This window comes from Macaca mulatta, chromosome X (genome assembly GCF_049350105.2).
Source record: "Macaca mulatta isolate MMU2019108-1 chromosome X, T2T-MMU8v2.0, whole genome shotgun sequence".
NCBI lineage: Eukaryota > Metazoa > Chordata > Mammalia > Primates > Cercopithecidae > Macaca > Macaca mulatta.
The window spans coordinates 72797677-72869765 of NC_133426.1; the positions used below are offsets into that span (position 1 = coordinate 72797677).

A 72089-nucleotide genomic window follows, 5' to 3' on the forward strand; every position below is an offset into this window, starting at 1 on the left:
TAACCTTTCTCTAAGAATCCCTGATGTTCAACAAATCATTTGTAAATCTCAGGGATGTCAGGATGATTAGCCTACTGCAAAGCTACCATTTCTACTGACTTATTACCTGACTCCCTATATATGCTGCTGAAAAGAATGGTAACCAGACTACAACAGAAGTAGCTATACTTGCCTCAGACAAAGTAGACTTCAAGTCAAAAACTGTCATGAGATAAAGAAGGTCATTATATAATAACAAATGTGTCAATTCATCAGGAAAGGTGTAATTGTATATATATACACACACATATATATAGACATATGTATAAGTATATACACACACACATACTCCCAAATTAAAACACATAAATATGTAAAGCAAATATTAACTGATCTGAAGGAATAAAGGATAATACAATAATAGTAGAGTACATCAATATCTTATTCTTAACAATGGTAAAATTGTCCAGACAGGAAATTAATAAGGGAACAATAGAATTTAATACTTACAGACCAAATGAACCTTACAGAAATGTACAGAATTTTTCACCTAATATCAGAAAAATGCACATAATTCTCAAGAGCACATAAAGCATTTTCCAGAATAGGTCACACTTTAGAACACATAAATGTCTTAATAAACAAGAAATCAACATTATACCAAGACTTTTTTTCTGGCAAGAACAGAATGAACTTAGGTATCAATAACAGAAAGGAACTGAAAAATTTACATATAACAAGAAAACTAAAAAACAGACTCTTAAAACACTGAGCAAGAAAACAGGGAATTTTAAAAGTATCTTATGATGAACAAAAATGAAACCACAACTTAACAAAATTTTTGAGATGCAATAAAAACAGCACTGAGATGGAAGCTGATAGCAATAAATGTCTACAATATAAAAGAAAAAAAAATCTGGAATAGAAAGCATAGCATTATATCTCAAAGAACAAAAAAAAAAAAAAAAAAAAGAAAAAACCAAACCTATAGTCAGCAAAATAAAAGACATACTAAAACTTAGAGCATAAGTAAATAAAATAGGGAATGAAAAAACTATAGAAAAATCAACAGATCAATGATTTGGTTACTTGAAAAAAATTAAAATAACTTTAGGTAGACTAAAGAGAAACAGAGAGTAACAGAGAGAGAGAGAGAATTCATATAATTGGAAATAAAAAATACATTAAAACAAATGCCTCAGAAATAAAAGGTCATATGGGAATATCATGAACAATTACATGTCAACAAACTAGATAACCTAAAGGAAATAGATTAATTTCTAGAAATATAAACCCTGCAAATATTTAATCCAGAAAGATACAGAAAGCCCAAAGAGAAGCAATAATAAACAAGTTTTCAACAAGAAAAAGCCCAGAAATAGATTTATGGCTAAATTCTACCAAACATTTAAAGAACAAATAATATTACTCTTTCTTACATGAAATAGGCATTTTAAGAAAGTACAAGTCTGAATTTCTAGAGCTGAAAAACTTACTACAAGAATTTTATAATACAATTAGAAGTATTAACAGCAGAATAGACCAACCTGAGGAAACAATATCAGAGCTCAAAGACTGGTCCTTAAAATCAACTCAGTCAAACAAAAATCAAGAAGAAATAATTTTTAAAATGAAGAAAACCTCCAAAACTATAACATTACATAAAAAGAACAAATCTACAACCCATTGACATTCCTGAAAGAGAATAAGCAACTTGCAAAACATATTTGAGGATATAGTCCATGAAAATTTCCCTTATGTCAATAGAGAGATTGGCATGCAAATTCAAGAGATAGAGAGGACCTCAGGGGCATTCTATGAAATACAACCATTCCCAAGGCACATAGTCATTAGATTGACCAAAGTCAATACAAAAGAACAAATCTTAAAGACAGCTGGAGAAAAGGGTCAAGTAATGTAAAGAGGGAACTCCATCAGACTAGCAGCAGACTTCTCAGCAGAAACCTTACAAGGTCCCTTAGGGTGTGCTAAACGTAGAATCAAAATAACATCTGTTACCACAAAAATACTTTTAAGCACATAGTCCACATGCCCTATAAAGCAACTACACAATCAAGTCTACATAACAGCCAGGTAATAACACAATGACAGGATTATAATCTCACATATTAATACTAACCCTGAATGTAAATGGGCTAAACACTCCACTTAAGAGACATAGCTGTAAGGTGAATAAAAAGACAAGATCCAACCATCTGCTGTCTTTGAGAGATCTAACTCACATATAATGACACACACAGGCTCAAAGAAATGGTTGGGGAAAAGATCTACCAAACAAACAGAAAATCAAAAATAGAAGGAGTTGCTATTCTTATATCAGATAAAACAGACTTTAACCCAACAAAAAAAGAAGGATGAAGAAGGGTATTACATAATAATAAAGGGTAAAATCCAACAAGAAGACTTAACTATTATAAACTTATATGCCACGAACACTGGAGCACTCAGATTCATAAAACAAGTTCTTCTTGGCCTAGAAAAAGACTTAGACAACTACCCAATACTAGTGGGAGATTTCAACATGTCACTGACAGTATTAGACAGATCCTCAAAGCAGGAAAACAACAAAGAAACACTGGATTTCAACTCAGCACTTCACCAATTGGGCCTAGACATCTAGAGAACACTGAACCCAACAACCACAAAATATACATCTTTCTTATCTGCACACAGAACATATTCTTAGATCAACCGCATGCTTGGTCATAAACAGACTGGACATTGAATGAACAAAGAAACACTGGACTTAAAATTCAGCATACTTAAACATAAAAGCCATCTATAACAAATTCACAGTCAACATCATAATGAATAGGCAAAAGCTGAAACCATGCCCCTGGAGAATTAAAACGAGACAAAGATGGCCACTCTCACCACTTCTATTTAGCATGATACTGGAAGTCCTAGCCAGATCGATCAGGAACGACAGAGAGAGAAAGAGAGAGAGAGAGAGAGAGAGAGAGAGAGAGAGAGAGAGAGAGAGAAAGGCATTCGAATAAGAAAATAAGTCAAACTATGTCTTCTCTGATGATATTTTTCTATACCTAGAAAACCCTAAAGACTGTCAAAAAGCTCCTAGAACTAATAAAAAATTTCATTAAGTTTTCAGACTACAAGATCAATTGTACAAAACTCAGTGGAACTTTTATACACCAATAACATCCAGGCTCAGAGACAAACCAAGAAAACAATCCCATTTACAACAGCCACAAATAAAGAATCTGTAATCCTAGAAATACAGATAACTAGGGAAATGCAAAATCTCTACAAGGAGAACTATAAAACACAGCTGAAAGAAAAGAGAAATGACACAAATAAATGGGGAAAACATTCAGTGCTCATGTATTGGAAGAATCAGCATCATTAAAATGGTTCTACTCCCCAAAACAACTTACAGATTCAACACTATTCCTATCAAACCACCAATGTCACCCTTCACAGACTTAGAAAAAAAATTCTAAAATTTATATGGACCACAGAAAGAGCCTAAATAGACAATGTAATCCTAAGCAAAAGAAAAAGAACAAAAGAGAGAGAGAGAGAAAGAAGGAAGGAAGGAAGGAAGGAAGGAAGGAAGGAAGGAAGGAAGGAAGGAAGGAAGGAAAAGAAAGAAAGAAAGAAAGAAAGAAAGAAAGAAAGAAAGAAAGAAAGAAGGAAGGAAGGAAGGAAGGAAGGAAGGAAGAAAGGAAGGAAGGAAGGAAGGAAAGGAAGGAAGGAAAGGAAGGAAGGAAGGAAGGAAGGAAGGAAAGAAGGAAAGAAGGAAAAGAAAAGAAAAGAGAAAAAATAAAAATAAAAGAAAGCTAGAATAATTGCACTACCAAAATTCAAATTATCCTCTAAGGATTCAATAGCCAAAACAGCATGGTTCTGGTACGAAAACAGTCATTTTCTAGTCTGGTACTAGAAAAATGGAACAGAATAGAAACCTTGGAAATACAGCTGCACACCCAGGAGGACAACAAAAACAAGCAATGGGGAAGGACTTCCTATTCAATAAATAGTTCTGGGATAACTGGATAGCAAACACTGAAGAATGAAACTATATACTTACCATTCACCATATACAAAAATTAACTCAAGATGATGGATTAAAGATTTACATTTACATCCTCAAACTACAAACATCCTCAAACTAAAAGAAAACCTAGAAAATAACCTTCTTATTTATTTATTTATTTGTTTGTTTGTTTGTTTATTTATTTATTATACTTTAAGTTCTAGAGCACATGTGCACAATTTGCAGGTTTGTTACAAATGTATACATGCTCTGTGTTGGTTTGCTGCACCCATTAACTTGTCATGTACATTAGGTATTTCTCCTAATGCTATCCCTCTCCCACCCTCCCATCCCACAACAGGCCCCGGTGTGTGATGTTCCCCGCCCTGTGTCCAAGTGTTCTCATTGTTCAATTACCACCTATAAGTGAGAACATGTGGTGCTTGGTTTTCTGTCCTTGCCATAGTTTGCTCAGAATGATGGTTTCCAGCTTAATCCATGTCCCTACAAAGAACATGGACTCATCCTTTTTGTGGTGGCATAGTATTCCACAATGTATATGTGCCACATTTTCTTAATCCAGTCTATCATTGATGGACATTTGGGTTGGTTCCAAGTCTTTGCTACTGTGAATAGTGCTGCAATAAACATACATGTGCATGCATCTTTATAGCAGCATGATTTATAATCCTTTGGATATATACCCAGTAATGGGATGGCTGGGTCAAATGGTACTTTTAGTTCTAGATCCTTGTAGAATATCCACACTATTTTCCACAATGGTTGAACTAGTTTACACTCCCACCAACAATGTAAAAGTGTTCCTATTTCTCCACACCCTCTCCAGCACCAGTTTCCTGACTTTTTAATGATCACCATTCTATCTGGTGTGAGATGGTATCTCATTGTGGTTTTGATTTGCATTTCTCTGATTGCCAGTGATGATGAGCATTTTTTCATGTGTCTGTTGGCTGCATAAATGTCTTCTTTTGAAAAGTGTCTGTTCATATCCTTTACCCACTTCTTGATGGGGTTTCTTGAGTTTTTCTTGTAAAGTTGTTTAAGTTCTTTGTAGATTCTGGATATTAGCCCTTTGTCAGATGGGTACATTGCAAAAATTTTCTCCCCTTCTGTAGGTTGCCTGTTCACTCTGATGGTAGTTTCTTTTGCTGTGCAGAAGCTCTTTAGTTTAATTAGATCCCACTTGTTTATTTTGACATTTGCTGCCATTGCTTTTGGTGTTTTAGTCATGAAGTCCTTGCCCATGCCTATGTCCTGAATGGTATTGCCTAGGTTTTCTTCTAGGATTTTTATGGTTTTAGGTCTAACATTTAAGTCTTTAATCCATCTTGAATTATTTTTTTATGAGGTGTAAGGAAGGCATCCAGTTTCAGCTTTCTACATATGGCTAGCCAGTTTTCCCAGCACCATTTATTAAATAGGAAATCCTTTACCCATTTCTTGTTTTTGTCAGGTTTGTCAAAGATCAGATGGTTGTAGATGTGTGGTGTTACTTCTGAGGTCTCTGTTCTGCTCCATTGGTTTATATATCTGTTTTGGTACCAGTATCATGCTGTTTTGGCTATTGTAGCCTTGTAGTATAGCCTCCAGCTTTGTTCTTTTTCCTTAGGATTGTCTTCAAAATGCAGGCTCTTTTTTGGTTCCCTATGAACCTTAAAGTCATTTTTTCCAATTCTTTGAAGAAAACCATTGATAGCTTGATGGGCATGGCACTGAATCTGTAAATTACCTTGGGCAGTATGGCCATTTTCACTATATTGATTCTTCCTATCCATGAGCATGGAATGTTCTTCCATTTGATTGTATCCTTTTTTATTTGGTTGAGCACTGGTTTTTAGTTCCCCTGGAAGAGGTCCTTCACATCTCTTGTAAGTTGGATTCCTAGGTATTTTATTCTCTTTGTAGCAATTGTGAATGGGAATTCATTCATGATGTGGCTCTCTGTTTGTCTGTTATTGGCATATAAGAATGCTTGTGATTTTTGCACATTGATTTTGTATCCTGAGACGTTGCAGAAGTTGCTTATCAGCTTCAGGAGATTTTGGGCTGAGATGATGAAATATTCCAAATATATAATCATGTCATCTGCAAACAGTGACAATAGAACTTCCTCATTTCCTAATTGAATACTCTTTATTTATTTCTCTTGCCTGATTGCCCTGGCCAGAACTTCCAACACTATGTTGAATAGGAGTAGTGAAAGATGGAATCCCTCCCTGTCTTGTGCCAGTTTTCAAAGGGAAAGCTTCCAGGTTTTGCTCATTCAGTACGATACTGACTGTGGGTTTGTCATAAATAGCTCTTATTATTTTGAGATACATTCCATCAATACCTAGTTTATTGAGAGTTACAGGTGTGTGTGTGTGTGTGTGTGTGTGTGTGTGTGTGTGTATTTATGTATATATATACACACACTAATGTAAATGACAAGAGTCAAACTCTGTAAAATATTTTTAGGTTTATATGTTTTTAGGGAGGCATGAGACATCAATCAAATACATATAAGAAATATATTGATTTGATTCAGAAAGGCAGGACAACTTAAAGCAGTGGGAGCGTGGGTTGCAGGGGCTGGGGCGGGGGTTGTTCCAAGCTATAGGTAAATTTAAACATTTTCTGGTTCACGGTTGAGTTTATCTGACAACCTGGGATCAGTGGAAAGAAATGTTCAAGCTAAGATAAAGGACTGTGTAGACAAAGTTTTTTTGTGCAGCGGAATCTCTCAGAGAGCAGACTTCATAGAGAGAACAGGTTGTAAAATGTTTCTTATCAGACCTAAAAGGGAGTCTAGCTCTTAGGTGATTATCTCTTGGATCTGGGAAGGAAGGAAAGAAAACAATGGTGAAAGGAAATTCTTTATAGAATGTGGATTTTTTCTCAAAAGAGGCTTTGCAAGACAAACTCAAGGTATGACAAGGAAATATATTTTGTGGTTAAATATTTTTTCCTTGTCTTGTAATGTTATACCAGAGTCAGACAGAAAAGTAAGTCACTATATTTATAGGGTCAAATAAAACCCATCCAATGAGAATTTATGATTTGTAGGGCATGACTCTCCAGACCCCTTAGGTAGGAATTTAAGCAAGATACAAAATCAGAGTTCAGTCCGCAGTTCCCCCTCTTGGCCAAAAAGCATTCCACAGAATGCATATGTAGGCCAAAAAAACAGCAACAGGTCCCAATTAACTAAGAAGGCTTGTTCCTAGATTCCTCTGATTTGATGGTAATAGTCTTAAATATTAGCAATTTGGATAATGGAGGGAGGACATGGTCTGCCCTGATTTGTTTAAGGGCTGAGATGGAGTCAGGTCTAGGGTTTAGTCTAAAAAAATTCCTGGATAAGATCTATTTTCTGAGCTATCATGATCTGGATCTTTAATTGTGCCTTTTCTTTCTGCTGTATCTGGCGTAACATTTACAAGGAATGTCTAATGCTAATATAGTAACAAATATCACAAAGATAGTGAAGATATGGGCATCCAAGTTTATAGGTAGAATCAGAGGGCAGTAAACAACCTACTCAGTCAGGAAAAAAACCATGCATGCATCATCATCTTATTTGATCAGACTCACAATGTGTTTACACTCGTTATTAAGTGTTATTTGAACCCTATGATTAGTCTCATTAGAAAATTGTGGGACCAAAATTAAATTAGAATTTAATAAATTTAGTCTCTCTTCTGGCCAATTCATCTCCATAGGTATAACAACCTGAGGAGGATATAAATTAAATGCAAGAAACACCTGGTCCTCAGTTTCTAAACTGTTATAAACCTGTCAACAGTAGATAAATCTATTTTTCTCACAACTTTTGTATTGCACCATATACTGGTATTTGGGAGAGAAAAGGTTTTGTCACAGGAGAAGTCATATTTCTAGTGTCATTTTTTCCCTTGGCAGGACACCCTATGGCTGAGGGCCTTACGAGTCAAAAGATTTATAGCCAATTAATTGTTCTAGGCCATATAGGAATGGATGTGGACAGGTATTCATTACCTCTTAAAATTATTATTTTAAGTAAAAAAAAGCTGACAATATAAAATGAGTTAGGGAGGATTCCTTCTTTTTCTATTGATTGGAATATTTTCAGAAGGAATGGTACCAGCTCCTCCTTGTACCTCTGGTAGAATTCAGCTGTGAAGGAATCCATCTGGTCCTGGACTTTTTTTGGTTGGTAGGCTATTAATTATTGCCTCAATTTCAGAGCCTGCTATTGGTCTATTCAGGGATTCAATTTCTTCCTGGTTTAGTTTTGGAAGAGTGTAAGTGTCCAGGAAATTATCCATTTCTTCTAGATTTTCTAGTTTATTTGCGTAGAGGTGTTTATAGTATTCTCTGATGGTAGTTTGTATTTCTGTGGGGTCGGTGGTGATATCCCCTTTATCATTTTTTATTGCGTTTATTTGATTCTTCTCTCTTTTCTTCTTTATTAGTCTTGCTAGCAGTCTGTCAATTTTGTTGATCTTTTCAAAAAACCAACTCCTGGATTCATTGATTTTTTGGAGGGTTTTTTATGTCTCTATCTCCTTCAGTTCTGCTCTGATCTTAGTTATTTCTTGCCTTCTGCTAGCTTTCAAATGTGTTTGCTCTTGCTTCTCTAGTTCTTTTAATTGTGATGTTAGAGTGTCAATTTTAGATCTTTCCTGCTTTCTCTTGTGGGCATTTAGCGCTATAAATTTCCCTCTACACACTGCTTTAAAACAGTGACAGACTGGATTAAGAAAATGTGGCACATATACACCATGGAATACTATGCAGCCATAAAAAAGGATGAGTTTGTGTCCTTTGTAGGGACATGGATGCAGCTGGAAACCATCATTCTTAGCAAACTATCACAAGAACAGAAAACCAAACACCGCATGTTCTCACTCATAGGTGGGAACTGAACAATGAGATCACTTGGACTCGGGAAGGGGAACATCACACACCGGGGCCTATCATGGGGAGGGGGGAGGGGGGAGGGATTGCATTGGGAGTTATACCTGATGTAAATGACAAGTTTATGGGTGCTGACGAGTTGATGGGTGCAGCACAGCAACATGGCACAAGTATACATATGTAACAAACCTGCACGTTATGCACATGTACCCTAGAACTTAAAGCATAATAATAATAAAAAAATTTTTTAAAAAGCTGACAATAAAATCAAAAGGTAAAGTGACAAGGCTTGCTTATTTTTAACTTTTATGTGTTGAGCTACTGTAAGCTTGGTTTCTGTTACAGTCTTATAGCAACCAGCTATGAAAAACATAAGCAGTATTCTGAAAAATAATTAAAAATATGTATATATGTATAAATGTATGTATCCTCACAATTCATTATTGGAAGTATTATACCAAAGAGACTTTGTTACAAGGTATTTTATCCTGTTAGTAAATATTTTTCTTTAATCTTATAGTAAGCAGAAAATTTTTGTGGTTGGGGTGTATGTAAGAGTGACACATAATAGTTTAGAAGGCAACTAAACTGGTTTTACCAGCTGTTCAGGCATTTTTTTGTACACCTTTCTTGATTTGTAGAGTTTGATCGTGTCCTAATTTTACCCCTCAAAACAAGCCCTTATGATCATGTGCCCACCTCTTCCATGATAGTCCCTAGGCCTAGAGGGAGGCAGCTTGTATAGTTTTTGCAGCAGAACATTAGCATTGAAACAGATCTGGGGCCAGTGGGAAGACAAACGAGGGAGATTTATATCTGGTTTTCAGAATACCATGACTTTGATTTCCTTGGATGTCCTAAAACAAAGAGAGATACATAACATTGGTAGTTTGACAGTTATAAGAGTGCTCTATATGTGGGAACAGAAAAAGGAACCTATTCCATTAGGACACCAACTAAATATAGGAAGAAAAATTATAATCTACAACTTCCCGGAGAATTATTATAGCCAAGAAATAAAGATTTAATCTGCATTTAGAAAGTTAGGACTGAAACTAGTATTAAGTGCCGCACCTTCCCTTAAACATTTTTTTAACTGTTATTAAGCAAATGTAGACAACTGTACTGTTATAAAATTACAATCTGAAATTTGGAGAACTCAGAAAGGTAAATTTGCTTATGAAAACATACTTTACCCAAATGACTTAAAGGAAAAAGGTTTTCTTTACCCTCCTTTAACCCAGAGTAACAGCTTTTAAAACAAGATGCTTGTTTACCATGGAAATACCACCTCCAAACCAAACAGCTCATGAGAGCTATTTGACACTGTATAATTTAGCAGTTTCTCACAATTAGTCCTAGGGAAAAGGCTCTTGGCTTATTAGATAGCAAGATTTTATGTAAACGACTTTTATTTTACCATGAAACTTTTTGGGAAACATTATTTCTATTAGTATAGGGGTAGCTTCAGTTAATATTCCACGGCAAGACAATAAATGCAGAATCAAGTGAAAATTCTCTAGCTCAATCGTTGTTATTGAAAAGTACTCATAGTTTATGCCATCAGCCCCGATATTTGCTACACACGAAAGGCTATTCAGTGGAGAATTTACATGAGCAGATTTACATCTCTTCAGTTTTATAGTACTAGAAGAAGGAAATCATCTCCCAGTTAGATATAGTACCCATTTTTTTTTTAAATATTATTATACTTTAAGTTCTGTGGTGCCTGTGCAGAACGTGTAGTCTTGTTACATAGGTATACACTTTCAGAGATAGGCTGCCCCAGGGTTCCCCCTCAATGCAGCTGACCCTTACCCTGAATACTCTGCAGCTGCATTCTTGGACCCTTATCTTGGCGCTACAGCAAGGTCACCAGACTTGTTTACAGCCCTCCAGGTGGCATGGGGGAGGTCATGAAAAACTTAGATAAACCCAAGTTGCACCCTCTTGTAAATTCCTATATTGTAAGCCAATAACAAAATGATATGTGGTAAAGATAACCAACAAACAACCCCAGGGTCTCTCTCCCCCATATAAACCCCTCATTTTGTAAGCTCAGGGCTGCCTCCTCTGACTGTGGTGGAGCAGCCTGGTAGGTTAATAAAATGTACTCACCTGACCTTGGGGCTCTCTCTCTCATCCTTTCTCTCAGCTAACCTTACATACAAGAGCGATGGTGGTTTGCTGCACACATCAACCTGTCACCTACATTAGATATTTCTGCTAATGCTATCTCTCACCTGCCCTCACCCCCCGCCCAACAGGCCCCAGTGTGTGATGTTCCCCTCCCTGTGTCCATGTATTATTGTTCAACTCCCACTTATGAGTGAGAACATGTGTTTGGTTTTCTCTTTCTGTGTTAGGTTGCTGGGAATGATAGTTTCCAGCTTTATCCATGTCCCTGAAAAGGACAGGAACTCATCCTTTTTTATGACTGCATAGCATTCCATGGTGTATATGTGCCACATTTTCTTTATCCAGTCTATCATTGATGGGCATTTTGGTTGGTTCCAAGTCTTTGCTATTGTGAATAGTGCTGCAATAAACATACGTGTGCATATGTCTTTATAGTAGAATGATTTATACTCCTTTGGGTATATACCAGTAATGGGATTACTGGGTCAAATGGTATTTCTAGTTCTGGATCCTTGAGAAATTGCCACACTGTCTTCCACAGTGGTTGAAATAATTTACACTTCCACCAACAGTGTAAAAGCATTCCTATTTCTCGACTTCCTCTCCAGGATCTGTTGTTTCCAGACTTTTTAATGATTACCATTCTCACTGGCATGAGATGGTATCTCATTGAGGTTTTGATTTGAATTTCTCTGATGACCAGTGATGATGAGCATTATTTCGTATGTTTGTTGGCTGCATAATTGTCTTCTTTTGCGAAGTGTCTGTTCATATCCTTTGCCCACTTTTTGATAGGGTTTTTTTTCTTGTAAATTTGTTCCAGTTCCTTGTAGATTCTGAATATTAGCCCTTTGTCAGATGGATAGATTGCAAAATCTTCTCCCATTCTGAATGTTGCCCGTTCACTCTGCTGATGATTTCTCTTGCTGTGTAGAAGTTCTTTAGTTTAATTAGATTTCATGTGTCTATTTTGGCTTTTGTTACCATTGCTTTTGGTGTTTTAGGCATGAAGTCTTTGCCCATGCCTATGTCCTGAATGGTATTGCCCAGGTTTTCTTCTAGAATTTTTATGGATTTAGGTCTTACATTTAAGTCTTTAATCCATCTTGAGTTAATTTTTTTATAAGTTGAAAAAAGGGGGTCCAGTTTCAATAGTCTGCATACGGCTAGTCAGTTTTCCCAATGCTATTTATTAAATAGGGAATTCTTTCCCCATTGCTTGTTTGTGTCAGGTTTTTCAAAAATCAGAGGATTGTTAGTGTTCTCTCTGAGGCCTTTGTTCTGTTCCATTGGTCTATATATGTGTTTTGATACCAGTACCTAGCTGTTTTGGTTACTGTAGCCATGTAGTATAGTTTGAAGTCAGGTGTAGCATGATGCTTCCAGCTTTGTTTCTTTTTGCTTAGGATTATATTGGCTATGTGGGGTCTTTTTTGGTTCCATATGAACTTTGAAGTAGATTTTTTGAATTCTGTGAAGAAAATCAGTGGTAGCTTGATGGGGATAGCACTGAGTCTATAAATCACTATGGGGAGTATGGCCATTTTCATGATATTAATTCTTCCTATTCATAAGCATGAAATGTTTTCCATTTGTTTATGTCCTCTCTTATTTCCTTGAGCAGTGGTTTGTAGTTCTCTTTGAAGAAGTCCTACACATCCCCTGTAAGTTGTATTCCTAGATATTTTATTCTCTTAGTAGCAATTGTGAATGAGAGTTCACTCACAATTTGACTCTCTGGTTTTCTGTTATTGGTGTACAGAAATTCTTGTGACTTTTGTACATTGATTTTGTATCCTGAGTCTTTGCTGAAGTTGCTTATCAGTTTAAGGAGATTTTGGGCTGAAACCATGGGGATTTCTAAATATACAATCATGTCATCTGCAATCACAGACAATTTGACTTCCTCTTTTTCTATTAAAATACGCTTTATTTCTTTCTCTTGCCTGGTTGCCCTGGCCAGAATTTCCAACACTGTGTTGAATAGGAGTGCTGAGAGACGGCATCCTTGTCTTGTGCTGGTTTTCAAAGTGAATACTACCAGTTTTTGCCCATTCAGTATGATATTGGCTGTGAGTTTGTCATAAAAAGCTCTTATTATTTTGAGATACGTTCCACTGATACCTAGTTTATTGAGAGTTTTTCTCATGAAGGGGTGTTGAATTTTTTTGAAGACCTTTTCTGCATTGATTGATAAATCATGTGGTTTTTGTCTTTGGTTCTGTTTATGTGATGTTGAACCAGACTTACATCCCAGGTATGAAGCTGACTTGATCATGGTGGATAAGCTTTTTGATGTGCTGCTGGATTTGGTTTGCCAGTATTTTATTGAGGATTTTTACATTGATGTTCATCAGGGATATTGGCTTGAAATTTTCTTTTCTTGTTTTGTCTCTTCCAGGCTTTCGTATCAGGATGATGCTGGCCCCATAAAATAAGTTAAGAAGGATTCTCTTTTACTATTGTTCGGAAGAGTTTCAGAAGAAATGGTATCAGCTCCTGTTTTTATCTCTAGTAGAATTCGGCTGTGAATCTTTCTGGTCCTGGGCTTTTTTTGATTGGTAGCCTATTAATTACTGCCTCAATTTCAGAACTTGTTGTGGGTCTATTCAGAGACTCGACTTCTTCCTCGTTTAGACTTTGGAGAGTGTATGTGTCCAGGAATTTATCCATTTCTTCTAAATATTCTAGTTTATTTGCATAGAGGTGTTTACAGTATTTTCTGATCATAGTTTATATTTCTGTGGGATCAGTGGTGATATCCTCTATATAATTTTTATTGCATCTATTTGATTCTTCTCTCTTTTCTTCTTTATTAGTCTGGCTAGCGGTCTGTGTGTTTTGTTGATCTTTTCAGAAAACCAGCCCCTGGATTCATTACTTTTTTTTAAGGATTTTTCATGTCTCTATCTCCTTCAGTTCTGCTCTGATCTTAGTTATTTCTTCTGCTAGCTTTTGACTTGTTTGTTCTTGCTTCTCTAGTTCTTTTAATTTAGATGTTAGGGGGTTGATTTTAGGTCATTCCTGCTTTCTCTTGTGGACCTTTAGTTCTATAAATTTTTCGCTACACACTGCTTTGAATGTGTCCCATTGATTTTGATAAATTGTGTCTTTGTTCTCATTGGTTTCAAAGAACATCTTTATCCTGCCTTTATTTCATTATTTACCCAGTAGTCAATCAGGGGCACGTTGTTCAGTTTCCATGTAGTTGTGTGGTTTTGAGTGAGTTTCTTAATCCTGAGTGCTAATTTGATTATGCTGTGCTCTGAGAGACTGTTTGTTATTATTTCCATTCTTTTTCATTTGCTGAGGTGTGTTTTACTTGAATGTATGTAGTCAATTTTAGAATAAGGGCAATGAGGTGCTGAGAATGTATGTTCTATTGGGTTGGGGTGGAGAGTTCTGTAAATATCTGTTAGTTCCACTTGGTACAGAGCTGAGTTTATGTCCTGCTTATCCTTGCTAATTTTCTGTCTCATTGATCCATCTAATATTAACAGTGGGGTGTTAAAATCTCCCAGTATTATTTTGTGGGTGTCTAAGTGTCTTTGTAGGTCTCTAAGAACTTGCTTTATGAATCTGGGTGCTCCTGTATTGTGAGTATATATATTTAGAATACTTAGCTCTTCTTATTGCATTGATTCCTTTACTATTGTGTAATGCCGTTCTTTTTCTCTTTTGATCTTTGTTGGTTTAAAGTCTGTTTATCAGACATTAGGATTACAACTGTTGCTTGTTTTTGATGTCCATTTGATTGGTAAATATTCCTCCATCACTTTATTTTGAGCCTATGGGTGTCTTTGCATGTGAGATGGGTCTCCTGAATACAGCACACTGAGGGGTCTAGACTATCCAATTTGCCAGTCTGTGTCTTTTAATTGGGGAATTAAGCCCATTTACATTTAAGGTTAATATTGGTATGTGTGAATTTGAACCTGTCATTATGATACTAGCTGGTTATTTTCCCCATTAGTTGATGCAGTTTCTTCATAGTGTCAATGTTCTTTACAGTTTGCTCTATTTTGCAGTGGCTGGTACCGCTTGTTCCTTTCCATGTTTAGTACTTCCCTCAGGAGCTCTTGTAAGGCAGTCCCAATGGTGATAAAATCTCTCAGCATTTGCTTGTCTGTAAAATATTTTATTTCTCCTTTGCTTATGAAGCTTAGTTTGGCTGAATATGAAATCGTGGTTTGAAAATTCTTTACTTTAAGAATGTTGAATATTGGCCCCAACTATCTTCTGGCTTGTAGGGTTTCTGCAGAGATCCTCTGTTTGTCTGATGGGCTTCCTTTTGTGGGTAACCCAACCTTTCTCTCTGGCTGCCCTTAACATTTTTTCCTTCATTTCAACCTTGGTGAATCTAATGATTATTTGTCTTAGGGTTGCTCTTCTCAAGGAGTATCTTTGTGGTGTTCTCTGTTTTTCCTGAAATTGAACGTTGACCTGTTTTGCTAGGTTGAGGAAGTTCTCCTGGATAATATCCTGAAGACTGTTTTATAACATGGTTCCATTCTCCCCATCACTTTCAGGTAGACTAATCAAATGTAGATTTTTTATTTTCACATAGTCCCATATTTCTTGGAGGCTTTGTTTGTTCGTTTTTAGTCTTTTTTTCCTCTAATCTTGTCTTCTCACTTTATTTCTTGAAATTGATCTTCAATCTCTGATATCCTTTCTTCTGCTTGATTGCTTCAGCTATTGATACTTGAGTATGCTTCATGAAGTTCTCATGTTGTGTTTTTCGGCTCCATCAGGTCATTTATCGTCTTCTCTAAACTGGTTATTTTAGTTAGCAATTCATCTATCCTTTTCTCAAGGTTCTCAGCTTCCTTGCATTGGGTTAGAACATGCTTCTTTAGTTCAGAGGTGTTTGTTATTACCCACCTTCTGAAGCCTACTTCTGTCAAGTTATCAAACTCATTCTCCAACCAGTTTTGTTCCCTTTGTGTCCCAAATTGGTTCCTTCTGATGGGTTCTTGGTCTCACTGACTTTAAGAATGAAACCGTGGACCCTCACAGTGAGTGTTACAGTTCTTAAAGATGGTGTGTCCGGAGTTTGTTCCTTCAGATGCTCAAATGTGTCTGGAGCTTCTTCCTTCTGGTGACTTCAGGAGTGAAGCCACAGACCTTCGCAGTGAGTGTTACACCTCTTAAAGGTGGCACATCCAGAGTTGCTTGTTCCTCCCAGTGGGTTCATGGTCTTGCTGACTTGAGGAGTGAAGCCTCAGACCTTCACAGTGAATGTCATAGCTCTAAAGGTGGCATATCTGGAGTTGTTCATTCCTCCCAGTAGGTTCATGTCTCACTGGCTTCAGGAGTGAAGCTGCAGACCTTCACAGTGAGTGTTACAGTTCATAAAGGTAGTGCAGACCCAAAGAGTGAGAAGCAGCAAGATTAATTGTGAAGAGCAAAAGAACAAAGCTTCCACAGTCTGGAAGGGGACCCCAGCGTGTTGCGCTGCTGGCTCGGGAGGCCAGCTTTTATTCCCTTATTTGTCCCCACCCACGTCCTACTCATTGGTCCTTTTTACAGAGTGCTGATTGGCCCATTTTGCAGAGTGCTGATTGGTCCACTCTACAGATTGCTGATTGGTGCTTTTTTAAAGAGTGCTGATTGGTGCATTTTTAAAGAGTACTGATTGGTGCATTTACAAACGTTTAGCTAGACACAGAGTGCTGATTGGTGCGTTTTTACAGAGTGCTGATTGGTGCATTTACAAATATTAAGCTAGACACAGAGTGCTGATTGGTGTGTTTACAATCCTTTAGCTAGACAGAAAAGTTCTCCAAGTCCTCACCGGAACCAGAAGCCCAGCCAGCTTCAACTCTCACCTTGTTGGTGAGGTGTGATTATTTGGAGGGGAAGAAGAATTCTGGTTTTTGGAATTTTCAGCATTTTTGCACTAGTTTCTCCCCATCTTTGTGGATTTATCTGCCTTTGATCTTTGATGTTGGTGACCTTTGTATGAAGTCTCTGAGTGGGTGTACTATTCCTTTGTGTTTGTTGGTTTTCCTTCTAACAGTCAGGCCCGTCTGCTATCGGTCTGCTGGAGTTTACTTGAGGTCCACTCCTGACCTTGTTTGTCTGGGTATCACCAGCAGAGGCTACAGAACAGTGAAGATTGCTGCCTGTTTTTTCCTCTGGAAGCTTCATCCCAGAGAGGCACTTTCCAGATGCCAGGTGGAGCTCTCCTGCAGCTAGTTAAGTGTCTACCCAAACAACCACCCAGTTTTGTGCTTGAAACCCAGGGCCCTGATGGGGTAGGCACTGGAGGGAATCTCTTGGTTTGTGGGTTTTGAAGACCATGGGAGAAGTGCAGTAGCTGGACCAGAGTGCGTGATTTCTCAGGCTCAATCCCTCACAGTTTCCTTTGGGTATGGGAGAAAATTCCCTGACCCCTTGCACTTCTCGGGTGAGACAACACCCGACCCTGCTTCGGCTCACCCTCTGTTGGCTGCACCCAATGTCCAACCAGTCCCGATGAGATGAGAGGGGTATCTCAGTTGGAAATTCAGAAGTCACCCACCTTCGGCGTCAATCTCGCTGGGAGCTGCAGACCAGAGCTGTTCCTATTTGGCCATCTTGCCAGCAATCCCAGACATATACCCATTTTCATAAGGCACTTAGTTAAAAGAGGTTACAACTACTTTACATAAAGCTTGTTTAAACAGCTTACATTTTATAATTCTATTAACCTGTATGTTTTATGTTCTTGTCCCAGGAAGCCTTATTTTAACCCCCAGATCATTTTACATTTTCTGATGAAAAGAGTTTGTGTTCCCAGCAGGCAGTTGCATCTGTAAGACCTGTGAGAGATGGTAGATTAGATAAGCCTTCTTAAACAGACCTCTGATTCTGTGGGAGGTGCACCCATAAAAAAGCGGATCCCTTAATCTCCAAACTCACGGTGACCCAGGCAATAGACGTGTTATGTAGGAAGATATTCCAGTTATCATAAAGCTAGTTCGACATGGCTTGCATAAGAAACATATTAACTGCTTCATCTAGGGTACTTGACTTGGTACTTTATAGGGAGAGTTGGGCAGTCCCGTTTTCAGGGCAAAACAGACCTTATAATGGGATTATCTGGCCCACTAGGCTGATTGCTTTCTCTGGAATAACCCCTTGTATATTTGGATCACATATACTCAGTGGTTGTTCAGTAATGAGCTGTGCGTCCTGCATTAATCCAAATAAGCTCTTATATTCTATAGCTGTTAAAATTAAGAATTTTGTCCTTAAAGTGGTTATTTTTACAATCCACTATAGGAAAGATTTTTTTTTTTTTTAAAGAAACTGAATGATACCAATCTACAAAAAGAAACATTCCTTTACATTACACACTTTGGTTTTAAATAGTTACTTGGTTTTACCCTCCCCCCATATTGACTATTTTCTTGATAACCATAGGGCTCAGAATTTTGTTGCCTTGGATTATTTTTTTTAAGTTACGTAGTTTTATGTTTGTAATTTTCTTTGTTTTAAAGCAACTCTTTTTTTTTTTTTTTTTTTTTTTTTTTTTGAGACAGAGTCTCGCTCTGTCGCCCAGGCTGGAGTGCAGTGGCCAGATCTCAGCTCACTGCAAGCTCCGCCTCCCGGGTTCACGCCATTCTCCTGCCTCAGCCTCCCGAGTAGCTGGGACTACAGGCGCCCGCCACCTCGCCCGGCTAGTTTTTTGTATTTTTTTAGTAGAGACGGGGTTTCACCGTGTTAGCCAGGATGGTCTCGATCTCCTGACCTCGTGATCCACCCGTCTCGGCCTCCCAAAGTGCTGGGATTACAGGCTTGAGCCACCGCGCCCGGCCTTAAAGCAACTCTTAAATAGTTTCTTAACCAAAAATAAACTTACGTTTGTTTGAGAATTGAAATCCTTGTGTTTATAAAATTTTAACAAAAGTATATTTTGTAATTCTGGTATTTTAACTTTTTAGTAACCCAAATTTCCAGTGGGGGCAAAAATAATTGAGGGTTTAAACATGACTTTAAGATTTTTAAATTACCAGAGAGTTTTCAGATTACTTTTACCAAATAATTTTTACCAAAGATTATCAAGGTTATGTAAATTAAAATACATATGAGCTAGCTTTTACCAATCGGATAAGCACATTTTTAAAGTTACTTGATTAGAGCTCTTTCATGTGGTTTGGAAGTAGAATATCACTTCCACATGACACTTATAAAGATAGAGATATAACCAGCATGCAGAATAAAATACATGTTCAAAAGATACTTTATTTGCCTGTTTTCAAAACAATTTTTCTTCCTTACTTCAGATAATTAGTAAAAGTTACAGGAGTCAATGAAAGGGGAAGAAGAGAGCCATAACTAAAAGCCTCTTCAAAAGAAAAAGAATGACACTTTTAAAATATCAATCTGATGAATGCTAAAGAAACAGATTATAGAATTTTAAAATTTAAAAACTTTGTATTAAACAGAAGTCAATATTAGTAATAAAATATTAATTTAACCAATAATTTAGTTTTGTATTAGTGTGTTTTTAATATTAAATGCTCATCTCTAGAAAGTCTATTATAATTTATTTTTAATTATAGCCAGTTGAATTATACAACATCTTTAAAACATTTATTTTACTAACCTTATTATGACTTACATAGTTCATTCTCAATATGTTTAGATGGCTTTCCCTTAAATATTCCTCTTTCTTGTACAGTTCCATCATTTTTATTTTAGGACAAAAGTTTACCACACAAGATTCTTTCTTATATAAAATTAATTGCCTTTTTAACCTTTTTTTTTTAACCAAAAATACCTCTTTTGAATTTCTTTACATCTCTTATTTCCTGATTCCTATACCTTGTTTTATACATAAATCTTAAGTAAGCCTTGAATTAGACAAAGATATTTTAGCTTTATAAGAACATTTTAAACATGTTTTTCTATAATTCTTACATTTGAATTGCCCAGATACTTAATATCAATCGATAACCTTAGATCATAAATTATAGTGAATTTGTTTACAAGCATTTCTTTTATTATATCTACCCCATTAATTTAATACTTTAACTATTTATAAAATAACTGTGATAGCCAATATTTAAAGTTATTTTTCTATTAACTATTTTTATAGGTGGTGAATTTCAGGTATTTACTTAAATAATTAAAGTTGTTGTTCATTTTAAGGGTATTTATACCAATAACTCAGTATTTAGCTGTTTTCATTTAAGTCAACAATGTTTCACAAGCATATACAAGCAAAGATAATTCTGTCTTGGGCTGGGTTTCGTAGTTTATAACCCTTATGGCAAATCGTATAATATTCTGCAGGAATAAACATGAAACTACTTAATCAATAAATGCAAACAAAATGCTAACGATTCTAAAGACATTGCTTATATTACTTTACCAATAATTTTAAAGTCAGCTTATTTAGTAAAGATTTTACTTAAGTCATGTGAACTTGAAAAAGCGTTTGATTAATCTTTTTCTTTGTATCTGATTTAAGCACTTAAAAAATAAAAGCCAATTAGAGCTCTTTATGTATTTTTATTAGTGAAAATATTGTGTACACACACATAAATATATAGATGTATCAGTCATGCTAATGAAAGCATATCATATAGACTTATGAAGACTTCCCCTTTTTTTTCCCATTTTTAAAAATCTTACCCTATGCAGTTGTGCACCTAAATAGTCTTAATTTTGCATATTAAAGGCATCTCAGGTGGAAATCCGATAGGAAAATTCACATCATAAGGTATGAAGAAAAAGTCTGATATGCTAGAGGGAAATTTAGATGGAATCAATTGCCAACTGAACTTAAAATTATAGAAGTCAAATATAAAGACCTTTAAATATATACACACACTTACACACACAAAGTTCCCATAGCTACTACTTCAGTACTTTAGCCATGAGATAAATACAACTTCACCAGCCTGCAAAAAACACTTAGATCCAAAAAGTGGTTTTTATCTCAGTAGAAAAGTAACAGCAGATTAAGGCAGACACAAAAGAAAATAGCATCTAGGTAGTCTATAGTTTGCAAGTTGACCTTAGGACTCTTTTTCCTTAATGTAGGTGTGCACAAAGACCATATTACTTCTGTTTTATATGAACTTTGTCAAGTACAGGTGCCATAAAACCTATGGAGTGTCCAAAAGGTGGTCATTCTCCTTGTTTTCTTCTCATTCTTAGATTCATTTCCATATTTTTTTCCTTCTTTCTTAAAAGGAGGAACTGAGCTGTAGCTTAGAGTTCTTGTGTGATGGATTGATGCACGCTGCTGTGTCAACACTGAGAAATTTCCTCCCTCTTATGTGTCTCAGTTTCTCTTTCCAGGGGTCTATGATCTACGAAAGGGCTCAAAACGCAGCATGATCAGCCCTTATATTCATTTCCTGGACAAACCATTGTTTAAGTTAATTTTTGTCAGGGATTTCCCTGCAAGGCTGCTGCACGTGAGAGAGGGTAAACCCCACAGACACTTCCATGAAGCTCCCGGTCACCCAAGGGTATCTTTCAGTTGGGAGGAGCAAGTGCCCTTGTTCTTGAGAGCTGAAAAACTAAGTCTGTCATTTATTTGTGATACAACAGTTCAGTTCCTCACATGAATGTGCACAGACAAACTGAATTAGAATAAATTTTAGGAGTAAAAGTTACAAAGAATTCCCTTTAGAATGGAGCTCAGAACTAGAATTAGGATCCTTAAACAACAACTTCCTAGGAGAAAACCAGCTCAGAATAAATCAAGGATCATCAACCAAAGGAAGGTCTGGGGCTCAGGAGGACTTACCATTCCATCAGATGAGAAACTTGAACTCGATGGGGCTTCAGTGGGCCCCTACTGTTACCTTAGCTCCAATTTTGGGAACTCCTTGGGGGTCCTGAGTCTTCTCTGAGGCCCCACGATGGGTGCCAAAATTATTGTCAATGAAAAGAGTCAAACTCTTTAAAAAATATTTTAAGACATTTATATATTTTTAGAAAGTCATGAGACATTAATCAAATACCTTTAAGAAATATGGTGGCTTGGTTCAGAAAGGCAGGACAACTCAAACCCAGGGTTTCCAGGCAATAGGTAAATTTAAACATTTTCTGGTTGACAATTGGTAGAATTTATCTGAAGACCTAGGATCAATAGTAAGGAAGGTTCAGGTTAAGATAAATGATTGTGGAGACAAAGTTTTATTGTGCAGAGGAATCTCTCAGATAGCAGACTTCAGAGCGAGGGCAGGTTGTAAAACGTTTTGTATCAGGCCTAAAAGGGTGTCTGGGTCTTAGCTGATTATCTCTTAAGAAAGGAAGGAAAACAATGGGGAAAGGGGATTCTCTATGGAATTTGGATTTTCCCCACAAGAGACTTTGAAGGGCAAGGTATGGCAAGAAAATATATTTTGGAGTTAAATATTTTTCCTTGTCTTGTACTGTTACGCCAGAGTCAGGTTGAAAAGTAAGTCAATAAGGATCAAATAAAACCAATCTGATGAGAATTTATGGTTTGTAGGACATGACTCCCTAGACTCGGTAGGTAGGAATCTGGGCAAGATAAAAAATCAGAGCTTAATCCTTGCTAGAAAGAAAAGTTCTTAAAAACTCTATATCTGACAAAACATTCCTTCAAAAATTAGGGAGAAATTAAGACATTTATAGCTAAACAATAGCAGATTCATTACCACTAGACCAGCCCTACAACAAATATTAAAGGGAGTCATTCATGTTGAAATGAAAGAACATTAGACAGTAACTCAAAACCATATGAAGATAAAAATCTCCAGAAAGGGCAAATCTTTATGAAGCATTATAAAGGACAATAGTATTGTAATTTTGGGTTATAAGTCAATTGTTTTGTCTTCTGCTGAATTGAAAAGACAAATCATGAAAAATAATTATACATCCATGTTACTAGGCACATATGTTGAGATAAATTTTGTGATATTAATAATATAAAAGGAGCAGAGCTAAAAGGAATAGAGTTTATGTATAATTGAATTTAAGTTGGTATCAATTCAAATTGATTATTGTAACTTTAGGAAGTTGTGTGACATCTCCATGATAACTACAAAGAATATATAGAGGAAATATACAAAAAAAATAGGAAAAGAATCAAACATTTCACTAAGTAAAATCTACTAAATACAAAAGAAGACAGTGATGGGAGAAATTACGTTATAAAAAAGCTACAAGACATACAGAAAATAAATAGCAAAACGGCAGAATCCTTTTTATCAGTACGTTAAATGGAAATAGATTAAATTATATGATTAAAAGGAAGAGATTGACAAAAATAGATTTCCAAAAAGTATTCTACTGTTTACTTCCAACAAATGACTCATTTTAGACATGGAGACACAAATCAGTTGAAAGTAAAATGATGAAAAAATATCCATGCAAAGAGAAACAAAAAAATTACTAAGACGACTATACTAATGTCAGACAAGTGGAATTTGCCAGTAAAGCTTTCAGAGCCCCTGCCTCAGAAAATGGTCAACTCGCAGGTTGGTAAGAAGAATTTATCAACAATAGTACAGATTTGAAAAAGGAAAACATTTTATTAGAATGAAAACGCTGTGAAAGACTGAAGCAGGGTATCTCAGCAAGAGGACTGAGCACACTATGGTGGATTTTCCTTAGGAGCATTTATGGACCTCAGGGCACGAGTTTAAGGGTAATTTTGACCTCATTCACTATGTAGGTCGTGATAAGTGATTACATTTTGGTGCTTTAATGTTAGCAAAGTTTGCAGAATGAGTTTTGGCATGGCATTCTGGAGATGTATAGAAATTCTAGTTACTTATAAAAGTTGAATAAGTCCTAGCAGTGCTATCAGTGAAAGAAATTTGAGTTACCAGTGGCCTATCTGTACAGGTCTGTAGCAACTTCAGTCCTTGGCTCCTCAGAAGAAAGAATTTGACTGAGGGACATAAAGCAGAAAAAGAGACTGAGGAAAGTTCCAGAAAAGGAACGGAAGTTTATTTAAAAGTTTATCTGAAGACTTGGGATTAGAGCAAGAGAGAAACAAAGGCATGCTTGGAAGAGACCTAAGCAGGCTTGTGAAGATTAAAGAGAGAATGCCAAGTACCCCATTTAACGATGATCCTAGGGCTTTTATAAGCTCCCTCTTGCCCATGATTCTTACCTTCGGGCGGGCTGCTGCATGCACAGAGTCCTCTCTCCCTTAGGAAGTGAGCACAAGAAGAGTGCTTAAGGAGTTCTATGCATGCCCATCTGAAGCTTTGTTCCTTTTTCCAGTGGAGTGTACCTGTAAGATCATAGTTTACTATTTTTGTCTCTTAATATTCATGCCCAGGAAGTTGTTTCTCCCTCGGGTCTGCATTCAGGTAACACTTTTAATGTTAGCAGGTGTGGACCGTCAGGAGATTGTCTCCCCCTGGCTGCTGATCATTTTTGGAGAGCCAAAACAATAATTACCAAATCATTTCCTGACATTTCCAGTGGGTGGGGTACATGGTGCAAGCTATCATTGGATCAATCATTTTGTAATTTGGAGGACCATGGTCTTCTTGTCACAGCTGCACTAGGCAGTGCTTCAGTGAGGACTCTGTGTGGGGACTTGAACCCCACATTTCCCTTCTGCAGTGCCCTATGAGAGGTTCTCCTGAGGGCTCCACTTCTGCAGCAAACGTCTTCCTGGACATCCATGTGTTTCCATACATTCTCTGAAATCTATGTAGAGGTTCCCAAACCTCAACTCTTGACTTCTGTGAACCTGCAGGCCCAACGCCCTGTGAAGCTGCCAAAGCTTGGGGCTTTCACCCTCTGAATCAAAGGCCTGAGCTCTATGTTGGCCCCTTGAAGCCATGGCTGGAATACAAGATACCAAGTCCCTAGACTGCACAAAGCAGCAAGGGCCTGGGTCTGGCCCACAAAACCATTTTTTTCTCCTAAGACTCTGGGCCTGTGATGGAGGGGCTGCCATGAAGGCCTCTGACATGACTTGGAGACATTTTCCCCATTATCTTGATGATTAACATTTGGCTCCTCGTTTCTTATGTAACTTTCTGTAGCTGGCTTGAATTTCTCCTCAAAAATAGGTTTTTATAGTGTATCGCATAATGAGACTGCAAATTTGCCAAACTTTTATGCTCTGCTTTCCTTTTAAATATAAGTTTCAATTCTAAACTATATATTTGTGAATACATAAAACTTAATGCTTTTAACAGCACCTGAGTCACATCTTGAATGCTTTGTTTCTTAGAAATTTCTCCTGCCAGGTACCCTAAATTATCTCTCTCAGTTTCAACATTGCACAGATCTCTAGGGCAGGGGCAAAATGTCACAAGTATCTTTGCATAGCAAGAGTCACCTTTATTCCAGTTCCCAAAATGTTCCTCATTTCCATCTGAAACAATCTCAGCCTGGATTTCATTCTCTATATCACTATAAGCATGTTGAACAAAGCCACTGAAAAACTCTCTAGGAAGTTCCAAACTTTCTCACATCTTTCTATTTTCTTCTGAGCCTTTCAAACTGTTCCAACTTCTGCCTGTTACCCAGTTTTAAAGTTTCTTCCACATTTTGGGGTATCTTTATAGCAGCACCCCACTACCCAGTACCAATTTATTGTATTAGCCTGTTTTCATGCTGCTAATGAAGACATACCTGAGACTGGGTAATTTATATGGAAAAGAGGTTTATTTGTGTCACAGTTCAGCATGGCTGGGAAGGTCTAAAGTAACTTACGTTCATGGCAGAAGGTACCTTTTCACAGGACAGCAACAGAAAGAATGAGAGCTGAGCAAAGGGGAAAACATCTCTTATAAAATCCTCACCCCCATGATTCAATTACTTTTCACTGGGTACCTCCCACAACATGTGGTGATTATGGAAACTACAATTCAAGATGACATTTGGGTTGGAATACGGCCAAACCATATCAGGGCCCCATGAGTGATCCAGACAGGCCATCAGAGAGCCTTCCTGAGAGTTAGGGAGAGTTGGACCACCTGGTTCTTGGTGCTTTAGTCCATTCCCAGGGACTTTATCTCACCCTCTCATGCTCTTGAGACCATATGAGGAAAGAAAGGCTATAGGATGGAAGAGGCAGGGAAGATAACTTATGGAGAACCAGAAATAAAGGGTGGGAAGAGAGCAGCACATGTGGAGAAGTAGGTGAAGGAAAGGGACATGGGATGTCAGGAGAGGAAGAAAGAATAGTGGGAAGGGGAAGAGGAGCGAATAAGCCAGGCTTGATGTGAGAAAGAGCTCAGATTCAAGGAAATCTTATGAATGTCTTTGCTGAGCAGAGACATGTATCCAACAAGACTATATATGGAAGACTGAGGAAGAAGATTTTCCCCAGTCAGTAATCTTTTCTATCTTGTTCATCACAGTATCTCCAGCACTAGCACTGTGTCTAGCACACAGTAAGTACACATACATTAATGTATGAATTTGCTTCCAGTGTAATGTGATCCTGCATGGGCTTGATATGAAACATTTTGACTACTATTACTATTATTACAACTTCTATTCCAATTACTATACTACTATAACAACTACTACCACTACTAACTAACCCTGAACACCTTCTCTAATGACAGGTGCTGTTATGAGTGTTTTTAAAGTACTAACTCTAATCTTCATAACACCCCCATGAATTGGGTTACTATTGATTTTACCATTTATGAGAGGGAGTATCACATGGTGATTAAGGACATAGCTTCTGACAAACGCTGGCTCTATCACATATTACGTGTGTGACCTTGCGTAAGCCTCATAGCCTCTCTCTGCCTAAGTTTCTCCATCTGTAAAATGGAAATAATAATAATAATACTTCCCAGGGTGGTTGTGATTGTTATATCAGCCAATACCTGTAAAGTGTTTGGATTACTTTTTGGCACATGATAAATTAGCTGCTTTTATGTTATAGATGAGAAAACTGAACCAAGGAGATATTAAGTAATATGCACTAATTTGTACAGTTAATTAGTGACAGAGACAAAATTTGAACACAGGTTTCCTCTTATTCTATCTAATGGAGCCACATTCTACTCACTATTCTATATTGCCTCTCAGTACATATGTTGGTAATTACATAGATGTATTGATTTTTTTTACAATTCTTAGGAAATCAAAATGTATTCTACTCAGATCTCTCTTACTTCTCTCCCCATAAGCCAATATAAAGATCTTTACTCAAGTAAATGAAATATTTTCTTAACATTTACTTATTCTAGTCTAAAGTTCCTGTTGGAACCTGCCATATAATTATGTGAAAATTTTAGTTACCCCTTGAATTTTTTACACAGAGTCCAATGACAGTGGAAAATTGAAACAGTCTTATTCTCAACCCCTGCATTGAAGCTGAAAGACTGGCCATGAGCTAAGAGACTCTGACCCTTCTCTGTAGCACAATTCAATAACTGTTCCTTGTATTACTGTAATAATCTTCAAAGTGATTTTCCTGCCTTTGTCCAACTTCCAATTATTGATTTTCCCCACCTGACTGCTCAGAGACCTATCTACAACACAGATATCCCTATGTCACTCTCCCATTTAAAACTCTTCCATCCTTTTCCATTGTTTCGGTGGCATTAAAGAATCTCTGTGATCAAATTTCTGAATAACTCATTTACCTCCTTTTACTTCCATAACATTTGTCATGCTCTATTGTAAACAATGATTGATTATTACTGGGAGAGGAAGGGGAAGTTGTGAAAAATCATGTTCCATACTGGATTTGGAGCTCCACGGGGGCAAAGATCATATATTTGTAATCTCTATATCCCTGATGACTAGAACAGTTCCCAGTGCATAGTAGACATTCAATTAATGTTGAATGAATGGATGGTGGGTAAATATCAATTAAATACCTAAAATACATAGATGAAATTCACTATAAATAAAATTTCTTTTTGGTGAGAAAAGGTAAATACTCTGTATTTACACTGTTAATGGGTGTATATAATATATAGACACAATCTATCTGAGTTTTGTCCAGTCATACAGAAATTTAGCAGATTTTCCTGCCATTAAAAGACAAGGCTCAAGTGATTCTCTCATCTCAGCCTCCTTAGTAGCTGGGACTACAGGAATGTGTGCCACCATGCCTGGAGATTTTTGGTTTGTTTTGCTTTGTTTTGTTTTGTTTTAAAAAGATGGGCCTTGCTATGTTGCACAGGCTGATTGCAAACACCTATGATCAAATCATCATCCTGCTTCGACCTCACAAAATGCTGGGAGTACAGGCATGAGCTACTGTGGCTGGTCCCTATCTCATATTCTGAACCTTTGCTTCTCACACTTTTCAAAATCTTTACACAAGGACTGTCCTTATGTCATCTTTGTGGCATCATATAACATGCAAAATAAAACAATTCCAACTCAGGGAATGTTATGACTGGAAGAGCTTTTAGAAATAATGTAGTCCACCCTTCTTTATAAAATCTTACTGCCAATAATAATGCTAATAATTCAGCACTCAGTATTTGCCAGTCTCCTTTTACATGTATCAACATATTTAACCCTTGCAACAACACTTTAATGCATTTTTTATTATTATGCCCATAGTGTCAATGAGGAAACTAAAGAACAGAGAGGTTAAACAAGTTGTCCAAGTTCACATAGCTAGTAAGTGCAAGGCCCATAAATAAGTGATTTGCCCGGAATCATTTAATTTGGGGCTATCAGTGTTGGCAGGGGCTTTAGAAAACAAATCCAACTCTTTGTTCCCTGTGTGTGTGTGTGTGTGTGTGTGTATGTGTGCGCACACGCGCACGTGTGCACCCACTAAGGTACTTAGAGAAAAAAAATTGTTTAAGATTGTACAACCAGCTAGTAATTGAGGCAGAACTGGAACTCAGACTTGTGGACAACCAGCCTCATACTTTTTTGTAGCACTCTATGCTGACCTTCTTTTTGAATAATTTTCAGACTTTTCTCTCTACCAACTTGGTTCAGATAAGTTTTCTTGCTAGAATTCATGGGTGTGGGAAATCCTGAGCACTGAAAGATCAGGGCCATGAAGTCTGGCCTTTGTACAACAAAGTGGACTATCTGTACTATCTTCATTTAGTAGTACTGAGAAAGCTTCATGTAAGATTTAAGGAATATTCAGTCAGGTCTAATATTGGTAACTTTGATCTCAAATTTATAAAAGTAAAACAAAATCTCAGCCAGCATCACAAGGAGTAAGAGGGAATGAGAGATCGTTAGGCTCACAGAGCCTCATCGTGACTAGAGTCCTGTGAATAGGAGATTGGCAGCATAGAAAGTGAGTAGAAATGGGCCTGTTTGCCTGGAACTCACTCTGTAACAGGAGCATATACAATATATATTACTAAGGTGTACTGAAATGAGGGCATGAGCCATTTAGTCTGTAATTAGCAAAGAGTAAGTGATTCAAATGTAATTGACAGAATTTCTGTGGCCCTGGCAGAAATCTGGCTGCTGTGTAGGTTCACTTCCTTTGAAAACTACTTCCAAGTTAAGGAGCTGGTTATGGACCTTGGGAAATACTTGAGAAGCTTCTCATGACCAAGATTTAAGAGGCCTTCTGTACCAAAAGGGCCCAGAAAGTCATTACTCTAGTTTAAAAAACAGCATTGTCTCTATAAGGATACCCCTGAAAATGTACACATATTATGTAGGAGAGGGGTTAAATGACATAGATGAGCCTTGTTTTACATATATTATGTAGGAGAGAGGGGTTTAATGATGTAGATGAGCCTTTTTTATTACTGAAGAAGAGCTAGCTGTCACTTTGGAAAGTGAAGAGCAGAGATACATGGAGAGAAAGCAATATGAGGTGAGCTATAATATTGAGGGTCAGGAAAGGTATAAATGTGATAGGCCTTTACAGAAAGGCTCCAGATCAATGAATATGATAGAAATCATAATGTAGATATGATGCATTACAATGTGTGGTTGAAATTTTCTATAGTATTTCATTTCTACATTCTTTCATTTGACTCTCCCAGTAACTAAGGAAAATGTTAATTCCATTTTCTAGAAGAGAAAAATGGAGGCTTTGAGAGGTTAAGTTAATTTCCAAAGGCCATACTTTAAGTGAAGAAGTTGGAACTTTACCCTGCTTGGTTGAATCCTATAGGCCTTGCTCCCTGAGGTGGATAGATAGAAACAACAGGGGAGGTGAAAGTACAGATAGCAGGAATGAGGCTAAGGGCCTTTTTCTTCCATCTCGCCTTTGGGAACTCAAAACATAAGTTTGTAGTATTGAAAGCAGTATTAAGAGTAGAGTTGCAAACATTAACACATTCATTTACACATGTGAATCACTTGCTTTGTTACTTACCTATAGTGAAGTTTTAATCATGCCCTAACTCTTCTCCACACTTAAGTACATATGCTACCTCCTGCCACAAATCCAGATTAGAAAAAGCAAACAGAATTAGGCAGATGAAGTTTCTGCTCCTCTAAGTCATCAAACACATTCTTAAGCCAAATAAAATAATTTATTCTTATTCTTCTCTTGTAGCACAATCTCCATTTCTGCAAGGTAAAGTGTAATTAATTCATAACTTTTAAAATCTAGCCTGAGTTATGTTTCACAAGGGGACTGGGTTGATATTTTTTTCTCCATCTTGTCTTAAAGTGGTTGTTAAGAAAAGTGATAGTGTAAACCAGATTGCAGGGAGATAATTAAAGAACTAAAGATAATTGTTTTAAAGCATTTTGGAAAAACTCAGTTACAAACAATTGATATACTAATTACAACCTATTTTTATCTGCTGACACAGAAAGATTCCCTAAGGGCCTTGAGTTTTAGCAGATTTAGACACTGAATAGAAGTAATAAACTAGTATTTTTGTGAATACTCAAGTCGTACTTTACCAAATTAGATTCAAGTGTATAGGACAATACCTAATCCAAAATTGGTATTTAGTTAATGCTTACTCAGTGAATTTAAATGAACTAATAGAACATTAGATATATGAGGAATGCTTGGTTTCTCTTTACAGAAGGCCCTTGAGCTTGAGGATCCTTCAGAAGGGTCCTGGCCAACCATATAATCATCACAAGTGTGGAAAATTCTGCCAGTATCTACAATCAGAGGAATGAAACTCCCATCCCTGTCTCCCGAGCTCTACAGCTTTATGAATAAGTCATACTTATATCATGCTCTCAGGCTGAATATGTGGAGGAGAAAAGCTTGGAGCAGGAATCCCTAGGCTAGAAAAAGATCCTTTTCCTGGTCCCCCAAGAAATCTGGCTTCTCAATCTTAAACTTCAGAGCTCTTTGGTTTCACGAACTAACCTTCCCTGGTTAGCTGAAAAGTCTTCATTTTCCCCTCAGGGTTCTCTAGTTACCTCTGGATGAAGAGAGAAAGTTCTACTAGTCTCTAAATTTTGTTTCACTCATCCCTTTTGGTTTTGGTTTTGGTTTTACCTTGAAGCCTGACTTACCTTAGTATATATTGTTTTCTTTTTTAAAATTATACTTTAAGTTCTAAAATACATGTGTAGAACGTGCAGGTTTGTTACCTGGGTATACATGTACCACGGTGGTTTGCTGGACCCATCAACCCATCATCTACATTAGGTATTTCTCATAATGCTGTCCCTCCCCTTGCTCCCCACCACCTGAAAGGCCCTGGTGTGTGCTGTTCCCCCTCGTGCCCATATGTTCTCACTGTTCAACTCCCGTTTGTGAGTGACAATATGTGGTGTTCAGTTTTCAGTTCCTGTGCTAGTTTGCTGAGATATGTGCTACATTTACTTTACCCAGTCTATCATTGATTGGCATTTGGGTTGGTTCCAAATATTTGCTATTGTGAATAGTGCTGCAATAAACATACATATGCATGTCTCTTTATAACAGAACGATTTATAATCCTTTGGGTATATACCCAGTAATAGGATTACTGGGTAAAATGACATTTCTGGTTCTATATCCTTGAGGAATCACCACACTGTCTTCCAAAATGGTTGAACTAATTTATACTCCCACCAACAGTGTAAAAGGGTTTTTATTTCTCCACATTCTCTGCAGCATCTGTTGTTTCCTGACTTTAATGATCGCCATTCTAACTGGTGTGAGATGGTACTTCATTGTAGTTTTGATTCGCATTTCTCTAATGACCAATGATGATGAATTTTCTTTCATGTTTATTGGCTGCATAAATGTCTTCTTTTAAAAAGTGTCTGTTCATATCCTTCACCCACTTTTTGATGGAGTATTTGGGCTTTTTTCTAAATTTGTTTAAGTTTCTTGTAGATTGTGGATCAAAGCCCTTTGTCAGATGGAGAGATTGCAAAAATTTTCTCCTATTCTGTAGGCTGCCTGTTTACTCTGATGATAGTTTCTTTTGCTGCACAGAAGCTCTTTAGTTTAATTAGATCCCATTTGTCAATGTTGGCTTTTGTTGCAATTGCTTTTGATGTTTTAGTCATGACGTCCTTGCCCATGCCTATGTCCTGAACGGTATTACCTAAATTTTCTTCTATCGTTTTTATGGTTTTAGGGCTTACATTTAAGTGTTTAATCTGTCTTGAGTTAATTCTTGTATAAGGTGTAAAGAAGCGGTCAAGTCCCAGTTTTCTGCATATGGTTAGCCAGTTTTCCCGACACCATTTATTATGTAAGGAATATACTTCCCATTGCTTGTTTTTGTCAGGTTTGTCAAAGATCAAATGGTTGTAGATATGTGGTGTTATTTCTGAGGCCTCTGTTCTTTCCACTGGTCTATATATCTGTTTTGGTACCAGTACCATGATGTTTTGGTTATTATAGCCTTGTAGTATACTTTGAAGTCAGGTAGCGTGATGCCTCCAACTTTGTTCTTTTTGCTTATAACTGTCTTGACTATACAGGCTCTTTTTTGGTTCCATATAGAATTTAAAGTAGTTTTTTCTAATTTTGTGAGGAAAGCCAGTGGTAGCTTGTTGGGGATAGCATTGAATCTATAAATTACCTTGGGAAGTATGGCCATTTTCATGATGTTGATTCTTTCTTTCCATGAGTATGGAATATTTTTCCACTTGTTTGTGTCTTCTCTTATTTCCTTGAGCATTGGTTCATAGTTCTCCTTGAGGAGGTCCTTCACATCCCTGTATGTTGTATTTCAAGGTATTTTAGACTCTTTGTAGCAATCGTGAATTGAGATTCACTCATGATTTGGCTCTCTGCTTGTCTATTATTGGTGTATAGGAATGGTTGTGATTTTTGCACATTGATTTTGCATCCTGAGAATTTGCTGAAGTTACTTGTCAGCTTAAGGAGATTTTGGACTGAGACAATGGGGTTTTCTAAATATAGAATCATGTCATCTGCAAAGACAGACAATTTGACTTACTCTCTTCCTATTTGAATATGCTTATTTCTTTCTCTTGCCTGATTGACCTGACCAGAACTTCCAATATTATGTTGAAAAGGAGTGGTGAGACAGGACATCTTTGTCTTGTGCCAGTTTTCAAAGGAAATGCTTCTAGTTTTTGCCCATTCCGTATGATATTGGCTGTGGGTTTGTCATAAATAGCTCTTATTCTTCTTCTTATTTTATTTATTTATTTATTGAGATGGAGTTTTGCTCTTGTTTCCCAGGCTGGAGTGCAATAGTGCGATCTCAGCTCTGCAACCTCCACCTCCTGTGATCAAGTGATTCTCCCGCCTCCAAGTGATTCTCCTGCCTCCACCTCCCAAGTAGCTGGGGTAACAGGTGTGCACCACCACTCCTGGCTAATTTTGTATTTTTAGGAGAGATGGAATTTCTCCATGTTGGTCCGGCTGGTCTCGAACTCCCGACCTCAGGTGATCTGCCCACCTTGGCCTCCTAAAGTGTTGGGATTACAGGCTTGAGCCACCATGCCCGGCCAAATAACTCTTTATTATTTTAAAATACGTTCCATCAATATCTAGCTCATTGAGTGTTTTCAGCATGAAGAGGTGTTGAATTTTATCAAAGGCATTTTATGCATCTATTGAGATAGTTATGTGCTTTTTGTCATTGGTTCTCTTCATGTGATGGATTATGTCTATTGATTTGCATATGTTAAACCAACTTTGCATCCCAAGGATGAAGCCGACTTGATCATGGTGGATAAGCTTTTTCATTTGTTGCTGGATTCAGTTTGCCAGTATTTTATTGAGGATTTTTGCATCTGTGTTCATCGGAGATATTGGCCTGAAATTTTCTTTTTCTTGTGACTCTGCTAAGTTTTGGCATCAGAATGATGCTTTCCTCATAAAATGAGTTAGGGAGGAATCCTTCTATTGTTTGGAAAAGTTTGGTCTTTTCTTTGGTTGGCAGGGTATTAATTAATTTCAGAACTTGTTATTGGTCTCAATTTCAGAACTTGTTATTGGTCTACTTAGGGTTTCAAATTCTTCCTGGTTTAGTCTTGGGAGGGTGTATGTATTCAGGAATTTGTCCATTTCTTTTAGATTTTCTAATTTATTTTTGTAGAGGTGTTTATAGTATTCTCTGACGGTAGTTTGTATTTCTGTGGAATCAGTGATGATATACCCTTTATCATTTTTTGTTGTGTCTATTGGATTCTTCTCTCTTTTCTTATTAGTCAGGCTAGCAGTCTATTTTGTTAATCTTCAAATAACCAGCTCCTAGATTCATTGATTTTTTAAAGAGTTTTTTGTGTCTCTATCTCCTTTAGTTCTGTTCTGATCTTAGTTATTTCTTTTATTCTGCTAGTGTTTGAATTTGTTCGCTCTTGCTTCTCTAGTTCTTTTATTGTGATGTTAGAGTGTCAATTTTAGATCTTTTTCTGCTTTCTCCTGTGGGCATTTAGTGCTATAAATTTTCCTCTAAATACTGCTGTAGCTGTGTCACAGTTATTCTGGTACTTTGTGTCTTTGTGCTCATTGGTTTCAAAAACTTACTTATTTCTGCCTTAATTTCGTTATTTTCACAGTAGTCATTCAGGAGCAGGCAGTTCAGTTTCCATGTGGTTGTGAGGTTTTCAGTGAATTTCTTCATCCTGAGTTCTAATTTGATTGCACTGTGCTCGGAAAGCCTGTTATGATTTCTGTTCTTTTGCATTTGCTGAGGAGTGTTTTACTTCCAATTATGTGGTTGATTTTAAAATAAGTGCTATGGGGTGCTGAGAAGAATGTATATTTTGTTGATTTAGAGTGGAGAGTTCTGTGGATGTCTACTAGGTCTGCTTAGTCCAAAGCTGATTTCAAGTCCTGAATGTCATTGTTAATTATCTGTCTCATTAATCTGTCTAATATTGACAGTGGAGTGTTAATGTCTCCAACTATTATTGTGTGGGAGTCAAAGTCTCTGTGTAAATCTCTAAGAATTTCCTTTATGAATTTGGGTGCTCCTTTATTGGGGCATATATATTTAGGATAGTTAGCTCTTCTTGTTGTGTTGATTCCTTTACCCTTATGTAGTACCCTTCTTTGTCTTTCTGATGTTTGTGGATTTAAAATCTGTTTTGTCGGAGGTTAAAATTGTAAGTTCTACTTTTTTTTTTTTTTTTTTTTTTTTTTTTTTTTTTTTTTTTTTTTTGCTTTCTATTTGCTTGGTAAATATTTCTCCATCCCTTTATTGTGAACATATGTGTGTCTTTGCCTGTGAGATGTGTCTCCTGAATACAACACACTGATAGGTCTTGATTTTTTATCCAATTTGCCAGTCTGTGTCTTTTAATTGGGCCATTTAGCCCATTTACATTTAAGGTTAATATTGTTATGTTTGAGTTTGATCCTGTCATTTATGATGCTAGCTGGTTATTTTGCACAATCAGTTGATGCAGCTTTTTCATAGTGTTGATAGTCTTTACATTTTGGTATGTTTTGCAGTGGCTGGTACCGATTTTCCCTTTCCATATATAGTGCTTCTTTCAGGAGCTCTTTTAAGGCAGGTCTGGTGGTAACAAAATCCCACAGCATTGTCTTGTCTTTAAAGGACCTTATTTCTCCTTCACTTATTAAGCTTAGTTTGGCTTGATATGAAATTCTGAGTTGACAATTGTTTTCTTTAAGGATGTTGAATATTGGCCCCCACTTTCTTTCTGGATTGTAGAGTTTCTACAGGGAGACCTGCTGTTAGTCTGATGGGCTTCCCTTTTTGGGTAAATTGACCTTTCCCTCTGGCTGCCCTTTACATTTTTTCCTTCATTTCAATTTTGGTGAATCTGATGATTATGTGTCTTGGGGTTGCTCTTCTTTAGGAGTATCTTTGTGTTGTTCTCTGTAGTTCCTGAATTTGGATGTTGGCCTGTCGTAATACATTGGGAAAGTCTCCTGGATAATGTCCTAAAGTGTGTTTTCCAACTTGGTTCCATTCTCCCCATCGCTGTCAGGTACACAAATCAAACAGGGTTTGTCTTTTCACCAAATAGTCCCATATTTCTTGGAGGCTTTGTTCATTTCTTTTCATTCTTTTTTTCTCTAATCTTGTCTTCACACAAGAGATTGAGTGGATCTTTAATCTCATATCCTTTCTTCTGCTTGATTAATTCGGATAGTCATACTTGTGTATGCTTCATGAAGTTCTCATCTGTGTTTTTCAGCTCCATTAGGTCATTTATGTTCTTCTTTAAATTGGTCATTCTTGTTAGCAGTTCCTGTAAAATTTTTTTCAAAGTTCTTAGCTTCCTTGCATTGGGTGAGAACACGCTCCTTTAGCTCAGAGGAGTTTGTTATTATCCACCTTCTGAAGCCTATTTCTGTCAATTCATCAAACTCATTCTCCATTCAGTTTTGTTCCCTTACTGGTGAGGAGTTTTGATTCTTTGAAGGTGAAGAGGCATTCTGGTTTTTGGAATTTTCAGCCTTTTTGTGCTGTTTTTTTTCCTCATCTTTGTGGACTTATCTACCTTTGATATTTGCTGTTGGTGATGTTCAGATGGAATTTTTGCATGGGCATCGTTTGTGCTGATTTTTTTTTCTCTTTGGAAGTTACTCTTTTTTAAATTTAATTTCTCTGCATACATACTAGGTGCATATATTTATGGTGTACATGAGATGTTTTGATACAGGCATGCAATACATAATAATCACATTATAGAAAATGGAATATCCATCCCCTCAAGCACTTATCCTTTGTGTTACGAACAATCCAGTTACACTCTTAGTTATTTTAAAATGTACAATTAAATTATTATTGACTACAGCCACCCTGCTGTGCTATCAAATACTAGGTTTTATCCTTTCCAATTAATTTTTGTTGACTGATTAACCATCCTCACTCCACACCACCACCCCTACTACCATTGTTAGCCTCTGGTATCCATCCTTCTAACTCTTTGTGTCCATGAGTTCAATTGTTTTGATTTTTAGATACCACAAATAAATGAGAACATGCCATGTTAGTCTTTCTGTACCTGGCTTATTTCACCTAATATAATGACCTCCAGTTCCATCCATGTTGTGGCAAATGACAAGATCTCATTCTTTATTTTTTTTTTTATATGACTGAACAGTACTCCATTGTGTATAAGTACCACATTTTCTTTATCCATTTATCTGTTTTTTTTGTTTTTTTGTTTTTGTTTTTTTATAATTATTATACTTTAAGTTTTAGGGTACATGTGCATAACATGCAGGCTTGTTACATATGTATACTTGTGCCATGTTGGTGTGCTGTACACATCAACTTGTCAGCACCCATCAACTCATCATTTACATCTGGTATCACTCCCAATGCAATCCCTCTCCCCTCCCCCATCCCCGTGATAGGCCCCAGTGTGTGATGTTCCCCTTCCCGAGTCCAAGTGATCTCACTGTTCAGTTCCCACCTATGAGTGAGAACATGCGGTGTTTGGTTTTCTGTTCTTGCAATAGTTTGCTGAGAATGATGGTTTCCAGCTGCATCCATGTCCCTACAAAGGACACAAACTCATCCTTTTTGATGGCTGCATAGTATTCCATGGTGTATATGTGCCACATTTTCTTAATCCAATCTGTCACTGATGGACATTTGGGTTGATTCCAAGTCTTTGCTATTGTGAATAGTGCCGCAATGAACATACCTGTGCATGTGTCTTTATAGCAGCATAATTTATAATCCTTTGGGTATATACCCAGTAATGGGATGGCTAGGTCATATGGTACTTCTAGTTCTAGATCCTTGAGGAATCGCCACACTATTTAACATAATGGCTGAACTACTATACAATCCCACCAACAGTGTAAAAGTGTTCCTATTTCTCCACATCCTCTCCAGCACATTGCAATTCTAACTGGTGGGAGATGGTATCTCGTTGTGGTTTTGATTGGCATTTCTCTGATAGCCAGTGGTGATGAGCATTTTTTTCATGTGTCTGTTGGCTGTATGAATGTCTTCTTTTGAGAAATGTCTGTTCATATCCTTTGCCCACTTTTTGATGGGATTGTTTGTTTTTTTATTGTAAATTTGTTTGAGTTCTTTGTAGGTTCTGGATATTAGCCCTTTGTCTGATGAGGAGATTGCAAAAATTTTCTCCCATTCAGTAGGTTGCCTGTTCACTCTGATGGTAGTTTCTTTTGCTGTGCAGAAGCTTCTCAGTTTAATTGGATCCTATTTGTCAATTTTGGCTTTTGTTGTCATTGCTTTTGGTGTTTTAGACATGAAGTCCTTGCCCATGCCTATGTCCTGAATGGTATTACCTAGGTTTTCTTCCAGGGCTTTTATGGTATTAGGTCTAACATTTAAGTCTGTAATCCATCTTGAATTAATTTTCGTATAAGGAGTAAGGAAAGGATCCAGTTTCAGCTTTCTACTTATGGCTAGCCAATTTTCCCAGCACCATTTAGTAAATAGAAAATCCTTTCCCCATTTCTTGTTTTTGTCAGGTTTATCAAAGATCAGATGGCTGTAGATGTGTGGTATTATTTCTGAGGACTCTGTTCTGTTCCATTGGTCTATATCTCTATTTTGGTACCAGTATCATGCTGTTTTGGTTACTGTAGCCTTGTAGTATAGTTTGAAGTCAGGTAGCATGATGCCTCCAGCTTTGTTCTTTTGACTTAGGATTGTAGTGGCAATGTGGGCTCTTTTATGGTTCCATATGAACTTTAAAGCAGTTTTTTCCAATTCTGTGAAGAAACTCATTGGTAGCTTGATGGGGATGGCATTGAATCTATAAATAACCTTGGGCAGTATGGCCATTTTCACGATATTCATTCTTCCTATCCATGAGCATGGTATGTTCTTCCATTTGTTTGTGTCCTCTTTTATTTCACTGAGCAGTGGTTTGTAGTTCTCCTTGAAGAGGTCCTTTACATCCCTTGTAAGTTGGATTCCTAGGTATTTCATTCTCTTTGAAGCAATTGTTACTGGAAGTTCATTCATGATTTGGCTCTCTCTTTGTCTGTTACTGGTGTATAAGAAGGTTGGTGATTTTTGCACATTAATTTTGTATCCTGAGACTTTGCTGAAGTTGCTTATCAGCTTAAGGAGATTTTGGGCTGAGACAATGGGGTTTTCTAAATATACAATCATGTCATCTGCAAACAGGGACAATTTGACTTCTTCTTTTCCTAACTGAATACCTTTGATTTCTTTCTCTTGCTTGATTGCCCTAGCCAGAACTTCCAACACTATGTTGAATAGGAGTGGTGAGAGAGGGCATCCCTGGTTGTGCCAGTTTTCAAAGGGAATTTTTCCAGTTTTTGCCCATTCAGTATGATATTGGCTGTGGGTTTGTCATAAATAGCTCTTATGATTTTGAGATACGTTCAATCAATACCAAATTTATTGAGCGTTTTAAGCATGAAGGGCTGTTGAATTTTGTCAAAGGCATTTTCTGCATCTATTGACATAATCATGTGGGCTTTGTCTTTGGCTCTGTTTATATGCTGGATTATGTTTATTGATTTGCGAATGTTGAACCAGCCTTGCATCCCAGGGATGAAGCCCACTTGATCATGGTGGATAAAATTTTTGATGTGCTGCTCAATCCGGTTTGCCAGTATTTTATTGAGGATTTTTGCATTGATGTTCATCAGGGATATTGGTCTAAAATTCTCTTATTTTGTTGTGTCTCTGCCAGGCTTTGGAATCAGGATGATGTTGGCCTCATAAAATGAGTTAGGGAGGATTCCCTCTTTTTCTATTGATTGGAATAGTTTCAGAAGGAAAGGTACCAGCTCCTCCTTGTACCTCTGATAGAATTCAGCTGTGAATCCATCTGGTCCTGGACTTTTTTTGTTTGGTAGGCTATTAATTATTGCCTCAATTTCAGAGCCTGCTATTGGTCTATTCAGGAATTCAGCTTCTTCCTGGTTTACTCTTGGGAGAGTGTAAGTGTCCAGGAAATTATCCATTTCTTCTAGGTTTTCTAGTTTATTTGCATAGAGGTGTTTATAGTGTTCTCTGATGGTAGTTTGTATTTCCGTGGGGTTGGTGGTGATATCCCCTTTATCATTTTTTATTGCATCTATTTGATTCTTCTCTCTTTTCTTCTTTATTAGTCTTGCTAGCGGTCTATCAATTTTGTTGATCTTTTCAAAAAACCAACTCTTGGATTCATTGATTTTTTGGAGGGGTTTTTGTGTCTCTATCTCCTTCAGTTCTGCTCTGATCTTAGTTATTTCTTGCATTCTGTTAGCTTTTGAATGTGTTTGCTCTTGCTTCTCTAGTTCTTTTAATTGTGATGTTAGAGTGTCAATTTTAGAACTTTCCAGCTTTCTCTTGTGGGCATTTAGTGCTATAAATTTCCCTCTACACACTGCTTTAAATGTGTCCCAGTGATTCTGGTATGTTTCATCTTTGTTCTCATTGGTTTCAAAGAACATCTTTACTTCTGTCTTCATTTCGTTATGTACCCAGTAGTCATTCAGGAGCAGGTTATTCAGTTTCCATGTAGTTGAGCGGTTTTGATTGAGTTTCATAGTCCTGAGTTTTAGTTTGATTGCGCTGTGGTCTGAGAGACAGTTTGTTATAAATTCTGTTCTTGTACATTTGCTGAGGAGTGCTTTACTTCCAATTATGTGGCCAATTTTGGAATAAGTGTGATGTGTTGCTGAGAAGACTGTGTATTCTATTGATTTGGGGTGGAGAGTTCTTTAGATGTCTATTAGATCTGCTTGCTACAGAGATGATTTCAATTCCTGGATATCCTTGTTAACTTTCTGTCTCATTGATCGGTCTAATGTTGACAGTGGGGTGTTGAAGTCTCCCATTATTATTGTATGGGAGTCTAAGTCTCTTTGTAAATCTCTAAGGACTTGCTTTACGAATCTGGGTGCTCCTGTATTGGGTGCATATATATTTAGGATAGTTAGCTCTTCCTGTTGAATTGATCCCTTTACCATTATGTAATGGCCTTTTTGTCTCTTTTGATCTTTGATGGTTTAAAATCTCTTTTATCAGAGACTAGTATTGCAACCCCTGCCTTTATTTGTTCTCCATTTGCTTGGTAGATCTTCCTCCATCCCTTTATTTTGAGCCTATGTGTGTCTCTGCATGTGAGATGGGTCTCCTGAATACTGCAAACTGATGGGTCTTGACTCTTTATCCAGTTTGCCAGTCTGTGTCTTTTAATTGGAGCATTTAGTCCATTTACATTTAAGGTTAATATTGTTATGTGTGAACTTGATCCTGCCATTATGATATTAACTGGTTATTTTGCTCGTTAGTTGATGCACTTTCTTCCTAGCATCGATGGTCTTTACATTTTGGCATGTTTTTCAATGGCTGGTACCGGTTGTTCCTTTCCATGTTTAGTGCTTCCTTTAGGGTCTCCTGTAAGACAGGCCTGGTGGTGACAAAATCTCTAAGCGTTTGCTTATCTGTAAAGGATTTTATTTCTCCTTCACTTATGAAACTTAGTTTGGCTGGATATGAAATTCTGGGTTTAAAATTCTTTTCTTTAAGAATGTTGAATATTGGCCCCCACTCTCTTCTGGCTTGGAGAGTTTCTGCTGAGAGGTCTGCTCTTAGTCTGATGGGCTGCCCTTTGTGGGTAACCCGACTTTTCTCTCCGGCTGCTCTTAAGATTGTTTCTTCATTTCAACTTTGGTGAATCTGGTAATTATATGTCTTGGAGTTGCTCTTCTCGAGGAGTATCTTTGTGGAGTTGTCTGTATTTCCTGGATTTGAATGTTGGCCTGCCCTGCTGGGTTGGGGAAGTTCTCCTGGATGATATCCTGAAGAGTGTTTTCCATCTTGGTTCCATTTTCTCCCTCACTTTCAGGCATCCCAGTCAGACGTAGATTTGGTCTTTTTACATAATCCCATACTTCTTGCAGGCTTTGTTCATTTCTTTTTCTTCTTTTTTCTTTGGATTTCTCTTCTCCCTTCATTTCATTCATTTGATCCTCAATCACTGATACTCTTTCTTCCAGTTGATCGAGTCAGTTACTGAAGCTTGTGCATTTGTCATGTCTTTCTTGTGTCATGGTTTTTATCTCTGTCTATTCGTTTATGACCTTCTCTGCGTTAATTATTATGGTTATCAATTCTTCCACTCTTTTTTCAAGATTTTTACTTTCTTTGCGCTGGGTACATAATTCCTCCTTTAGCTCTGAGAAGTTTGATGGACTGAAGCCTTCTTCTCTCATCTCATCAAAGTCATTCTCCATCCAGCTTTGATCCATTGCTGGCGATGAGCTGCGTTCCTTTGGAGGGAGAGATGTGCTCTTATTTTTTGAATTTCCAGCTTTTCTGCCCTGGATTTTCCCCATCTTTGTGGTTTTATCTGCCTCTGGTCTTTGATGATGGTGATATACTGATGGGGTTTTGGTGTGGGTTTCCTTCCTGTTTGTTAATTTTCCTTCTAACAGTCAGGACCCTCAGCTGTAGGTCTGTTGGAGATTGCTTGAGGTCCACTCCAGACCCTGTTTGCCTGGGTATCAGCAGCAGAGGCTGCAGAAGATAGAATACTGCTGAATAGCGAGTGTACCTGTCTGATTCTTGCTTTGGAAGCTTCCTCTCAGGGGTGTACTCCACCCTATGAGGTGTGTGGTGTCGGTCTGCCCCCAGTGGAGGATGTCTCCCAGTTAGGCTACTCAGGGTTCAGGGACCCACTTGAGCAGGCAGTCTGTCCCTTCTCAGATCTCAGCCTCCGTGTTGGGAGATCCACTGCTCTCTTCAAAGCTGTCAGACAGAGTCGTTTGCGTCTGCAGGGGTTTCTGCTGCTTTTTTGTTGTTGTTGTTATTTTTGTTGTTTAGCTGTGCCTTGTCCCCAGAGGTGGAGTCTACAGAGACTGGCAGGCCTCCTTGAGCTGCTGTGAGCTCCACCCAGTTCGATCTTCCCAGGGCTTTGTTTACCTACTTAGACCTCAGCAATGGCAGGTGTCCCTCCCCCAGACTCACTGCTGCCTTGCCAGTAGATCGCAGACTGCTGTGCTAGCAATGAGGAAGGCTCCGTGGGCATGGGACCCTCCCTACCAGGTGTGGGATATAATCTCCTGGTGTGCCCGTTTGCTTAAAGTGCAGTATTGGTGTGGGAGTTACCCGATTTTCCAGGTGTTGTGTGTCTCAGTTCCCCTGGCTAGGAAAAGGGATTCCCTTCCCCCTTGCGCTTCCCAGATGAGGCGATACCTCGCCCTGCTTTGGCTCCCGCTGGTCTGGCTGCAGCAGCTAACCAGCACCGATTGTCTGGCACTCTCTAGTGAGATGAACCCAGTACTTCAGTTGAAAATGCAGAAATCACCGGTCTTCTGTGTCGCTCGTGCTGGGAGCTGGAGACTGGAGCTGTTCCTATTCGGCCATCCTGTTCTGCCTCTTGTGCTGATGTTTATGCTGTTGCTTTCTGTTTGTTAATTTTTCTTCTAACTGTCAGGTCCCTCTTCTGCAGGTCTGTTGGAGTTGGCTGGAGGTCCACTCCAGACCCTGTTTGCCTGGATATCACCAGCACTGGCTGCAAAACAACAAAGATTGCTGCCTGCTCCTTTCTCTGGAACCTTTGTCCCAGACAGGCACCTGCCAGATACCAGCTGCAGCTCTCCTGTGTGAAGTGTTTGCTGACCCCTGCTGGGACATGTCTCTCAGTTAGGAGGCATGGGGGTCAGGGACCCACTTGAGAAGGCAGTGTGTCCCTTAGCAGAGCTGGAGCGCTGTACTGGGAGATCCGCTACCCTTTTCAGAGTTGGCAGGAAGGAACATTTAAGTCTGCTGACGTTGCACCCATAGCTGGCCCTTCCTCTAGGTACTCTGTCCCAGGGAGATGGGATTTTTATCTATAAGTCCCTGACTCGGGCTGCTGCCTTTCTGTCATTGATGATCTGCCAAGAGAGGAGAAATCTAGAGAGGCAGTCTGGCTACACCAGATTTGCCAGAGGTGAGCTCCACACCCACTTCATACTGCCTGCGGCTTTGTTTACACTATGAGGGGAAAACCTCCTAATCAAACCTCAGTAATGGCAGACGCTCCTTCCCCCACCAGGCTCAAGCATCTCAGGTTGACTTCAGACTGCTGTTTGCTGGCAGCGAGAATTTCAAGCCAGTCAATATTAGCTTGTTTGGTTCCATGGATGGGATCCGCTGAGCAAGACCACTCGGTTCCCTGGCTTCGGCATCCCTTGTCAGGGGAGTAAACAGTTCTGTCTTATTGGAGTTTCAAGTGCCACTGAGGTATGAAAAAACTCCTTCAGCTAGCTCGGTGTCTGCCCAAACATCCGTTCAGTTTTGTGTTTCAAACTTAGGGCCCTGGTGGTATAGGCACCAGAGGAAATCTCCTGGTCTGCGGGTTGCAAACACCATGGTAAAAGTGTAGTATCTGGGCTGGATAGCACCATCCCTCATGGCAGAGTCCCTCACAGGTTCCCTTTGCTAGGGGAGGGAGTTCCCTGACCCCTTGCACTTCCCTGGTGAGGTGGCACCCCACTCTCTTTCTGCTTCCCCTCCATGGGCTGCACTCACTGTTTAACCAGTCACAGTGAGATGAATCTGGTACCTCAGTTGGAAAATGCAGATATCACCCACCTGCTGCATTTATCTCGCAGGGAGTTGCAGACCAGAGCTGTTCTTATGTGGCCATCACACAGAAAGCAACATCAACCTGATTACACAAAATATATTCTACCTAGAAGCTCTCATAATCCAAGGCCATTTCTGCACTCTTCAGCATGTTGATCTTCGTGGATTTGGAGAAAAGATTGCTTTATTCTCTATTTTTTCAGAGAAAATATATTGGCATTCTTTTTTTCAAGACTGAGTTAACACACAAACCAACATATTTATATATACTATGCAGTGTGAAAATTTTGAAAGGGAACCTGGATCTTAGAATTACATGAGATTTCTAACAGAGAACATGAGTCTGGTTTGGGGGATTTCAGGGGTCCTTATCAGACTGAAATTCTAGAATTATGAATAAGACAGAAGAATAGACATTCCAGCCATACTCAGTTTAGCAAGCTACTTATTCAGTTATATGTGTAGGGCACTGTGATAGTTGTCATGGGGAAACAGATGAAAGACAAATAGCCCTAACTCTCAAAATATCTTTCCACAGAGCTAATAATGATACCCTCACTCAGTTTACAAAGGCTTTTACATTTACTTGAACTTAAAGCCCATATAACTCAACTAAATCTTAATAATTGAGCATAGATGGTTGTCATCTTTCCAGTCTTCACCAGAAAGTTCTTCTTGCCCTCTTCCAAGTCTTCCGAGAGCCCTGATGTCTTTTGGCCTGCCCACAAGTGAGCTGGGTTAAAATGGCTTTGTGCTCTCCGACTTCACTAAGGAATTGCTGAGACCACAAGAAGAGCATAAAGCTAAGTACCAATGTATCTCCATGTGATGGATGGGCCATAGGAAAGCTCTGAGATCTTTGGATTTGACTCATCCTTATAGGAAGAATGAGTCAATCCCTCCTCTCTGCCTGCTCATGTCCAGAGACCCAAAACTGGCAACCCAGTCCATCAGTGATACTCTCCATTTTTACTATTGACTTTCTTCTTTTCCAAGCAGTCTCCTACATATCTAGTACAATGCCTAGTGCGTAGTAGGTATTCAGTGATTATTTGCTGAATGGTTAAATGAATGAATTGGTGATATGTTATTTGCTATGTTAATAATAATCTCATTTTATCTTTCTAACACTCTTCTGCCTCTTATGTTTATTCCAGCAAGACATGTCACCTTTCTATATTTATACACCTAATGCTTGTCTTTCCTCATACCATGTCCTCTTTATTCTGCTATTTCTAATTTTACTTTACCTCTTCTTCCCTCCACTGGGAATACTTAAGCTGCATTCTTTCAATGCTATGTTTAAATCTCAAGTCCTCCATGAAACTTTCTCTGGCTTCTTTAGTCTATTGATCTGCACTTTTCATTATTCAATACTGAACACTATATTCTAATATCTGATGATATTCAATTTAGCATTGTGAGGCTTTTTAATATGACGGTTTATCTGCTAGGCCTTCGGATGAGGGAAAGATGGCTATAGTCTTAAGTTTTTAAATTTCTTTATATACTTATTTCTCCAAAACTTTAAGTTTGTTGATACCAAGAGCTAAACCTTATATAACTTCTTACTTCTTTATGCCAAAAGCTAGTTATAACTTTACATTCATCCCTGCAAACTTAGAAGCCTCCCAGGAAGTGTTAAGTAAATGCAGGCTACTAAGTGGTTCTTCAGTTCACGGCCCAGAATGAATGGACTCTTAACTATTCTAAACTGAGTTTAGAACGGTAAGCCATTCCTTATCAGTTCCCATAAGAATATAAAATTTAAACCATTATTCCAAGTTTATAAGGAGTCATGTAATCAGTTTTCATACACTACAGTGCCCACTTCCCAAACATCATTTGAGTTCTTCACCTTTTTCCCTCACTGTCTGTCACTGCCTAAGGGCAGGCCTTGACCTTTATCCTTTAGAAGGTAGCAATAGCGTTCATCTTCACTAATCTCCTTGCCTCTAGTGTCACTCTTAAAAAAATCCATTCTTCATTCATCAGTCAGACTGCTCTTTTTTCAACTAATCATGTCATTTCCTTTTCAAAAACATGTTATAATTGTCCACTGTCTATAGAACAAAGTCCCAACTCCAGACTGGTTTTCAGGAGATTTCATAACTTGGTCCAGTCCCCTTTTTCTAACCTGTCTAATTTAGATGCTGAAGACACATATTTGGTTGTGTAATATATTCAGAACTAGGCTCATTTTCCTCTGCCTAGAGTGTCCGCTGTCCCATACTCATCTGTTAGAACCTGTTCCATCCATCAAGGTCCAGATGAAATACTACATTCTGGAATTACAAATTATTAAACACTGCAGAGACCACTCCTCACCAAAAAAGGAGGAAGAAAGAAAAAGAAAAGGAAAAAAAGCTTAACTGCTTTCAGAGCATTTTTGTTTATGCCTCTCCTATGGAACTGATCATGCTCTGCCTGTTTTTAAAGTAATATCCATTTCCGGAGCAAGATGGCCAAATAGGAACAGCTCTAGCCTCCAGCTCTCAGTGTGACCAACACAGAAGATAGGTGATTCCTGCATTTTCAACTGAGGTACCAGGTTCATCTCACTGGGGAGTGCCAGACAATTGGTGCTGATCAGCTGGTGCAGCCCGACCAGCGAGAGCTGAAGCAGGGCGAGGCATTGCCTCACCTGGAAAGCACAAGGGGGAAGGGAATCACTTTAGAAACCGAGACACACAACACCAGGAAAATCGGGTAACTCCTACCATAATACTGTGCTTTACCAAGGGTCTTAGCAAATGGCACACCAGGAGATTACATCCCACACCTGGCCAGGAGGGTCCCACAACCACGGAACCTCCCTCATTGCTAGCACAGCAGTCTGAGATCTAACTGTAAGGCAGCAGCAAGGCTGGGGGAGGGGCTCCTGCAATTGCTGAGACTTAAGTAGGTAAACAAAGCCTCTGGGAAGCTCGAACTGGGTGGATCCCACTGCAGCTCAAGGAGGCCTGCCTGTCTCTGTAGACTCCACCTCTGGGGACAGGGCATAGCTAAACAAAAAGCAGCAGAAACCTCTACCGATGTTAATGACTGTGTCTGACAGCTTTGAAGATAGCAGTGGATCTCCCAGTATGGAGACTGAGATCTGAGAACGGACAAATTGACTGCTCAGGTGGGTCCCTGACCCCTGAGTATCCTAACTGGGGAATATCAACCACTAGGTGCAGACCAACACCTCACACCTCACACAGTAGGGTACATTCCTGAAACGAAGCTTCCAGAGCAAAAATCAGATAGCAACACTCGCTGTTCAGCAATATTCTATCTTCTGCAGCCTCTGCTGCTGATACCCAAGCAAACAGTCTGGAGTGGACCTCAAGCAATCTCCAACAGACCTACAGCTGAGGGTCCTGACTGTTAGCAGGAAAACTAACAAACAGGAAGGACACCCACACCAAAACTCCATCAGTACATCACCATCATCAAAGACCAAAGACTGATAAAACCACAAAGATGGGGAAAATGCAGGGCAGAAAAGCTGAAAATTCAAAAAATCAGAGCACATGTCCCCCTCCAAAGAAAAACAGCTCATCACCAGCAATGGATCAAAGCTGGACAGAGAATGACGTTGACAAGTTGAGAGAAGAAGGATTCAGCAGGTCAAACTTCTCAGAGCTAAAGGAGGAACAACATACCCAGCACAAAGAAACTAAAAATCTTGAAACAAGAATGGAAGAATGGATAACTAGAATAATCAATGCAGAGAAGGCCATAAATGAACTGACAGAGATAAAAACCATGACATGAGAAATATGTGACAAATCAACAAGCTTCCATAACTGACTTGATCAATTGGAAGAAAGAATATCAATGATTGAAGATCAAATGAATGAAATGAAGCAAGAAGAGAAGCCTAGAGAAAAAAGAGGAAAAAAAAAATGAAAAAAGCCTCCAAGAAATATGGGATTATGTGAGAAGACCAAATCTACGTCTGATTGGTGTGCCTGAAAGTAAGGGGAAAAATGGAACCAAGTTGGAAAACACTCTTCAGGAAATCATCCAGGAGAAATTCCCCAACCTAGCAAGGCAGGCCAATATTCAAATTCAGGAAATACAGAGAACGCCACAAAGATACTCCTCAAGAAGAGCAACTCCAAGACACACAATTGTCAGATTCCTCAAAGTTGAAATGAAGGAAAAAATCTTAAGGGCAGCCAGAGAAATAGGTCGGGTTACCAACAAAGGGAAGCCCATCAGACTAACAGCAGAACTCTCGGCAGAAACTCTCCAAGCCAGAAAAGATTCAGGGCCATAATTCAACATTCTTAAAGAAAAGAATTTTCAACCCAGAATTTCATGTCCAGCCAAACTAAGTTTCATAAGTGAAGGAGAAAGAAAATCCTTTACAGATAAACAAATGCTTAGAGATTTTCTTACCACCAAGACTTTGCTACAAGAGACCCTGAAGGAAACACTAAACATGGAAAGGAACAACCAGTACCAGCCATTGTGAAAACATGCCAAAATGTAAAGACCATTGATGCTAGGAAGAAACTGCATCAACTAACGAGCAAAATAACCAGCTAATATCACAATGACAGGATCAAGTTCACACATAACAATATTAATCTTAAATGTAAATGGACTAAATGTTCCAATTAAAAGACACAGACTGACAAATTGGATAAAGAGTCAAGACCCATCAGTTTGCTGTATTCAGGAGACCCATCTCACATGCAGAGACACACATAGGCTCAAAATAAAGGGATGGAGGAAGATCTACCAAGTAAATGGAGGAAAAAAAAAAAAGCAGGGGTTGCAATCCTAGTCTCTGGTAAAACAGACTTTAAATCATCAAAGATCAAAAGAGACAAAGAAGGCCATTACATAATGGTAAAGGGATCAATTCAAAGGGAAGAGCTAACTATCCTAAATATATATGCACCCAATACAGGAGCACCCAGATTCATAAAGCAAGTCTTTAGAGACTTACAAAGAGACTTAGACACCCATACAATAATAATGGGAGACTTTAACACCCCATTGTCAACATTAGACAGATTAACGAGACAGAAAGTTAACAAGGTTATCCAGGAATTGAACTCAACTCTGCACCAAGCAGATCTTATAGACATCTACAGAACTGTCCACCCCAAATCAATAGAATATACATTCTTCTCAGCACCACATTGCACTTATTCCAAAATTGACCACATAATTGGAAGTAAAGCACTCCTCAGCAAATGTACAAGAACAGAAATTATAACAAACTATCTCTCAGACCGCAGTGCAATCGAACTAAAACTCAGGACTAAGAAACTCAATCAAAACCGCTCAACTACATGGAAACTGAACAACCTGCTCCTGAATGACTACTGGGTACATAACAAAATGAAGGTAGAAATAAAGATGTTCTTTGAAACCAATGAGAACAAAGATACAATATACCAGAATCTCTGGGACACATTTAATGCATTGTGTAGAGGGAAATTTATAGCACTAAATGCCCACAAGAGAAAGCAGGAAAGATCTAAAATTGACACTCTAACATCACAATTAAAAGAACTAGAGAAGCAAGAGCAAACGCATCCAAAAGCTAGCAGAAGGCAAGAAATAACTAAGATCCGAGCATAACTGAAGGAGATAGAGACACAAAAAAACCTTCAAAAAATCAATGAACTCAGGAGCTGCTTTTTTGAGAAGATCAACAAAATTGATAGACCACTAGCAAGACTAATAAAGAAGAAAAGAGAGAAGAATCAAATAGACGCAATAAAAAATGATAAAGGGGATATCACCACCGACCCCACAGAAATACAAACTACCATCAGAGAATACTGCAAACACCTCTACGCAAATAAACTAGAAAACCTAGAAGAAATGGATAATTTCCTGGACACTTACACTCTCCCAAGACTAAACCAGGAAGAAGTTGAATCCCCGAATAGACCAATAGCAGGCTCTGAAATTGAGGCAATAATTAATAGCCTACCAACCAAAAAAAGTCCAGGACCAGATGGATTCACAGCCGAATTCTACCAGAGGTACAAGGAGGAGCTGGTATCATTCCTTATGAAACTCTTCCAATCAATAGAAAAAGAGGGAATCCTCCCTAACTCATTTTATGAGGCCAATATCATCCTGATACCAAAGCCTGGCAGAGACACACCAAAAAAGAGCCTTTTAGACCCATATCCCTGATGAACATTGATGCAAAAATCTTCAATAAAATACTGGCAAACCGAATCCAGCAGCACATCAAACAGCTTATCCACCATGATCAAGTGGGCTTCATCTCTGAGATACAAGGCTGGTTCAACACACGCAAATCAATAAACGTAATCCAGCATATAAACAGAACCAAAGACAAAAACCACATGATTATCTAAATAGATGCAGAAAAGGCCTTTGACAAAATTCAACAGTACTTCATGCTAAAAACTCTCAATACACTCGGTATTGATGGAACGTATCTCAAAATAATAAGAACTGTTTGTGACAAACCCACAGCCAATATCATACTGAATGGGCAAAAACGGGCAGCACTCCCTTCGAAAACTGGCACAAGTCAGGGATGCCCTCTCTCAAGACTCCTATTCAACATAGAGTTGGAAGTTCTGGCTAGGGCAATCAGGCAAGAGAAAGAAATCAAAGGTATTCAGTTAGGAAAAGAAGAAGTCAAATTGTCCCTGTTTGCAGATGACATGATTGTATATTTAGAAAACCCCATCATCTCAGTCCAAAATCTCCTTCAACTGATAAGCAATTTTAGCAACCTCTGAGGATACAAAATAAATGTGCAAAAATTACAAGCATTCGTATACACCAGTAACAGACAAACAGAGCCAAATCATGAAGGAACTTCCATTCACAATTGCTTCAAAGAGAATAAAATACCAAGGAATTCAACTTACAAGGGATGGAAAGGACCTCTTCCAGGAGAACTACAAACCACTGCTCAGTGAAATAAAAGAGGACACAATCAAATGGAAGAACATACCATGCTCATGGATAGGAAGAATCATTATCGTGAAAATGGCCATACTGCCCAAGGTAATTTATAGATTCAATGCCATCCACATCAAGCTACCAATGTGTTCCTTCATAGAATTGGAAAAAACTGCTTTGAAGTTCATGTGGAACCAAATAAGAGCCCGCATTGCCAAGAGAATCCTAAGTCAAAAGAACAAAGCTGGAGGCATCACATTACCTGACTTCATACTGTACTACAAGACTACAGTAACCAAAACAGCATGGTACTGATATCAAAACAGCATGATACTGGTACCAAAACAGAGATATAGACCAATGGAACAGAACAGAGCCCTCAGAAATAATACCACACATCTACAGCCATCTGATCTTTGACAAACCTGACAAAAACAAGAAATGGGGAAAGGATTCCCTATTTAATAAATGGTGCTGGGAAAATTGGCTAGCCATAAGTAGAAAGCTGAAACTGGATCCTTTCCTTACTCCTTATACGAAAATTAATTCAAGATGGATTACAGACTTAAATGTTAGACCTAAAACCATAAAAACCCTAGACGAAACCTAGGTAATATCATTCAGGACATAGGCATGGGCAAGGACTTCATGTCTAAAACACCAAAAGCAACGGCAACAAAAGCCAAAATTGTCAAATGGGATCTAATTAAACTGAGAAGCTTCTGCACAGCAAAACAAACTACCATCAGAGTGAACAGGCAACCTACAGAATGGGAGAAAATTTTTGCAATCTTCTCATCTGACAAAGGGTTAATAACCAGAACCTACAAAGAACTCAAACAAATTTATGAGAAAAAAACAAACAACCCCATCAAGAAGTGGGGAAAGGATATGAACAGACATTTCTCAAAAGAAGACATGCATACAGCCAACAGGCACATGAAAAAATGCTCATCATCACTCGCCATCAGACAAATGCAAATCAAAACTACAATGAAATATCATCTCACACCAGTTAGAATGGCAATCATTAAAAAGTCAGGAAACAACAGGTGCTGGAGAGGATGTGGAGAAATAAGAACACTTTTACACTGTTGGTGGGGTTGTTAACTGGTTCAACCATTGTGGAAAACAGTATGGCAATTCCTCAAGGATCTAGAACTAGTAGTACCATATGACCCAGCCATCCCATTACTGGGGATATACCCAAAGGACTATAAATCATGCTGCTATTAAGACACATGCACACACATGTTTATTGTGCAACTATTTACAATAACAAAGACTTGGAATCAACCCAAATGTTGGGTTTGGGTTCAACCCAGATGGACACTGGGATCAACCCAGTCCATCAGTGACAGACTGGATTAAGAAAATGTGGCACATATACACCATGGAATACTATGCAGCCATAAAAAAGGATGAGTTTGTGTCCTTTGTAGGGACATGGATGCAGCAGGAAACCATCATTCTCAGCACACTATCGCAAAAACAGAAAACCAAACACTGCATGTTCTCACTCATAGGTGGGAATTGAACAATGAGATCACTTGGACTCTGGAAGGGGAACATCACACACTGGGACCTAAAATGGGGAGGTGGGAGGGAGTAGGGATGGCATTGGAAGTTATACCTGATGTAAATGACGAGTTGATGGGTGGTGATGAGTTGATGGGTGCAGCACACCGACATGGCACAAGTATACATATGTAACAAGCCTGCATGTTATGCACATGTACCCTAGAACTTAAAGTATAATAATAATAAAAAAAAGGAAAATAAAAAAATAAAGTAATAGTCATACCTGTCTCCTTTTATGTACCAGGGTAGAGGCTGAGTCTGAATCATCACTGCATCCTCTTCCTTGTTGCTATCTGGAACCACAGCACAGAGTAGGCACTCAGTAAATATTTATTGTATTAGTTTTACTGATGAAGAGGCAGTAGAATAATACCTAGTTTTTTAGTCTATGTAGGAACTATGATTAATAAAGGAAACAGCTAGCCTGAAGCATATATAATCACAAACTACATTCTGTGGAGTATAAATTTAGGAAGTCAAGAAAGATGAAATGACCTCCGAACTGGGGATGTGAGGAGATCCAGGGACACTTACTTTAATCAAACAACCATAACTGGTAAAAATTATCAACAAACAAACAATAAAGTTAAGTCTTTGCATAACTACTGAAAATTATAAACAATGAAACACATTAAAGTGTCTGGAAATTGTTCTAAAGACTCATAGCAAATAAATTAACAGTTATTCAAGAAAATCTTTGTAAGCACAGGGAGAACCAGTCACATTTAAGCCAGGACCTGTTCCATTCTCCCACTCTCAGCTCAGCATAATGGAAGCTCAATCCTGGACACCTGAAGCCAAAAACAGATTTTTCTTTCCCCTAGGATCCCAGTTTAGAGCTATAATATCATCAAAGATGAGGTAGATCTATAGAATTTCTTATCATCCCATTGACACTGGATTTTTCTTGACCTTTTTGCTGGACTTGCAGCAGGGGCATGCCATCTACTCGGCCCACCACACTCAGCCCCTTGAGGGAGGGAGCACATGAGTGAGTGCAGGATCCGGCTACTCTGAGCACTGTCACAGGAGAAAGCTCTGTGTGGGGCCCATGGCCAGTCAAGGCGTGTTGCCTCAAGGGGAATGCAGTGGTGTCCAAGCAAGGGTGCCCATGACCCCGAATCTCCAGAGGGGCTGTTAGTGTGCTAATTAGCTCTTTTAATTCTGCTGTCAGCCTGATGAACGGCAGCATTTTAGCAGCTCAGTAGGCCCCTGACCCCATTGTGTGGGGTGGCTGCCCTCTGCTGGGGAGAGAGGGCAAAGGGCCAACGTGACAACCTTTCTGGGTACCTGAACTCAGTGGATTCTGAGCTACAATCCAGCATTCAAGAAGAATGAGGTAATGCTAACAACTGAAGGGTGATGATTGTAGAAAATTTTATGGAGTGAATAAACAGCTCTCAGCAGAGAAGGGATGTGAAGGGGCATAGTACCCCATCCCCACAGTTGGGTGGTGTTTCTCCCTCCATGTCCAGGGCTTTTTAGGGACTCAGAATCTGGAGTGCATGTTGATTGGTTTGTGAGTATGCAAAAAAGGTTAAAGTGAAGACAACAGTCAAAGGTGGGCAAGACAGTGTAGAAAACCAATTAGGAAAGGGTAGGTAAATGTAAAATAGGTGAAGGGTGTGACTAATCAGAGGAAAGTGCGCCAAATAGGAAGACAGGTTCTCAATCTTGTTCGTGGATTTGAGTTGTGGCTTGGATTTCAGGATTTAAATGTCTTCAGCTTGGAGGTGGGCTTTCACTGGGGACCTACCCTTATCTGACTAAGTATTTGTCTGCCTCCTGCTGCTATCAACTCTCCCTTCTGAAGAGGTACATCTAACTGCCATTAAAATAGGGATGGAGACTCATCTCAACTGCTGACAGGGGGCATGGAAGTCGGATATCTCATAGAGGCTTATCTAATGGTCCCCTGTAAAAGGGAGACATTGCCCGAGGCTCTGGTTGCATGACCATTTAGAGTTTGATGATCTGAAGGCAAAAAGAGGCAAATCAAGTTATTAAAAGATACGGATCAAAATGAAACAACAGCGTGAGGACAGCTTAAAAATCCTGAAACTGCTGGCATGCAATAACTGGTGGCTATAGCTATGCCTGCTAAGATGGGTGCATGTGCTTGGCTTTGGTTAGCTCCCTTGGTCTGTCTTATTTTCCCAAACAAAGAGATCTACAGGTTATAAGTACCCTATATACTCTTATAACCAGCCAGAATTTTCAAGATAATTGCCCAGAACTAGAATATTAATCCAGATTTTTGATATTGCCCATCCCTTTTTTCTTTCGAGCTGCAGCTGGAGATAACTGGTTGATTTACAAGAATAAGCAGGGTTAGCCTAAAATGTAGACTTAAAAACAACTAAGGAGACTAGAATTTAATGGCAAGTGTATAAGTTTTGAAAAATATTTTTTTCTCTCTCCAGTCCTCATTTTTGTTAAAAACAAATCATGCTAGGACTAAGTTGTTTGAAAGATACACATTAGTATTATCCTTGGCCTGATTATTTGCATAAAGTGGAGCAAGAATAATTGTTTTTACATAGGCTTTTAAAATTGGTTTTGATGGAAATCTGTTCCATAAAGAACTTCGGATAAGACTTCTAAAGCTGAGCCCAGCCATAGGTTTGTACCCTTAAATATATGTAAGTTGGATAACTTCCTCTCTTCTTGGAGTCCTGAGATAGCATGGGGCTTCTGGGCCTGTTACAAAGTGATATTCTTCACTCAGAACAGGTTAGGAACCCTGTGTGAAGACTGTGTAGACAAGGTATAAGGCCAGTTTTCCAAAGGGGCTTTTATTGGCTCTGCAAGTAAGGCTTGATTCCTTAAAGGGAAGCGCACCCTTCCAGTTAAAGCCTTGGTATAACAACCAGTTTCTCCAATTGTGTCCTGTTGAAGAAGCAAATGGATTCTTATTGCCCTAATACAAATAACTATTTTGCCATAGTTAAAAATACTCAAACATAATTTCCAAATTCTAGAGAAACCAGGCAGAGAGAAAAAATGTGCTCTAATTTTTGTTCACAGGAGTATAGCTTACTCAACTGTTAAAAGCTGTAGATATCTCAAAAGAAAGGTTTCATTGACTCTGAAAAACAAAACAAGGGTCAACAATGCTTTATGTAAGTAGTTGAAAAGATTACTTCAGTTTTCTGTTACTTTGGTTCTTTCAGTTAACTCTAGTTCTGCTTGATATTCATGAGCATTTCAACTCTTCATGAGTCTTGTATGTTTTTCCTTTGTTCCAATGTCACAGTCTCCAAAGATATCAGAAACCTGCTTTTAAGAGCACCTGTCAAACTCCAGTAGCTGATACATATGTAACAAACCTGCACGTTATGCACATGTACCCTAGAACTTAAAGTATAATAATAATAAATAAATTTTAAAAAAACCCATCATTTGAAAAGGATCAAAGTAAGATAATAATTGTCTGTGAATGACAAAATATCCAGGGTAGTTTCAGTCGAAAACACGATTGACTAAAAAATTTGATTATTTGTGTGGTTTACAATACATTAACATAATAACCTTAATTATGATTGACAACATATACTCAGACATTAGAATTTTAGAAATCCCATATAGTTTTGGAACTTACATTAATATTATTCACTACAATATAACCCAAAGGGGATTAAACCTTACTTTTATTTAGGCAATCCAACGTAACTAAAAATGTCAAATAATCCTATTTACCTCTCTTTTGGATGCTCCAGGGGCCTTCTGTGGCATCCAAAGTTAGGGGTCAGAAAAGAAAAATTTTGAAGCTGACGTTTGATTTTAGGAAGCCTACGAAACTGGTTAAAAATTTCAAACACTTGACATTAAGAAATAGAATTCCAGATTACCATGTCATTTATTTACTCAAAATGATGACTCAAAAAGTTTTTAGAAGACAAAATCTTACACTCATTAAAAGGGAAGACATAGTTTTCCAGACAACCTGTTTCCTGACTTGTCCTTCCTTTTATTGGTAGTTTATTCACTAGGCAAAGAGAAAAATCTTTCATTATCCTTTACTATTACATGGAAATCTTGTTCAAGGGAGGGAAAGCCAAATTTCACCCTTTCAGTAATCAATCTCAATTTTTTTAATGAAACCTGTTAGATAATTCTATTCTGTCTTAACCAGTTTAACCATGAACTGAGAGTCTTAGAAACCTTTTTTTACTTTTTTAAACAAATATTTTACTTATTTTGTTACTTTAAGTTCCAGGATACATATGCAGAATGTGCAGGTTTGTTACATAAGTATACATGTACCATGGTGGTTTGCTGCTCCAATCAACCCATCATCTAGGTTTTAAACCCCACATGCATTAGGTATTTGTCTTAATGCCCTCTCTTCCTTTGGCCCCCCACACCCCAACAGTCCCCAGTGTGTGATGTTCCTTTCCCTGTGTCCATGTGTTCTCATTGTTCAACTTCCACTTATGAGTGAGAACAAGCAGTGTTTGGTTTTTCTTCCTGTGCTAGTTTGCTGAGAATGATGGCTTCTAGCTTTATCCATGTCCCTGGGAAGGATATGATCTCATTTCTTTTTATGGTTGCATAGTATCCCATGTGCCACATCTTTTTTACGTGCCACATCTTTTTTATGTGTCACATCTTTTTTTATCGAGTCTACCAATGATGGACATTTGGGTTAGTCCCAAGTCTTTGCTATTGTAAATAGTGTTGCAATAAACATATGCCTGCATGTGTCTTTATAGTAGAATAATTTGTAAACCTTTGGGTTTACATCCAGTAATGGAATTGCTGGGTCAGATGCTATTTCTATTCTAGATCCATGAGGAATTTACACACTGTCTTCCACAATGGGTGAACTAATTTACACTTCCATTAACAGAGTAAAAATATTCCTATTTTTCCACAGCCTCACCAGCATCTATTGTTTCCTGACTTTTTAATAATTGCCATTCCAACTGGCATGACGTGGTATCTCATTGTGGTTTTGATTTGCATTTCTCTAATGACCAGTGATGATGAGCTTTTTTCTGTATGTTTGTTTACCAGATAAATGTCTTCTTTTGAGGGATACCTTTTCATATCATTTGCCCACTTTTTGATGGGATAGTTTGTTTTATTTCTTGTAAACTTGTTTAAGCTCTTTGTAAATTCTAAATATTAGACATTTGTCAGATGGGTGTATTTCAAAATTTCTCTCCCATTTGGTAGGTTGACTGTTCATTCTGATATTAGTTTCTCTTGCTGTTCAGAAGCTCTTTCATTTAATTAGATCCCATATGTCAATTTCAGCTTTTGTAGCAGTTGATTTTGGAGTTTTAGTCATAAAGACTTTTCCATGCCTATGGCCTGAATGCTATTGCCTAAGATTTCTTCTATGGTTTTCATGGTTTTGTTTTTTGCATTTAAGTCTTTAATCCATCTTGAGCTACATTTTCTATAAGGAGTAAGAAAGGGGTCCAGTTTCTGTTTTCTGCATATGGCTAGCCAGTTTTCTCATCACCATTTATTAAATAGGGAATCATTCTCCCATTGCTTGCTTTTCTTAGGTTTGTCAAAGATCAGATGGTTGTAGATGCGTGGTGTTATTTCTGAGGCCTCTGTTCTGTTCCACTGGTCTATATATTTGTCTCGGTACCAGTACCATTCTGTTTTGGTTACTGTAGCTTTCTAGTATAGTCTGAAGTCAGGTAGCATGATGCCCCCAGCTTGGTTCTTTTGGTTTAGGATTGTCTTGGTTATATGGGCTCTTCTTTGGTTCCATGTGAAATTTCAAGTAGTTTCTTTTTTCTAATTCTGCAAAGAAAGTTAACCATGGAATGATGGGAATAGCATTGAATCTATAAATTACTTTGGGCAATATGGCCATTTTCACGATGTTGATTCTTCCTATCCATGAACATCAAATGTTTTTCTACCTGTTTGTGTTCTCTCTTATTTCCTTGAGCAGTGGTTTTAGCTCTCCTTGAAGAGGTCCTTCACATCCCTTGTAAGGTGTATTCCTAGGTATTTTAATTTCTTTGTAGCAATTATGAATGAGAATTAATTCACGATTTGGTTCTCTGCTTGTCTATTGTTGTTGTGTAGGAACGCTTTTGAATTTTGCACATTGATTTTGTATCCTGAGACTTTGCTGAAGTTGCTTATCATCTTCAGGAGTTTTTGGGCTGAGACGATGAGATTTTATAAATATACAATCATGTCATATGGAAACAGAGACAAATTGAATACCTATGTAATACCTATTTGAATTCCTTTTATTTCTTTCTCTAGCCTGATCGTCCTGGCCAATACCATGTTGAATAGGAGTGCTGAGATAGGACATCCTTCCTATTTGAATACCTTTTATTTCTTTCTCTAGCCTGATCGCCCTGGACAGAACTTTCAATACTATGTTGAATAGGAGTGCTGAGAGAGGACATCCTTTCTTGTCCCAGTTTCCAAAGGGAATGCCTTCGGCTTTTTCCCATTCAGTATGATATTGGCTATGGGTTTTTCATAAATAGTTATTATTTTCAGATATGTTCCATCAATACCTAGTTTATTAAGAGTTTTTAACATGAAGAGATGTTGACTTTTATTGAAGGCCTTTCTGCATCTATTGAGATAATTATTTGGTTTTTGTCATTGGTTCTGTTTATGTGATGGATTATGTTTATTGATTTGCATGTGTTGAGCCAGCCTTGCATTATAGCGATGAAGACAACTTAATTGTGGATAACCTTTTTGCTATCCAGCTGGATTCAATTTGCCAATATTTTATTCAAGATATTTGTATCAATGTTCATTAGAGATATTGGCCTGAAATTTTCTTTCTTTGTTGTGTCTCTGACAGGTTTTGGTATTAGGATGATGCGAGCCTATGAAATGAGTAAGGTTGGGTTCCCTCTTTTATGTTGTTTGGAATAGTTTCAGAAGAAATCACACCAGTTCCTTTTTGTACCCTTGGTAGAATTTGCCTGTGAATCCACCTAGTCCTGGGCTTTTTTTCTTTTCTTTTCTTTTTTATTTTATTTTATTATATTTTCTTGGTTGGTAGGCTATTAATTACTGCCTCAATTTCAGAACTTGTTATTGGTCTATTCAGGAATTTGACTTCTTCCTGGTTTAGTCTTTGGAGGGCGTATGTGTCCAGGAATTTATATTTCTTCAGATTTTCTAGTTTATTTGCATAGAGATGTTTATAATATCTGACGGTAGTTTGTACTTTTGTGGTATCATTGGTGATATCCCTTTTACCATTTTTTATTCTGTCTATTTGATTCTTCATTCTTTTCTTTTTAGTAGAACTAAATGTCTATCTATTTTGTTAATCTTTTCAAAAAGTCAGCTCCTGGATTCATTGATATTTTAAAGGGTTTTTGTGTCTCTGTCCCCTTCAGTTCTCCTCTGATCACAGTTATTTCTTGTCTTCAGCTGGCTTTTGCATTTTTTGCTCTTGCTTCTCTTGTTCTTTTAATTGTGATGTTAGGGTGTCTATTTCAGATCTTTCCAGTTTTCTGATGTGGACATTTAGTGCTATAAATTTCTCCCATAACTCTTCTTTAGCTGTTTCCCAGATATTCTGGTTTGTGGTCTGTTTTTTTTCATTGGTTTCAAATAATTTGTTTATTTTTTTCTTAATTTCATTATTTAACTGTGAGTCATTCAGGAGCAGGTTGTTCAATTTTCAGGTAGCTTTGTAGTTTGCAGTGAGTTTCTTGATTTTGCATTCTAATTTGATTGTACTGTAGTCTGAGAAACTGTTAAGATTTCCAATATTTTGAATTTGCTTAAGAGTGTTTTACTTTTAATTATGTGGTCAGTCTTAGAATAACTGCCATGTGGTGCTGAGAAGAATGTATATTCTGTTTATTTGGGGTAGAGAGCTCGGTAGATATTTATTGGGTTTGCTTGACCCAGAGCTGGGTTCAAGTACTGAATACCCTTGTTAATTTTCTGTCTCATTGATTTGTCTAATTTTGACAGTGAGGTGTTAAAGTCGCTCACTATTATTGTGTGGAAGTGCAAGTCTTTTTGTATGTCTCTAAGAACTTGTTTATTTAATCTGGGTGCTTCTGTATTGGGTGCATATATATTTATGGTAGTTCGCTCGTCTTGTTGCATTGATCCCTTTACCATTCTGTAATGCCCTTTTTTGTCTTTTCTGATCTCTGTTTGTTTAAAGTCTTTTTTATTTCCTATGCCTATATTTAATCTTTTTTTTCAAAGTAAAGCTGACTTTAATCAGAACTTTCTTTTTTTTAATTATACTTCATGTTCTGTTCTAGGCTACATGTGCACAATGTACAGGTTTGTTACATATGTATACGTGTGCCATGTTGGTGTGCTGCACCCATTAACTCATCATTCACATTAGGTATACCTTCTAATGCTATCCCTCCCCCCTCCTCCGACCACACAACAGGCCCCAGGATCTCATGTTTCCCTTCCTTTGTCCAAGTGTTCTAGGCTGGTTCAACATACACAAATTAATAAACGTAATCCAGCGTATAAACAGAACCAGACAAAAACCACATGATTATCTCAATAGATGCAGAAAAGTCCTTTGACAAAATTCAGCAGCCCTTCATGCTAAAAGCTCTCAATAAATTTGGTATTGATGAAACATATCTCAAAATAATAAGAGCTATTTATGACAAACCCATAGCCAGTATTATACTGAATGGGCAAAAATTGGAAGCGTTCCCTTTGAAAACTGGCACAAGACAGGGATGCCCTCTCTCACCACTCCTATTCAACATAGTGTTGGAAGTTCTGGCAAGGGCAATCAGGCAAGAGAAAGAAATCAAGGGTATTCAATTAGGAAAAGAGTAAGTCAAATTGTCCCTGTTTGCAGATGACAGGATTGTATATTTAGAAAACCCCATCGTTTCAACCCAAAATCTCCTTAAACTGATAAGCAACTTCAACAGAGTCTCAGAATAAAAAATCATTGTGTAAAAATCACTAGCATTCTTATACACCAATAACAGACAAACAGAGAGCTAAATCATGAGTGAACTCCCATTCACAATTGCTTCAAAGTGAATAAAATACCTAGGAATTCAACTCACAAGGGATGTGAAGGAACTCTTCAAGGAGAACTACAAACCACTGCTCAATGAAATAAAAGAGGACACAAACAAATGGAAGAACATTCCATGCTCATGGACAGGAAGAATCAATATTGTGAAAATGTCCATACTGCCCAAGGTAATTTATAGATACAATGCCATCCCCATTAAGCTACCAATGACTTTCTTCCCAGAATTGGAAAAAAAACTACTTTAAAGTTCATATGGAACCAAAAAAGAGCCCACATTGTCAAGACAGTCCTAAGCCAAAAGAACCAAGCTGGAGGCATCATGCTACCTGATGTCAAACTATACTACCAGGCTACAGCAGTCTTTAATCTCTTAATCCCGTCATCTTCATAAGATGAGGGTGTATGTCATCTCAGGACCCTGGGATGATTGTGTTAACTGCACAAATTGTTCATAAAGTATGCATGTTTAAACAATATGAAATCTGGGCACCTTGAAAAAAGAACAGGATAACAGTAATGTTCAGTGAACAAGGGACATAATCATTAAGTCTGGCTGCCCGAGAGCCGGGCAGAACAGAACCATATTTCTCTTCTTTCAACAGCAAATAGGAGAAAAATTGCTGAATTCTTTTTCTCAGCAAGGAACAGCCCAGAGACAGATAATGCATTCCTAGGGGGAGTTATCTGAAATGGCTGCTCTGGGAATGTCTGTCTCATACAGTTGCAGATAAGGGATGAAATAAACCCGGGTTTCCCATAGCGCTCCCCGGCCTACTAGGATGAGGAAATTCCTGCCTAATAAATTTTGGTCAGACTGGTTGTCTGCTCTCAAACCCTCTCTCCTCATAAGATGTTATCAATGACAATGCATGCCCAGTGGGACATGAAACTACATTAGTATTTTTAATTTTGTCCCAGTTCTGTAATCTCACCCTGCCTCCATTTGCATTGTGATATTTTATTACCTTGTGAAACATGTGATCTCTGTGACTCACACCCTATTTGAACACTCCCTCTCCTTTAAAAATCACTAATAAAAAATGCTGGTTTTGTGACTTGGGGTGCATCACAGAACCTGCTGACATGTGATGTCTCCCCCATCTACCCAGCTTTAAAATTTCTCTCTTTTGTATTCTTTCCCTTTATTTCTCAGACCGGCCAACTCTTAGGGAAATAGAAAAGAACCTACATGAAATAACGTTGAATTATCAGAGGTGGGTTCCTCTGAGAGTTAGTTTTTCTTCTAACAGTCAGACCCCTCTTTTGCAGGTCTGCTGCAGTTTGTTGGAGGTCCACTCCAGATGCTGTTCACCTGGGTATCACCAGTGGAGGCTGCAGAACAGCAAAGATTGCTGCCTTCTCCTTCTTCTGGAAGCTTCATTCCAGAAGGGGACTGGCCTGATGCAAGCCAGAGCTCTCCTGTGTGAGGGGTCTGTCAACTCCTGTTTGGAGGTCTCTCCTAGTCAGGAGGCAAAGAAGTAAGGAACCCACTTGAGGAGTTATAAATCTTTTATAATGCTTTACAAATTTTTGTTAAAGAGCAAATCAGTGCCTTATGAAAACCCTGTTGTGCTTTTATTCTGATGCTCAAATTATTTATTTATTTATTTATTTATTTATTTTTTTGAGACGGAGTCTCGCTCTGTCACCCAGGGTGGAGTGCAGTGGCCGCATCTCAGCTCACTGCAAGCTCCGCCTCCCGGGTCTACGCCATTCTCCTGCCTCAGCCTGCCGAGTAGCTGGGACTACAGGCGCCCGCCACCTCACCCGGCTAGTTTTTTTGTATTTTTTAGTAGTGACGGGGTTTCACCGTATTAGCCAGGCTGGTCTCGATCTCCTGACCTTGTGATCCGCCCATCTCAGCCTCCCAAAGTGCTGGGATTACAGGCTTGAGCCACCGCGCCCGGCCCCTGATGCTCAATTTATGATAAAAAACATATAATATCCTTTGAAATTTACTCAGTGTGTTCAAACGCAGAGTTCATTTGCAAGATTAATTTTTACAAACCTTCCACCTCTTGTTTAAACCTTTAGCTTTATCTTTTTAAATTTAAAAATTCCTTTAACCCTCTAAATAGGCAAAAATTTACATTACCATGACTTCTTATAATCTTCTACTAAAGACACATTTTACTTTCCTTATGAATCTTGTATATAAATCTATTTTCAGTCATCTCAATTCCATGTTATAATGGTAATTCTTAGCAATTTTTTTATTTTAATGTAAAACCTGATGAGTTGTTTTAATTATGCACTAGGCGCAGATAAGATCTAGGTTTTTCCAGCATAGTTAGGGGTGTGCTTAATTCCATATGTCCCCAGTTTTTACTTAACTGTAAAACACGCAAGTCAAACAATTTTCAAAAGTCAAAGAAACAGTTTATGACCTTAAGGCAGTTAGCAAACTTAAACTCTGGCCTACATAATTTAGATCACATGTTTACATTTTGAAGACATTTGTATTTTACCAAAATTTTTTAAAACTGTTTTTATGTCTCAAAGATTAAAATCAAGTGAACTAAAAGGCATTACAGCTTTTATTTTTTCTTCAAAAATAATTGATCTAAGTGCTTATTTTTCTCTAAGCCAATTCATTAGTGCTCTTTTTTATATAAACATCACACAGGTAACACATATATAACTACACATACAGAAGAAGATTCAGTAGTTGTAAGAGTTTTCATTTGCCAATCTCCTAATTAGATTACTTGCCTCAGGGTGGAGTTCTTCAAAAGCAGAGCTAACAAAGCATGCAGTTTCTAGGGCCTAATAAGCAGATATAGCTGGAGGACAAAAACACATTTTGAGAGGGATCTATCTGCTTCTAATTTCTCTCTCTCTCTCTCTCTCTCTCTCTGTGTGTGTGTGTGTGTGTGTGTGTGTGTGTGTGTGTGTGTTTGTGTGTGTGTGTGTTCTTCAAAATGGGATCTGCATTGCCTTTTCTGTTTCCCCTAAGGAGTCTTATCCTCTCAGAAGTTATTTTAGGGCCTCTCATTCATGCTTGAAGAGTGGCAAGATAAAATGGAGAAAAGTAATTCAGTTGACTAAGAAGAAAATAAAAACACCTTTTTTTCCAGAGAAAAAAAATCAAAGAAGAGAAAAGCATAAAGGCCTTTTCATTATACCTATAGCTTAGATATTGACTTAATTAAGCTGAAACCATATTGCTTTTTAAGAAAATCCTTTTCAATCCCTTATTACCAGACTTTTACCATGTCAAGTGGCCAATATCTCTGGCTTCTGAACTTTATCAAAAGTAACCTCACAGGTGAAATCAACAAACCTTAACTAAGATTATGATTGGACTATGAGTCTATGAGGTATTTTCAAAGAGGTGGCAAGCAGTTTTTACAAAATCTCAAGTATCTAAGGGTAGCTCAGAGTAAGGAAAATTTAAGAAAGGAAGCTAGAAGTTGTTCATGGAGGGAAAAATAATCAGCAAATTATAAAAGTCATGTAGATATTAGCCAGGAAGTAGTCATTCCCTAAGCCAGGATTGAACATGGGCTGCCATTATATAATGGCAGAGGCCAAAGGAAAGTACTGCCACATGGTAACAAAGTCAAGCTCCCACGGACATAAAACAAAATAGAGACCTCACTCAGTTTTTTGTCTTTTTTTTTTTTTTTTTTTTTCTTCAGAGACCTGTAGTAAAGTTTGTAACTGACCAATTTGCTGGGATGGCTTGAACAGTAGGCTAATGGGATCCTAGACATGCATTCTATCCTAAGGTATTCCTTCTTATGATAGAACCATACAGAAAGACACACAAACCACACCAGATTGGCTACAGCTTAAGACCAACCTCACAAATCTTTTTTTCCATTAACCAATACTTTACTGATGTTATAAACTGATTTTTTTTTTTGTCATTTTCCCTATTGGTTTGCAGAGAGAGAAAAAGGCCAGAAGTCTGACTGGCAAAAAACCTTTTAACTTTTCGCTGGCATATTAGGCTTCTGGGTTCCCTTGCCCTGAACTATGGAGTCTTTTGACCCTGGAGTCTTGTAAATGGGGAGCAGACAAAGTGGTTATCTGAATACCATAAAAGTTGTCTCTTCTCACAAGATTTGCTCAGTTAGATATGTAATTTATTCAAATTTCATTTTTTTTTTAAGCCAAAGAGCTTAAGGTTGGGGGAAATTATTCCCAGTTTTGGTGCTGCATCTGAGGGGAGTGTCTTGTGGTATGGGAACACAATTTCCCATCTGTGAAGAGAGGACAGACGAGAAAAAAGAAGGCATTCTTTTCCAAAGGAGTGCCGGTGATTCAGGATGCATTCAATGCAAGTAGAGACTGAAGATGGCAGGTTACCCATCTGGAAAGAGGCGAAAAATGCATCCCTTAGTTCCTTTCTCTTCCCAGTGAATACCGAGGGTATATGAGGGAGAGAAAGAAAAGGCATCAATTTTCTTTCTTCTGTCTTTATATCCCCAAGTCTCAGCACCCTTGGCAGGGTATCACCCATGGGTGCCAATGCAGCTTTCACCCATATGGAACAGGGAGGCCTAGAGGGTAGGAATTATTTGCACTCACCTACATGTTGCCTATCCTCCCTGCTGTCAGTAACCTCATCTATGCCATGGATGCTAGCATGACCTCTATTCATAAAACTGGGAGAGGACTAATCAGCATGAATTAGTCATGCTCACGTGCACTGTGCCCCTTGACTTCTGTTGTTATCTGCCTCTGGATCCCTCAGATCCAGTTTTCGGGACTTCAACCCGAAGCTTGGAATTGCATTTGGACATAAACATGCCTCAGGAGGGTGCATGCACTCATTAAGTCTCCAGTGGCCATCCTCAAACAAGGGAGAGAATAAGGAGTCCCATGTATCAGGGTCCTAGACTAGTAAAATGTCTTTTAAAAGAAAAAGAAGAAGAAAAAAAACACCTCTCACATAGTAAAGTTTCCTGTATTTGCAGGGCTATGTTAACTCCTGACATGGTGGAAAAAAGAAAAAAAAAAAAAAATCTTAAGCACAGGAAGGGGAAGGTGCTTGGAGGAAAAAGTCTCTTGCTCTATGCAAATGGATTCCTTCAATAGGAAAAACAAAAAACAATAGCAACAAAGTCTTAATCATTAGAATCTCCTTGCCTCTAAGAACAGAGTGAAACCACATTGTTCTGAATTGCATATCTGATGATTGGGCCAAATGCTCATTCTACCCAGTAATATCTCTGTAGTTTGGAACAACACCCTCAATATTGTAAAAGAAAAGATAGGTCAAGGACAGCCCTGAAAGAAATATGGAAAATGCAATAGAAAAGACTGAATTAGAATAAGGCCAACATTCCAAACCCTGAGAGCAATGGGAGGGAGGGTGTCCCCTACATCATTCTGTCCTCTGTAGTTGTACCATTCACTCTTAACTAGGTAATCAGAATTTTGATGCTTTGTCTGCCTTCAGAAAAAAGTCTGAGGATGAGAGGCCTCAGAAAATAACTGAAGAGTCTAGTTCTGCATTTAGTCACTTTTCAGGATCCCAGGCAAGCCTCCAAAATGACACAGGATTTTTCTTGGCCCCTTTGTCAGACTCACAGTTAGGGCGCCCCATCTACTCAGCCCACCATGGTCAGCCCCTTGTGGGAGGGAGCATGTGAGCAGGTGAGCACATGATCCAGCTGGCCGCTCCTAGTGCCAATACAGGAGCAAGATCCATGTGGGGCCCGAGGCCAGATCAGGCATGTCACATTGAGGCAAATGTGGTGGCACCCAGGGCTTGCAACCCTGAAGCCCCAGGAGGGGTGTCAGTGTGCTAATTAGCTCTTTTAGTTCTGCCATCCACAGCCTGATGGATGGTGGCATGTTAGCCGCTCAGTCAGCCCCTATCCCCATTGTGTAGGGCAGCTGTCCTCTGCCAGTGACAGCCTTTCTGGGTACCTGCACTAGATGGGATGATCTGAGCTCTTGTCCAGCATTCAAGAATGAGGTTGAGATCATGCTGATGACTGAAAGGTGACGAGGATGGAGAATTTTCTTGAACAATGGAACAGCTTTCAGTAGAGAGGGGGTGTGTGTGTGTGGGGGTGGTCACCCACTCCCACAGTCAGGTTTTTTTTTTTTCCCCTGTGTGACTGGCTCAAGGGCTTTCTGTTGACTTAGAATAGAGAGTGAGTGTTGATTGCTTTGTGAGTATGCAAAAATGGTTAAAGCAAAGACCACACTCAAAGGTGGTCACAACAGTCTAGAAAACCAATTAGGAAAGGGTAGGTAAATGGTGGTGATCCATCAGAGGAAAATGCACCAAACCAGAAGACGGGTTCTCAGTCTGGTCCGGGATTTGCTTGTAGCTTGGCTTTCAGGCTTTAAACTACATTTGGCTTGGAGGTGGGGTTTCACTGCGGAACTGCCCCTATCTGCGTAGGCATTTGTCTCCCTCCTGCCGCTATCAACAAGATATGTGTTTTAGAAGGGCAAGCCCAGGTAAGAATAGCTGAGAGGTTTGTGGCTTCCTTGCTTCACTGAGCCCCCACAGATAAGGTTAAGGTAGGCTAAGAATACTAGCAGGGCAGGCCAAGAATGATGGGTCCTGATCTTCCTTGTCCCAGTTTGTTTGTAGGGCAGATATTCCAAGTCAGAAGACACAAGTATAGAACATCAGTGGTTACCATCACTATCTAGTATGTTGCTCATAAAGCAGAGGTGTCTCTTCAAGAGAAGCAGGCCACTATACCTGTGTCAGTCTCTGGAGCAGTGATGTAAAGAACTTACCTAGGAGGATAGGCAGTACATATTATAAAACTTGCAGTTCAATCACTTTCCCAAATATAACTGACTCTCTTTGAAACACAGCATGAGGAAGCTCAAGGTTTAAGCCATTGTTGAAAACAATGGAGATTTGGGTAGTAAACAATAAAATCAAGCCTTGTAGTTTTATGAGAAAACAATGTCAACGTTAGGTTAGCTAGAAGGTAATCAGCAATAACTATAGGAAAAGACCTCTAAGAGAAGTCTTCTGCCTGGGGTTGGAGAAAGCCTAAAAGACTCATCTAAAAGACTAGCCTCCTCCCCTAAAAAGGGGTCTAAATTTCACTGGATCATTGTAGAACAATTTATGGTCCAAAGTATTGTTGAAAACAATATTGTAACCATCTGACAATTACTGGAGGCTAATATTTGGGTGTGATACCAACAAGCTCTGGGTGTTGCCACAAGGTTGCTACAATGAAACGTCTAAAATATTGGCTTGTCAACAACCAAAAAATTATAAGACATAAAAAGAAACAGGACAATGTAACAGATTCACCTTAATAAAGACAGGCACAAAATAGAAACTATCTTTGTGAAGCTACAGATGTTGAATTTATCAGAGATTTTAAGTTGATTGTTTTAAATATGTTCATATAACTAAGGGAAACTATGCTTTTAAAAAACTAAAGGAAGATAGATGATAATGTCTCAACCTACAGAATATTCATCAAAATAAAAATTACAAAAAAATTATGAAGGTAAAATTTACAATAAAAATAAATATTTTATTATAGAGGTTCAACAGTAGATTTGAACTGGTAGAAAATTCAACGAACTTGAAGACACATCAATAGAGAATATATAATCTCTATTAGAAATAAAAATAATGAAAAATATACAGAAGGCCAGAGAAATATAAAACATTGTTAATAAATTAAAAGTAAAACAAAGAGATCTATACCCTGACACGTCATATTTAGAATGTTGAAAGCAAAAGAAATAGAACATCCTCAAAGTTGCACAAGAATGATAGCTCTCCATGTACGTAGGAACCTACAAAAAGATTAACAGCTGATGTATCATTAGAAAAAAGAGCCAGAAGGCAGAGGGACAATATATTCAAAGTGTTGAAACCTATCAACCAAAAATCTTATATGCAGTTAACAATATTTTTCAAATGAATGTGACATAAATACACTCCCAAATGGTATGAAAAGTTTAAAAAATTTAAATGCAAATATCTCCCCCAACCTGGGAGGAACTGGGAGACCAAAGAGCGACTCAGATAAATCTAGCTTGATTTAAAGAGCCATCCTGGATGTCGGCAGGACAGCTCTAGAGATCTAGAAATCACCCATCTCTGAGCTGACTTTTAGCTAATTTTCTGGCTCTTTGCCTACTGTATGTGTGTAACGAGATTGTTTTTCCTTGGTAGAATCTCGGATACTCTCCGGAATGTTTGGATTCTCAGGGACACCTGCACTTTGGTTGAGCATTATGGCCTTGGCTCACTGCCCAGCCTTCAGGGTTCAGGCAGTGGACACAGGCCCTTAAGTTACCTTATGGGGGACCCATTACACTACACTGTATAAACAAAAAGAGAGAATTCATTGCTAGCTAAAATATCATAAAAATTATTAAAGAAATAATTTAAAGTGCAAACCTCATACCTTAAAAACTAGAAATTATTAGTGAAAAAATTAAATACCTAATAAAGGGAAAAACAAACCATTTTTGTGGATTGGAAACATAATATTGTTAAGATGACAATACTCCCCCAGATGATCTACACATTCAATACACTCTCTATCAAAATCTAAGCTGGACTTATTTTGCCAAAATTGAGAAGCCAATCCTGATTCATATAAAAATGTAGGCCAGGCGCAATGGCTCATGCCTGTAATCCCAGCACTTTGGGAAGCTGAGGCAGGCAGATCACAAGGTCGGGAGATGGAGACCAGCCTCGCTAAGACAGTGAAACCCCGTGTCTACTAAAAATAAAAAAAAATTAACTGGGCTTGGTGGTGGGTGCTTATAGTCCCAGCTACTTGGGAGGCTGTGGCAGGAGAATGGCATGAACCTGGGAGGCGGAGCTTGCAGTGAGCTGAGCTTGTGCCACTGCACTCCAGCCTGGGCAACAGAGCAAGACTCCATCTCAAAAAAAAAAAATTAAAATTAAAAAAAAAATAAATAAAACAATAAAAAATGTAAGGAATTCACAATATCTAAAACATTCTTGAAAATGACAAGAAAATTTAAAGGACTCACAGGTTCCTATTTCAAAACATACTACAAAGCTACAGTAATCAAGACAGTGTGGCAACAGCATGATGCTAGACACATAGACTAATAAAATAGAACTGAAAGTTCAGAAATAAAACCTCATATTTACAGGCAAGGTTTTTAACAAGGGAGCCAAGATTATTCAATAAAAAAAGAATAGTCTTGAGCAAATGGTTCTGTGACAACTGTATATGTGCATGTGGAAACATGCAAAAAAAAGTTGAACCCATACTTCACATCATATACAAAGTTAACTTAAAAAGAAGCAAAATCCTAAATGTCACAGCTAAAACTATAAAATTGTTAGAAGAAAATATAAAAGTAAATCTGAATGACCTTGGATTGGGGAATGCTTCTTAGATATGACACCAAAAGCATAAGCAGCAAAAGAAAAATAAATAAAATTATTTGTGCTTAAAACGACATCATCAATAAAGTGAAAAGACAGACTATTAAATAGAAAACAATATTCAGAAATCATTTATTTGATGCAACCGTACCATATTTAGGATATATAAATAACACAACACTCAGTAATAAAAAGTCAAATAATGTAAAAATGGGCAAAATATTTGAACAGATGCTTCTCCCAAAAAGATTGACAAATCACCAATTATCAAACAAAAAGATAGGGATCATCACTAGTCATTAGGAAAATGCAGATCAAAACCAGAATAATATACTACTTCACACCCACTAGTATGGCTATCCACAGACAATAGTAAGTGTTGATAAGGATGTGAAAAAAATGTAAAATGGTGCAGCCACTTTGGGCAACACGTTGGCGCATCCTCAGAAAAGTTAAACTTAGAATTACCATTCGATCTAGCAATTACATTCTGAG

At 38.1% G+C, this 72089-nt stretch overlaps 1 long non-coding RNA gene across 1 annotated transcript; it reads right to left on the bottom strand.

Moving 5' to 3' along the window:
- Positions 1-21995: 21995 nt before the first annotated feature.
- LOC144338448 (uncharacterized) lies at positions 21996-53564 on the bottom strand. The gene is made up of 3 exons (XR_013412623.1): positions 53495-53564; positions 24132-24254; positions 21996-22123 (listed from the first exon to the last, which is right to left on the bottom strand). It is a non-coding gene; the product is annotated as an uncharacterized LOC144338448 (long non-coding RNA).
- Positions 53565-72089: the final 18525 nt, after the last annotated feature.